Raw genomic sequence first — 56,974 nt, 5'->3', positions numbered from 1 at the left:
GTGCACATATATGTACATGAGTGTGTTCAAGTGTGTGTGTGATGTGTGGCAGGTAGAGAGTGGGCAATGGAGCAGTGATGGTGACCCAGCCATTTATTCTCATGTGCTTTGGAGCATGAGGCCCACCTATTTTAAGAATATCTCCCCTCCCACTGCTTCCTTTTGTCTTGCCCACTCTTCCCTTGGCCCATTCATGTAGCTCACAGGTACTACCTCCTCGCCTCCCTGGCCTCTGTACCCCAACTCACCCACTGCTTCCCACATGCACCCTGTGCTAGCTCAGTGGGCTCCTGCCCTTACTCAGACAGTGCCCCTAGCCTAGAATGCTATCTCCAGGCTCACCCTTGGGCCACATCCTCCATGTACTACAAGAGCCTCCTCCTCCAGGGAGCTCTCCTTGATTATTCCTGCCTCCCCGTGGAGCTCAGAGTAGGCAGTGGAGCCCCCCTCTTCACACTGTCCTGCACCCTTCTGTTATTGTCCAGCTGGCCTCAATTCCATCCAGTTCATGTTAGGCAGGGACCCTTCTTAAGAGCATCTTTGGAACCCAGGTTTGGACAGCAAACAAAGGTTCCATGAAGACGTGCTTCAGCTGTTTTTAAAAACAACTTCTTTTTTTCTCCTGATAATAAAATTAATGTATGCCCCTTCCAAAAAATTCAAAACATATTGAAAGGTAAAAAGAAAACAAAAATCTCTCCTAAACTCACCAACCAGTGATCACCACTGGTAACAATTTGGTGTGAATACTTCCAGACTCTATTTTAGTCATTGTATGTTCTGCTTCATAAGCCTGGAATGCAAACTAAGCTTAACATCTCCTTTTGTAAAGTCCAAATGAAAAGCCTCTGCCTTTTACCTAGTGATTCTAGCCTATTCACATTTATTGTGGTTATGGTCATGTTTGGCCTTTTGATGCTTTTTCTTCTTTACCATATTTTCCCTTTAAGTCTTTTCCTTGTTCCTATTTTCTGTGGAATCCATTGCTTTTTCTTGTTCTATTTTTCTTCTGTTGTGGTTTGGCAGTGACATATTTTATTTCTGTTAGCCTTATATTTGAACACACAAACTAGGAGCTCTTTTATACCATCTCCTCTCTTCAAACCTCCCACCTCCTCTTCTGTCCTCTCAATAAATGTCTTTTCTCCTTATTTCACTAAGAAAATAGAAGCCATCAGAAACCAACAGTCTGAGTCTCTCACCGAAGCCAACAGGCCTACATTCTGCCTTCCATCCTGCCACCGTAAATGCCCTACACATCCCCTCTCATCGTGGCCAGCTCCTCCCTGTGTGCCCTGCAGCCCACCTCTCCACCTTTTCAAGACTCCCCTTCCTCCCTGGCACCTGATTTTCCCTCCCTACTGGACAATTCCCATCAATGTACAAACATGCTGCTTTTTTCTCCAGTCCTCAAAAAAGCTCCCCTCACTTTCAACGTTGCATGTCTCTTCAGCTGCCACCCTCTTTTTCTGCTTCTATTTGCTGTACAGTTCCATAAAAGGCTTGTCGACACCCATCTCCAATCTCTCTTCCCATTCTTTTTTGGATTCATCTTCATCAAGTTTTTGCCCTGTCACCCCATGGTCACCAATGATGTCCCTACAGCGAGTTCAGTGCCACTTTCTATTTTCATCTTACTTGAGCCATCACAGCCTCTGAGATTTCTCTTTTCATAAGACCCTTCTTCCCTGGGCCCCAGGGCTCGCCCAGCTCTCCTCCCCCTCCCCCGCTTCTCAATCTCTTTGACTGATTCCTCCTCTTCTCCCCACACTCTTACCCTTGAGGTCACGGGGCTCAGTACTTGGTCCTCTTCTCAGTCTCTCTCCTCTATCTTTGGGACAATTCACCTCTTCAAGGACCTCTTGTTGGAATGCTAGACTTTAATCCAACCCCCTAAACGTAGGGGCCTGTTGAAATACAGAAGGCCCCAGATGGAGCTGCTCCTGCTGGGGGTGCCATGGCAACAAAGGAAAACTTTGATAACATTCATGCCTCTGTAAGTGCTCTGCTTGACCAGAAATGCAGTGTATGCAGTCAGCCGGTCCCCAGACGACAAGCCAACCCTGGGCTTTATACTTATTGCCTTGTTGCTTCTCATTCCAAACAGGGTTCACTGTGTGGTCCCAGCCAATCTGATATTTTCTACTTTTCGCATCCTGTTCTTTATTCCTTATTTTGTAAAGCTTCCTGCCTTCCCCCTCCCTCATTTTGCAGTTCTCTGAATGGAGATGGTCCACGTCATGAAGTGTTGTGGGGTTTTTTTTGAAATTTTTATCTAATTCACCATTTAAAAAAAATTTTATTGGAGTGTAGTTGATTTATAGTTAATTTTATAGTTTATTGTTGTGTTAGTTTCAAGTGTACAGCATAGTGATTCAGTTATACAGATACATATACTCATTCTTTTTCAGATTCCTTTTCCCATATAGGTTATTACAGAATATAGAGTAGAGTTCCCTGTGCTATACAATAGGTCCTTGCTGGTTATCTATTTTATATGTAGTAGTGTGTGTATAATTTATCCCTACCCCTGCCCACCACGTTTCCCCTTTGGTCACCACAAGTTTGTTTTCGAAATCTGTGAGTCTTTTCTGTTTTGTAAATAAGTTCATTTGTATAATTAAAAAAAAATTAGATGCCACGTATGAGTGATATCATATATTTTCTTTCTCTGTCTGACTTACCTCACTTAGTATGATAATCTCTAGGTCTATCCGTGAAGTGTTAAATAAACTTTGTATCACCTCAGTTATCTTTCATCACTTTCTAATAGGCCTAACAGACGTCCCACACTTACCGAGGCCAAAGCTGAGCTCCCTGTAAACATGCTTCTCTGTGGCTTTCCTGTCTCAGCGGTCGGGGACTCCATCTTTCCAGCTGCTCAGGAAAGAACCCTGGAGCCATCCCTGTCGTACTTCATATGCCATTTGCCAGGATGTCCTGTTGGCTTGACCTTAAAGCCATGCCTGGGCCATGCCCACTTCTCCCCTCCCCATCTGCTACCCCCGTGGCCCAAGCTGCTGCCGTGTTTCCCTGGATCATTGCAAGGGCCTCTTCACTGGTCTCCCTTCCTCCACCTTTGAGCCTCTGCCATCTATTCTCCACACGCACACAGATAGAGGGATTCTGTCTTACTTCATTAACAAAAGAAATTTATCAGTGTCAACCGAAGAAAGAAATGGAAAATTTTATTTGAGCCAAACTGAGGATTATAACCTGGGAGACAGTCTCTGAGAGCGCTCTAAGGACTGTTCTGAAGAGTTTAAGGGGGAGGCCGGTATAGACGTGATTTTGGCAAAGCGGGAACCTGCAATTGAGCACACATCTCAGGAGAAGGTTGCCGTTAGTCACGAGGAACAGACATCTTAGTTAATGCTTTTCTAAATGTGAGAAGGTGCAAGAATCCGAGTTCATAAAAAATTTCTCCTGAAAATAGCTCATAAGCCAAAGGCCCGTTCTGCGAGTTTTCCCAGAGCATAAAGTGCTTCTTCTTGATCTTTGCCCTGCATTTTTTTTAGGGTTACTGTAGGTCAGAGACTGCAGTGGCAAATGACTGGATTCTTGTAGAACTGGATGGTAGGCAACGTTCTTTATTTCACAATCCCTTCCCTTTGGGACTTAATTTCGACCAAGGCTTAGGAGGCGCTCTGTGACCAATTTGTCCCATGGCGCTAGGAATGCTCATTCCCAGGTCAGGCGAGGATTTCATTGACAGGCCACTCAGTGTGCTATTCCTGGACTAGGCCCTGTTAACAGTAGCCGAGAGCCTCTGGGCTGCCTGTCTCATTAGTCTTTTATGGTCCAGGAAATTGTGCCCTCTTGTCGCTTCTTCCCATACCTAGAGTTACACTGTTACAGTCATTGATCTTGCAGAACTCGATGCTTGGTCTATTGTTTCAAGTCACCTAATCATCACTAATTCTATCAGAGGCTCAGTCATACATTGGGTAATGCAAGAGACAGTAATCTTATAAATAGACAGAATACAAGTAATATAGCCAGTAACCTTAATATGGTTGTAAGTATTTAAGCTAAGAACTTCCATTAGGTGTGGCCCAGTGTCTCCCCAGGCCATCTGACCAGTCTGTTCTGGGCTATACAGGGTGAGTGGTGGGTCATCTTGACTCCTTACAGGATTGAGAAAAGAATGTTATCTTCTAAGGAGTTACAGGGCTGGTGCCAGAAGGAGAAAACTGGATCTTTATGGTTGAGCAGGTACCTCTGCCACTGGGGAGGTCTGGTTCACACAGAACGTGGGGGCACTATGCACACCATGGGGAGGGAGGAGGCCAGAGGGCAGAGAAAAAGTTTTATGTTAAAATTTTTCTTGTCTTGCCTTAAGATGTGAATTTTTATTTCATCAACTTCCATCAGACTGTGTCACTGCTGTGCAGGAAACCCAGCAGTGCCTCCTCATCTCACGCAGAGTGAAAGTCAAAGTCCCCTCACTGTCAGCCTCTGCTGTCTCTGTAAGCTGTTCTCCTGTCCTTCCTGCATCCACGCCAGCCCCACTGGCCTCCTCCTGTTGCTCCATGTCTCTGCCTCAGGGCCTTTGCACTTGCTGTTCCTTCTTCCAGGAACCCTTTTCTCCCAGAGAGCCACACAGCTCACTTCATCCAAGTCTTTGTGAAGAAGTCTCATTCTCAGCAAGGCCCTCCCTGACCCCCCTATTTATTTATTTAAAAATTTTATTGGAGTATAGTTGATTTACAACGTTGTGTTAGTTTCTACTGTATAGCAAAGTGAATCAGTTATACATATAACCACTCTTTTTTAGATTCTTTTCCCATATAGGTCATTACAGAGTATTGAATAGAATTCCCTGTGCTATACAGTGGGTCCTTATTATTTATCTATTTTAGATATAGTAGTGTGTATATGTCAACCCCAATGTCCCACTTTATCCCTCACCCCCTTCCCCCTTGGTAACCATAGGTTTGTTTTCTACATCTGTGACTCTATTTCTGTTTTGTAAATAAGTTCATTTCTGACCCCCTATTTAAATGTTAACTGCCCCCAACCTCACACTCCCCAGCCTCCTTTCCTGCTTCTCTTCTCCCCATTGCCCTCCCCGCCATCCAGCACATTTCATCTTTTACTCATGGATTCCCTTGTTGTCTGGCTTCCCGCTGCTAGAATGTAAGCTCCTTGGAAGTGGGGGCCTGGTCAGTTTTGCTCACTGCTGTATCCCCTTCACCCGGAGCAAAGCCTGGCACTTAGGAGGCACTCAGCAAGTGTGGACTGAATGAATGAGCAAATACTTAAAGGGCACACTACAAACACAAACACATTCCAGAATTCATCAGAATCAACCTCCTCCTGGTGGGAGGTGTTCCACGCCAGCATCCAGCTCACTGAGCTGCTCTTTACTTGAACTCATTCTGCTCTTCAGTCCTTCAGTTGAGACTCTGATTTTCAAACTGTGGGAATTTTAATTTCAGAATTTATACTTTTCATTTCCAAATTACTATTTGGTCCTTCCTACAACTGCCTGTTCTTGTTTCCTAACTTCCACTTCTTGTTTCATGGGTGGCATCATTTCCTTGACCTCTTAGAGGACATCAAGTGTGCTTTTCTCTTACTGTTGTGGAGATTCATTCTTCACTGAGCATTGATTACGCACCAGCCACTGCTCTTGGCACTGGGGATGCAGCAGAGAACAAACAAGCTAAGTACCTGCCCTTGTGCTCCGTGGAGGCCATGCCGCTGGGGGAGGGGAAGCAAACCAAAAAATAGATGAATATAATCCAATGCTGAGTACTGGTCATGCCATGGAGAGGAACAAGGGGGCACAAGGGGTAAGAGTGAGGGGGTTCCTTTAGGCACGGCAGTCAGGGAAGACCTCTCTGTGGAGGTGACATTGGAAGAGACACAAATAGGTAAGGGGACAAGGCACACAGATGCCTGGGGACAGAACATCCCTGGCAGAGAGAAGAGCAAATACAAAGGCCCTGGGGTGGGTGTGTGCCTGGTGTGCTCAAGGCTTGGTAAGGAGGCCGGGGACGGAATGGAGTGAGAGTAGGATGAGGTGAGCAGTTATGGGGCCAGAGCATATAGATCCTCATAGGGTCTTGAGGAGGGGAGCGATGTGGTCTGACATGTTTTAAAAAGATCCCTCTGGCTGCTGTGTGGAGAATGCACTGAAAAAGGAGCAGGGTAGGAGGGGGTCCTCAGGGCTGGTGTCCCTGTGAGCAAAGACGAGGGTCAGCTCTAGGACATTAGGGCAGGTGGGAGAAATGCTTAGACTCGGGGTATATTGTTTTATTTTGGGTTGGGTGTGGGTGCAGAGAGGGGAGGGAAGGTTGACCCTGTGGTCGGGCTGGTAAATGGGGGGCCATCTACCGAGATGGAGAACACTGGGGTGAAGCGAGTTTGAGGGGGTAGCACACTGTCTGGCTTTGGATGCGATAAGACTGACCTGTCTAGGAATTGCCTGGTGGTCCGGTGGTTAGGACTTTGTGCTTCCACTGCAGGCGGCACGGGTTCGATCCCTAGTGGGGGAACTAAGATCCCGCAAGCCGCGTGGTGCGGCCAAATAAAACGAAAAACCAAAAAGCAAAATAAACAAAACCTGACCTGCGTCCTGGAGGTCGCTCTGCAGTGAGAGTTGGTATGCGGGGATAACGAGGGCCGAAAGGCATTGCAAGTCCAGGACTGGCTGAGCTCACCTAGGGAGTGACCTTTCACAGCAGGAAGATGAGGTCTGAGGCTGAGCCCTTGGTCTCCAGTGTTTAGAGGCCTGGAAGACAAGGTTCCAGTGAAAGAGAGTCTGGATCATGACCGTGGGGGTGAGCGGCGGGTGGAGGGAAGGTCAAGGAGCAGAGAGGTCAGGCAGTTGGGGCGAAGGGACCAGGGGAGGTGCTGTTGCAGGAATGTGTGGCATCCCCGCTCCGGAGCCAGCCCTGGTAAATACTGGGGGTTGTGACCAGTAAGATAGCGTACTTTCCGAAAATGGGCACAGGCAAGCTGTTCAACAACATGTTTCCTTTTGTCTTTTTTCGTGTGTTTTTTTGGACCTGGGGATGCGCCATGGACCTTTCTGGCCAGATGGTGCAGCAGGCTTTTTGTGATTCCTCCCAGCCCCAATGTCCTGTGGTGACAGCAGCTGCCCTTGGTCCCAGGCCAGGCAGGAGAAAGGCCAGCAGGAGTGCTCACTGTCAGTGACTCAGCAAAGTCCCCGGTGGCCAGGAAGGCTGGTTGCATCCAGGCAGGCGGCTGGAGGAGGTGGCAGCCACAGCCAGCTGAGTTTGCTTATGCCTCCGGGATCCCCAGCACTGGGGACAGAGTATAAAGCAGCACCTGAACTCCACTGTCCTCCCTTCCCTCAAGTGCTCTGAGACCAGATGGCAATTCTGGGAGGACAGCCTCAGTCGGTCCCTCTGAAGGTGTCTGCAGGCTCCGGCTCGTCACCCTTACTCAAAGCCTCCGATGACTCCCGAGCGCTTCAGAGACAAGGCCAAGCCAGCCAGAGCCCCCCTCCCCAGCCCATCTTCAGAGCCTTCACTTTGGCGCCTCCTTCACATGGCCTGAAATGCCCTGCACCCGTCTGCCCTTGTGTGCCATTTCTTCTATCTGAGGGCCGTTGCCACCATCCCTCCACGCTTCGTCCTCCCTGTCCCTGCCCACCTCCACCGCAGCCCCCTGCCCACGGGAGGATCCTCCAGCTCTTCCCTCTGTTGGGTAATGGGCTGCACGCTTCCCAAGGGCCCGGACTAAGTCATTGTGCCCCTCACGGTGCTCACAGCAGGACGCAGCATGAGGACCAGGGCCCAGGCAGGACGCAGGGAGGCTGTGCGGTCTTCATGGTCTTGGTTTGAATTTGGGCTCTCAGGACCTTTTTGTTTCCCTCATCTGTAAATAGAGCATCATAACCCCCACTTCGCAAGGTTGTTTTCAGGACAAGAAGTCCTGGTTCTTTGGGAGTCCTCACCGTCTCCCGCTGCCAGAGTGTCCAAGTAATTAGAGCCCCCAACACATGTGATGCCTGGAATTCTAACTCCTTCTCCAGAACCTCTGAAGATCTGGTCTCCTGGGTGTTACTTTTTCCAAACGATGACGATGATGATGATGGTATCTAACGGTCTCATTAATGCTCCCCCCACCAAGCTTTATTGAAATGTAATTGACAAGTAACATTGTGTAAGTTTAAGGTGTACAATGTGTTGATTCGGTACTTTTATAAATTGCAAAATGAGGACCACCATATATTAGCTGCTATCTCCAACCCGTCACATAGTTACCATTCCTTTTTGTGGTGAGAACGTGTAAGATCTACTCTCCTAGTAACATTCAAGCATATGATACGGTATTTTTTTTTTTTTTTTTTTTTTGCGGTACGCAGGCCTCTCACTGCTGTGGCCTCTCCCATTGCGGAGCACAGGCTCCGGACGTGCAAGCTCAGCGGCCATGGCTCACGGGCCCAGCCGCTCCACGGCATGTGGGATCTTCCCGGACTGGGGCACGAACCCGCGTCCCCTGCATCGGCAGGCGGACTCTCAACCACTGCGCCACCAGGGAAGCCCTATGATACGGTATTATTAGCTATAACCACCATGCTGTATATTAGATCCCCAAACTTGTTAATCTTATAACTGGAAGTTTGTACCCTTTAACCAACATCTTCCATTTCCCCTATGCCCCCAGCCCCTGGTAACTGCCATTCTACTCTGTTTCTCTAAGTTTTCCTTTTTTAGATTCCACATATAAGTGATATATTGAGCCTTTATATGTGTTGGGCATAATTCTAAGTCCTCTTCCTGTAATAACTCATTTAATCCTTCTGACAACGCTTTTAATTAGATATATGATTCTTATACCCATTTTTAGAGATGTGAAAACTGAGGCTCGTGGAGCTAAGTCTGGGTCATACAGCTACTCTGTGGCAGAATCAGGACTCCAATCCAGGTCTGTCCAGCTCCAGTGTTTATGTTTTTAACTCCTGAGATTGGCTGAAGGCTTTTGGGTAGCAAAGGAGGCCACCAGGTAGCATCCTTGCCTCAGCATCCTTGCCCCTCTCCCTGGGCTCCTGCTCCGTCAGATCAGCAGCTCCTTCCCTCACATCCTCTCTTCCTTGAGCCCAAGGGCCCCCTTCCCCTAGCTCAGAACCTCCTTAGAGGGAGCCCCAAATCAATCCCTCTCATAGCCCTTCCGGGGCCGGGGAAGAGATCCATTTACTTCCTGATGCTGCCAGCTTGACCTCTTCTCCTTCTGGACCAGACTCTAGCTTTACCTTTCTGTAGCCAAAAGGCCCAATAAAAGGTTTTACCAGACAGAAAAGTAGCCTTCCCTCCAAGCTAACTTCCAGAGTCACCCGTTTCCACCTCTGGGGCACCGCGTGTGGCACCTGCCTGGTATCCAGTGGACACTCATCAAGAGAACCCCTGCTTCCTGCCCCAGGCATCTCTCCCGAGCAGTCGCAGGCACTGGCTGCGTTGAAATGCATTTTCCTCTGGCTTCGAGGCTGCTGACCCCCGGGAGCAGGCGAGGCTGGGCCACCTGTGCGCACCCACCGCCCACGCGGAGGCCGCACAGCGGTGGAGTGGCTGCGGGCCACTGGCTCGGCAGCATCTCGGGCAGGCGGCCAAAGCTTGGGGGTAAGTATAGCACGGTTTTAATTGGCCCCCGTGCGCGGGCTGCCACAGTCCTGGTCACAGCCCCCCCCCCCCCCCCCCCGTTTGTTTCGGCCTCCCAGGAGCCACCCCTCCCCCTCCCTCCCTCTCCCTCCCCCTCCCCCTCCCCCTCCCCTCCCCCTTCCCTCCCCTTCCCCTCCCCCTCCCCTTCCCCTTTCCCTTCCCTCCCCCTTCCCTCCCCTTCCCCTCCCCCTCCCCTTCCCCTTCCCCTTCCCTCCCCTTCCCCTCCCCTCCCCCTCCCCTCCCCTCCCCCTCCCCTTCCCCTTCCCCTTCCCTCCCCCTCCCCTCCCCCTTCCCCCTCCCCCTCCCCTCCCCCTCCCCTCCCCCTTCCCCCTCCCCCTCCCCTCCCCCTCCCCTCCCCCTCCCCACCCCTTCCCCTCCCCCTCCCCTCCCCCTCCCCTTCCCCGCCCTTGCCCTCCCCCTTCCCCTCCCCTTCCCCGCCCTTGCCCTCCCCCTTCCCCTCCCCCTCCCCGGGGTTCCTCTGGCCCATGGAACAGATCAGCTCTAAGTAGGTCAAGGAGAGCTTTGGGCAGCCGTGGCTCCGGCTCCTTCCCTTTCATGTGCCTGGCAGCTCCTGCAAGCTTAGCCTGCCTTCACCAAAGGGACTTCGCTCTCCTTGCTGCGTCAAAAAGATATTTCACGTTAAAATTCAATGGGGAGATGTTAACCAGCCAGTCGGAATAAGGCTCGTCAGAATGCGAGCCGCTCAAACAGGATGAACTTTGCCCCGCTCTGCGCAGGGTCTTGACCACAGCTGGCAGCGACCAGCTGGCACATTTTAACAAGGCTGGATGTAAACGGCTGGCCCCCCCAGCCCTTGCACGATTTCCCTGGAACCTGTGCCACGGGGCCCCTGTGCCAGGGGTCCGGACCACCCCTGCTGGCCCCCCTGGTTCTCGGCCTTTAGGATTTCAGCATCTTTACTGAGTAAGTCATACGCTGGTTTAGCTGCATTCTTAGGAAGGCCTGGTCGCTGTCTCTTTGATTTTGTGAGTTGCAGCCTTTTTTTTTTTTTTTAAGGTTGGGGACCACTGTTTTATAAATTTATTTATTTTATTTTGTTTATTTTTGTTGTGTTGGGTCTTTGTTGCTGCTCGCGGGCTTTCTCTAGTTGCGGTGAGCGGGGGTTACTCTTCCTTGTAGTGCGCAGGCTTCTCATTGCGGTGGCTTCTCTTGTTGCGGAGCACAGGCTCTAGGTGCGAGGGCTTCAGTAGTTGTGGCACATGGGCTTAGTTGCTCCGCGACACATGGGATCTTCTTGGATGAGGGCTCGAACCTGTGTCCCCTGCATTGGCAGGCGGATTCTTAACCACTGCGCCACCAGGGAAGCCCTGTAGCCTATTGTTAAGAAGAGTAATTTTAGGTGGATGCAAGGAAAAGCTGCGGGGAGTGTAAGTGAAAGCGTGCGTGGATTTTGGCAAAATCCCTCTCATTTCACTGTAAAACACAGTGGCAGGATTTGGCCGGCAATGTGCAAACACACCGTGCAGTCAGAAGCTTTCTTTTCTGCTTCTGTGGATGAGACACGCACGGCCTGAGATCAGAGTAGCCAGTGCCGGCCGTGGTTTTAACAAACCCCTGAATTCTCCTGAAACGAGAGGCAGTGTGGTTCGATGGTTACTCACACAGATTCGGGAGTAGGCTGTCTGGATTTGAATTCCTGCTGTGCCCAATCTGTGTGGCCTTAGAAAAGGCATTAAGCCTCAGTTTCCTCCTCTGTAAAATGGGGATGATAATAGTTCTGATCTCATAAAGCTCTGTGAGGACTAAATCAGTTTATGTAGAGCACTTGTAACAGTCCCTGACAAGCAGTGAATGCCTGTTATTAATGTCACCATCCTCATCATCAACATCACCATCATCATTTTTTTTTGACCATGAGGACACATTCAGGGAACCCCAGAGACCAACTTGAGAAGGGCTCATAGGGAGTGGGGTTCGGTCCAGGGTCCGATCAGGCAGGGATAGATGTTGTTTGAAGGACAGGCACTAAACTGTACACCATGGAGTGGGGCTGGCGTAAATCTAAGTCATTCATCTTTTCACATATAACTAATGTTGCTTGACGGTTTTAACGAAGAACTCTTATTTTTCGAGGAAGAACATCTGTAATGCGGATGTCAGGGGGACTGGACCTTTGGACTCTCTCCCCATCTGTGCTATTTGAACAAAATGAAGGAGGGTTTTGAGGGGAGGGTGAAGGTGGGCTCCTGGCTCCTGGTTACTTCCTGTCCTGCTGGAGTCGCTGTCTACCACGGGCTTATGATTTCCTATGGTTCTATCCTGGCTGGGTCTGTACCTTGGAAACTGAATGTCAGCCCCCAGCCTTTATTTACACACACACACACACACACACACACACACACACACGTGCCCACACACATATGCACCATTTGCCTAAATCCTAGAGGCTTAAGGAGACAGAGGGCATGTTTTCCGGCAGCCATGAGAACATGCCCGGGTGGAACTGGACAGCCTTGCTTGCTGGATGCCCTTGCCTCTGGGTTCACTGGGCAGCCTCCGCCTTACCCTCTCTCAGCAGTTTTCTCCCGCCCCAGGATCATTCTGTTTTCTCTTTTGCTGCTGTTTCTCCTGCAGAAACTGGTGTCCTCAGGGTCTCACCTTGGCCCGCGTGACCTAGCCAAGGGAGTTTCCCAAGCCAAGACAGCTGTACCCTGAGAAGTCAGTTCTCAGCTGTGAGGACGTATGTGACTGGTGCTCCATTAGCACCTCCTCGGGCACCCAGCTGGGCACACAGCCTCAGCAGGGCCCCTGCCACCCACTGAGCCTGAAGGGACATGCATGGCTCCTGTGGGTGCCCTGCCCCCACCCTCTGTGCCAGGCCCAGGACCCCAGCGCAGCATCGCCAGGCTTTGGGTTGGGACCAGCGCTGTCCCCAGCCCACATGAGACGAGGGGGAGAGTTGCACTGGGGGCCTGGGGGCTGCATCCCTCCTCTGTCCCTGGTTTCCACTTCTCTCTTGGCTTCATTCTTGCTGCAGATCTGTTTCCTCCACACAGGGGAAAGCGTGGCAGCCACCACCCCAGGACGTCAATTCTTGCTGCTCCAACCCCCAAAGAGGGCTGATTTTCCTTCTCCATTTTCCTTAGAAATGTCCCAGGAGAGGGCTTTGGTGGACCCAGTGAGGGCCCGGAGAACACGATGATGCCATGGGGAGGGAGGGGCGTGGGCGGGTAGTGAGTTCTGACATCTGTGCCAGGAGGAGGGGGCTGGGAAAGGGGGTGTTTGTGGATGGGTGGTGGGTCCACACTCTAACTTGGGGATTGCTCGGGGCTGTCCCCATGGACCCCAGGAAGGGTCAGGCTTTCGGCAGGTGGAGGCAAACGGCATGGAAACCCCACTGAACGATGGGGCGTTCTCTTCGGCCTCCTCACTCTCTTCTCTCCCATTCATTCATTCATTCACTCGTCATTCATTCACCCAACAATTATTGGGTACCTTGAGTTGGGCCCTGGAGCAAAGCTCTGGGCATGTGGTGAGAACAAGACAGAAGCATTCCAGCCAGCAGGGTGGAGGGAGGGGCCACATCTCTACTGCCTCTCCAATCACTAATTTTGTGAAGACAGATTCTAAGGGTGATGAAAGAAACCAAGAGGGTGTGGGGGCAACAGGGAGGGGTTTGGGGGGCCCCAGCTGACGGTCAGGATGACCTCACGGAGGAGGGAGGAGCCTCACGCCCGATGGGGAAGGAGCTGAGCATCCAGACTGGTGAGGCTGGGAGAGGAGAGTGGCTTGTCTCCTCCAGACACCTCTGGCCCAAATGCTGTGCCTTCAACAACTGAGCCAACGTTGAACACTTTGGAGATTTCACATAAAAATTGTGACCTCTGACTCACAAGCTGGGCTCACAAGCTCCAGGGCGACAGTGGTTGGGTCTGGGTGGTCACGGCCCCCACCCCCCTTGGGTTCTCCGCCTGCCTCGTCTCCCCAGATGTGTGAGTTCACAACCCTCACTCTCCCCTAGGGGAAAACACGTCACCCTCTCGGTAAGACGCCACCAGGCGGTCATTCAGACACGCCGCACAAAGTCTCGGCAATTCCTCTTTCAAATTCCACTGCTAACCTTTCAGCAAATAAAAAGGGCTCTTCCTGCAAATCACGCCCCCCTCCTTCCCTGACCACTCCCCCAGGGGGTACTGCTGGCACCCCAGGCGAGCCAGTCAGTCACCTCCTGCCCGGACCTGGTAGCCCTGAATGGGTCTCCCTGCCCCAGTCCCCCGCCTGGTCACCCATTCCCTTCTCCCAGCCAGAGCATCTTCCAGAATCAGGTCAGATCCCATCAGCCCTCCACTTGAAGCCTTGCATGGCCCCTTCTCACCAAGAGTAGAGTCAACAGTCCTCCTCACAGACACTGGTCCCAGGGACTGAGCCCTGCCACCTGCGTGACCCCAGAGCCCACTCTGTTCCCCATACTCATGCCCCTGGGCTACGCTGGCCTCCTGCCAGGCACCTGTGGCCTCAGTTGAGCTGGGAGCTGTCCCCCTGCAGATTCGCTGCTGCCTGAGGTTTGCTTTCAAGCTTAATGAATGAATAAAAGGGAGAAAAGGAGCAAACCACAGCCACGATCAATCATTGGCGAGGTCGTATCTCAAACACATAACACTGTTGTTGAAAGAAGTGGCTGAAGACTATGGGATTCCATGCTGTTGTCACCAAACAGCGTGCCGTTGAGGAATGTGTGAGTAGGTGGCACATTTATGAGGAAAACACGAGAATGTAGGCTAGCGGTTACCTTGGGTCACAGGTCGGGGGGCCACCCAGGGGGCTGCTGAGTACTTGCAAGGCCGGATTCCTTAAATACATGAGTGTTTGTTTGATTATAATTTTTAAATTTACTTACAGTTTTCTTGAGGATAATTGACTGTACTTATTTAAGTTTACAAAAAATGTGTGCAATTTAATGCTTTTTGACATATCCACGCACCTGTGACGCCACCTCCACAATCAAGATAATGAAGGTATCCATCACCCCAGAGATTCCCTGTTGCACCTTGGAAATCCCTCCTTCCCTCCCCTCCCCCTGTCTTGGGCAACCGCTAATCTGCTTTCTGTCCCTAAAGATTAGTTTGCATTTTCTAACATGTTGTAAAAGTACATGTCATTTGTATTTCATTGTATAGATATAGCAAATTTTGTTACCTTTTCATCTGCTGACTGACATTCGGGTCGTTTCCAGATTTGGGGAGTTGCAAATAAAGCTGCTGTGAACACTCAAGCGCGTGCCGTCGAGGGGGCGCATCCTCCCATTGCTGTCGGTAAATAAAACAGCGGAGTGTCTGGGTCACGTGGCTGGCATAGGTGTAAGTTTTTAAGAAACTGCCACGCTGTTCTCCATTCTCACCAACGCTTGGTCTTTTATATTTTTGCCCTTCTTGGGAGTGTGGTGGCATTTTGCGGTGGTTTTCATTTGCATCTTCCCAATGGTGTAGAGCGTTTTTTCATATGCTTATTTGTCTTCCCTAGTTCGTCTTTGGTGAAGCATCTGTTCAAACCTTTTGCCCTGTTTTAAAATTGGATGATCTTTTTTTTATTGTTGAGTTGTAAGTGTTCTCTATCTTTTCTAGATAGAAGTCCTCTGTCAAATATAGATTTTTCAAATGTCTTCTCCAAAGTTTGTGGCTTGCCTTTTTATTTTTGTAACAGTCTCTTTGGAAAGCAGAAGTTTTGTTTTATGAAATCCAATATATCATTTTTTTCTTCTATCGCTCATTTTTTGTGTTCTATTGAAGATATCTTTGCCAAGCCCAAGGTGGCTAAGATTTTCTCCTGTTTTCTAAACTTCTAAAAGTGTTATAATTTTAACTCTTATGTTTAGGTCTATGATACATTTAAAGTTAATTTTGGGGGACTTCCCTGGTGGCGCAGTGTTTAACAATCCGCCTGCCAATGCAGGGAACACGGGTTTGAGCTCTGGTCCGGGAGGATCCCACGTGCCGCGGGACAACTACGCCCGTGCGCCACAACTACTGAGCCTGCGCTCTAGAGCCTGTGAGCCACGACTACTGAAGCCGGCATGTCTAGAGCCCATGCTCCACAACAAGAGAAGCCACCGCAATGAGAAGCCCGCGCACCACAATGAAGAGTAGCCCCTGAAGTAGCCAATGAAGAGAATGCCCGCGCGCGGCAACAAAGACCCAATGCAGCCAATAAATAAATAAAAAAAAAGTTAAAATTCATTTTTGCATACGGTGTGAAGTAGGGTTGAGTTTCTTCTCCCCTCCTTTCTTTTCCTTCCTTCCTTCCTTCTTTCCTCCCTTCCTCCCTCCTTCTTTCTTCCTTTCTCTCTCTTTCTTCCCTGCCCCTCCCTCTTTCTCTCTTCTTTTCTTTTCTTTTTTCTTTTCTCTTTTTTTCTATGGCTATCCAACTGTTCCAGCATCCTTTGCCATAAAAGATTATCCTTTCCCGATTTAATTCATTTGGCACCTTGGCTGAGAATCAATTAATCATTTATGCATGGCTCTATCTGAATTCTTGATTCTATTATATCAAACATAAGTTGTCCAGCTCTGTTCCTCTTTTCTTTTTTAATTAATTAATTAATTTTTAAATTTTATTTTATTTTTGGCTGTGTTGGGTCTTTGTTGCTGCGTGCGGGCTTTCTCTAGTTGCGGCGAGCAGGGGCTACTCTTCGTTGCAGTGCATGGTCTTCTCATTGTGGTGGCTTCTCTTGTTGCGGAGCACGGGCTCTAGAGCGCAGGCTCAGTAGTTGTGGTGCATGGGCTTAGTTGCTTCACGGCATGTGGGATCTTCCTGGACCAGGGCTCGAACCCGTGTCGCCTGCATTGGCAGGTGGATTCTCAACCACTGCACCACCAGGAAAGTCCCGAGATTCTTGCTTTCTTTTTATTTAAAATCTTTTTTTTAATTTTTAAATTTAATTTAATTTTATTTTTATACAGCAGGTTCTTATTAGTTATCTATTTTATACATATTAGTGTATATAAGTCAATCCCAATATCCCAGTTCATCCCACCCCACACGCCCCCCACCCCGCCACTTTACCCCCTTGGTGTCCATACGTTTGTTCTCTACATCTGTGTCTCTATTTCTACCTTGCAAACCGGTTCATCTGTATCACTTTTCTAGGTTCTACATATATGTGTTAATATATGATATTTGTTTTCCTCTTTCTGACTTACTTCACTCTGTATGACAGTCTCTAGGTCCATCCACGTCTCTACAAATGATCCAACTTCGTTCCTTTTTATGGCTGAGTAATATTCCATTGTATATATGTACCACGACTTCTTTATCCATTTGTCTGTCGATGGGCATTTAGGTTGCTTCCATGATCTGACTATTGTGAATAGTGCTGCAATGAACATTGGGGTGCATGTGTCTTTTTGAATTATGGTTTTCTCTGGGTATATGCCCAGTAGTGGGGTTGCTGGGTCATATGGTAATTTTATTTTTAGTTTTTTAAGGAACCTCCATACTGTTCTCCATAGTGTCTGTATCAATTTCCATTCTCACCAACAGTGCAAGAGGGTTCCCTTTTCTCCACACCCTCTCCAGCATGTGTTGTTTGTAGATTTTCTGATGATGCCCATTCTAACTGGTGTGAGGTGATACCTCATTGTAGCTTTGATTCGCATTTCTCTAAAAATTAGTGGTGTTGAGCAGCTTTTCATGTTCTTCCTGGCCATCTGTATGTCTTCTTCGGAGAAATGTCTATTTAGGGCTTCTGCCCATTTTTGGATTGGGTTGTTGGTTTTTTCTAATATTGAGCTGTATAAGCTGTTTATATATTTTGGAAATTAATCCTTTATTGATTGATTCATTTGCAAATATTTTCTCCTATTCTGAGGGTTGTCTTTTCATCTTGTTTGTAGTTTCCTTTGCTTTCAAAAGCTGTTAAGTTTCATTAGGTCCCACTTGTTTATTTTTGTTTTTATTTCCATTACTCTAGGAGGTGGATCAAAGATCTTGCTGTGATTTATGTCAAAGAGTGTTCTTCCTATGTTTTCCTCTAAGAGTTTTATAGTGTCTGGTCTTACATTTAGGTCTCTAATCCATTTTTACTTTATTTTTGTGTATGGTGTTGGGGAGTGTTCTAATTTCATTCTTTTACATGTAGCTGTCCAGCTTTCCCAGCACCACTTATTGAAGAGACTGTCTTTTCTCCGTTGTATATCCTTGCCTCCTTTGTCATAGATTAGTTGACCATATGTGTGTGGGTTTATCTCTGGGCTTTCTTTCCTGTTCCATTGATCTATATTTCTGTTTTTGTGCCAGTACCATATTGTCTTGATTACTGTAGCTTTGAAGTATAGTCTGAAGTCAGGGAGTCTGATTCCTCCAGCTCCGTTTTTTTCCCTCAACACTGCTTTGGCTACTGGGGGTCTTTTGTGTCTCCATACAAATTTTAAGTTTTTTTTGCTCTAGTTCTGTAAAAAATGCCACTGGTAATTTGATAGGGATTGCATTGAATCTGTAGATTGCTTTGGGTAGTATAGTCATTTTCACAATATTGTTTCTTCCAATCCAAGAACATGGTATATCTCTCCATCTGTATCATCATTGATTTCTTTAATCAGTGTCTTATAGTTTTCTGAGTACAGGTCTTTTACCTCCTTAGGTAGGTTTATTCCTAGGTATTTTATTCTTTTTGTTGCAAAGGTGAATGGGATTGTTTCCTTAATTTCTCTTTCTGATCTTTCGTTGTTAGTGTATAGGAATGCAAGAGATTTCTGTGCATTAATTTTATATCCTGCAACTTTACCAAATTCATTGATTAGCTCTAGTAGCTTTCTGGTGGCATCCTTAGGATTCTCTATGTATGTCATGTCATCTACAAACAGTGAGAGTTTTACTTCTTCTTTTCCAATTTGTATTCTGTTTATTTCTTTTTCTTCTCTGATTGCTGTGGCTAGGACTTCCAAAACTATGTTGAATAATAGTGGCGAGAGTGGACATCCTTGTCTTGTTCCTGATCTTAGAGGAAATGCTTTCAGTTTTTCACCATTCAGAATGATGTTTGCTGTGGGTTTGTTGTATAGGGCCTTTATTATGTTGAAGTAGGTTCCCTCTATGGCCACTTTCTGGAGAGTTTTTATCATAAATGGGTGTTGAATTTTGTCAAAAGCTTTTTCTGCATCTATTGAGATGACCATATGGTTTTTATTCTTCAGTTTTTTAATATGGTGTATCACATTGATTGATTTGCATATATTAAAGAATCCTTGCATCCCTGGGATAAATCCCACTTGATCATGGTGTATTATCCTTTTAATGTGTTGTTGGATTCTGTTTGATAGTATTTTTTTGAGGATTTTTGCATCTATATTCTGTAATTTTTGTTTTTTGTAGTATCTTTGTCTGGTTTTGGTATCAGGGTGATGGTGGCCTCATAGAATGAGTTTGGGAGTGTTCCTTCCTCTGCAAATTTTTGGAAGAGTTTGAGAAGGATGTGTGTTAGCTCTTTGCTAAATGTTTGATAGAATTCACCTGTGAAGCCATCTGGTCCTGGACTTTTATTTGTTGGAAGATTTTTAATCACCGTTTCAATTTCATTACTTGTGATTGGTCTGTTCATATTTTCTATTTCTTCCTGGTTCAGTCTTGGAAGGTTATACCTTTCTAAGAATTTGTCCATTTCTTCCAGGTTGTCCATTTTATTGGCATAGAGTTGCTTGTAGAGGTCTCTTATGATACTTTGTATTTCTGTTCTAACTTCTTTTTCATTTCTAATTTTATTGATTTGAGTCCTCTCCCTCTTTTTCTTGATGAGTCTGGATAAAGGTTTATCAATTTTGTTTATCTTCTCAAAGAACCAGCTTTTAGTTTTATTGATCTTTGCTATTGTTTTCTTTGTTTCTATTTCATTTATTTCCGCTCTGATCTTTATGATTTCTTTGCTTCTGCTAACTTTGGGTTTTGTTTGTTCTCCTTTCTGTAGTTCCTTTAGGTGTAAGGTTAGATTGCTTATTTGAGATTTTTTCTTGTTTCTTGAGGTAGGCTTGTATAGCTATAAACTTCCCTCTTAGAACTGTTTTTGCTGCATCCTATAGGTTTTGGATCATCATGTTTTCATTGTCATTTGTCTCTAGGTATTTTTTTATTTCTTCTTTGATTGCTTCAGTGATCTCTTGGTTATTTAGTAATGCATTGTTTAGCCTCCATGTGTTTGTGCTTTTTACGTTTTTTTCCCTGTAATTGATTTCTAATCTCATAGCATTGTGGTCGGAAAAGAGGCTTGATGTGATTTCAGTTTTCTTAAATTTACCAAGACAATGATTTGTGACCCAAGATGTGATTTATCCTGGAGAATGTTCCATGTGCACTTGAGAAGAAAGTGTAATCTGCTGTTTGGGGATGGAATGTCCTATAAATATCAATTAAATCTATCTGGTCTATTGTGTCATTTAAAGCTTGTATTTTCTTATTAATTTTCTGCCTGGATGATCTGTCCACTGGTGTAAGTGAGGTGTTAAAGTCCCCCACTATTGTTGTGTTACTGTCGATTTCCTCTTTTATAGCTGTTAGCAGTTGCCATTTGTATTGAGGTGCTCCTATGTTGGGTGCATATATATTTACAATTGTTATAACTTCTTCTTGGATTGATCCCTTGATCATTATGTAGTGTCCTTCCTTGTCTCTTGTAACATTCTTTATTTTAAAGTCTATTTTATCTGATATGAGTATTGCTACTCCAGCTTTCTTTTGATTTCCGTTTGCATGGAATATCTTTTTCCATCCCCTCACTTTCAGTCTGTATGTGTCCCTAGATCTGAAGTGGGTCTCCTGTAGACAGCATATATATGGGTCTTTTTTTTGTAACCATTCAGCGAGCCTGTGTCTTTTGGTTGGAGCATTTAACCCATTCACGTTTAAGGTAATTATCAATATGTATGTTCCTATTACCATTTTCTTAATTGTTATGGGTTTGTTTTTGTAGGTCCTTTTCTTCTCTTGTGTTTCCCACTTAGAGAAGTTCCTTTAGCATTTGTTGTAGAGCTGGTTTGGTGGTGCTGAATTCTCTTAGCTTTTGCTTGTCTGTAAAGCTTTTGATTTCTCCGTCAAATCTGAATGAGATCCTTACTGGGTAGAGTAATCTTGGTTGTAGCTTCTCCCCTTTCATCACTTAAATTATATCGTACCACTCCTTTCTAGCTTGTAGAGTTTCTGTTGAGAAAACAGCTGTTAACCTTATGGAAGTTCCCTTGTATGTTATTTGTCATTTTCCCCTTGTTGCTTTCAATAATTTTTCTTTGTCTTTAATTTTTGTCAGTTTGAGTACTATGTGTCTCAGCATTTTTCTCCTTGAGTTTATCCTGCCTGGGACTCTCTGCACTTCCTGGATTTGGGAGGCTATTTCCTTTCCCATGTTAGGGAATTTTCAACTATAATCTCTTCAAATGTTTTCTCAGGTCCTTTCTCTCTCTCTTCTCCTTTTTGGACCCCTATAATGTGAATGTTGTTGTGTTTAATGTTTTCCCAGAGGTCTCTTAGGCCATCTTCATTTCTCATCATTCTTTTTCCTTTATTCTTTTCTGTGGCAGTGAATTCCACCATTCTGTCTTCCAGGTCACTTATCCATTCTTCTGCCTCAGTTATTCTACTATTGATTCCTTCTAATGTATTTTTTATTTCAGTTATTGTATTGTTCATCTCTGTTTGTTTGTTCTTTAATTCTTCTAAGTCTTTGTTAAACATGTCTTGCATCTTCTTGATCTTGGCCTCCATTCTTTTTCCGAGGTCCTGGATCATCTTCATTATCATTATTCTGAATTCTTTTTCTGGAAGGTTGCCTATCTCCCCTTCATTTAGTTGTTTTTCTGGGGTTTTAACTTGTTCCTTCATCTGGTACATAGTCCTCTGCCTTTTCATTTTGTCTATCTTTCTGTGAATGTGGTTTTCCTTCCACAGGCTGCAGAATTGTAGTTCTTCTTGCTTCTGCTGTCTGCTCTCTCACTTTCTTCCTTTCTAATGTGAGCCCTGAACTATATAAAATTTCCTCTAATCACTGCTTTATCTTCACACCACAAACTCTGACACATGATTTAAATTTTTTTTCATCCAGCTCAAAATATTTTCTAATTTCCTTTGTGATTTCTTCTTTGACCCATGGTTATTTAGAAGTATGTTTTTCAGTTTGAACAGGTTTTCTAGATATGCCTCTGTTACTGATTTCTAATTTAATTCCATGACCATCCAAGGACATACTTTGTGTGATTTGAATCCTTTTAAATTTATTACATGTGAAGTGAGGCTGGGGACCCACAGGGGCTCGTTGGTGGGGGAGGTATGATCTTTATCGTGAGCCACCAGAGCCACAGGGAATTTGATTTGAATTGGGTTTGATGGGTCTGGTGTGCATCAGGTGTGAAAGAGGGGAAATGGGATGGGGAACTGGGGTTTGAGGTTTCTCTGAGTTGTCCAAGGAGAGTGGGGAGTTGTCTAAAGCATCTGGATCTCCAGGGAAGGGTGTAACTTTGTGACAGTGCTGCAGATATCAGAGCACGGAGGGGTACAGGTGAGGGCGGGGAGGGTGTTCGGGAAGGAGACCTGGACTGGGAATCAGGCAGGGCTAGGCGGTGTGACTCTGAGCATGTCACTTCACCTCTCTGGGCTTTAGTTTCCTTACCTTTAAAATAGGTGATCAGCCTCAATGATCCCCTCGTTTTAACAGCCTGGGCTGCTGCTTGTATAGGGAGGGTCTGCATGAATTAGGAAAAGGTGACCCCTCAAGATAGACACACAGAGGGGTGGCCCTGAAGCATAAGGCCTAAAATTAAGGCCTAATATCCTGTGCTGCCTTGACATCTGGTGAAACCGGGAGCGTCTCTGTGGTTTATCTGCAGGTCCCCTTCCCCACTCTGCTCCTGTGGGTAAGGTCCCCCAGCCAACAACAATTCTCATGGGGGTTGGGGGGGGGCCAGCACAGTTCCTGTCATCCCTGAGAGGTGGGGGTCGGGTCCCTGCCAACCTGTGGAATGATTCAAGCAAGCCAATCACACGGTCCTGTGGAACCAGGGGTCCCCCTGCCACCTTCTTGATACCACGAAGCCCACCTCCCACAGCCTTTGGTGGTTCTCTCTTCTCCTGAGTGCAACCCATGTGAGCCTGCATGGTACACAGTGTCGACCTCCCTTGGCTGTGAGTTTACGTGATTAGTAAACTGCTGTCCGCCTTATCTGTGCAGTGTTAGGTTGGGCCTTCCCTAAAGCCACATAACCACAGGGCAGGAGGCCTCCCTCACCAATGGGGGTAAACAGGAAGTGATTAAAACAGCCCCTTGCTTGGAATGAATCCAGCCTCTGTTAGGGGAAGTGGCTGAGTTGGTGCAGCCTGGGCTGGGTTTCAGCTCCATGTGTCTCGTCTACTGGTGCCCGGGGGCAAGGCACACCTGGTTGCCTGTTCCTGGCAGCTCTGGTAGCAGCTTCTACTTGTTGGAATCTGGTCTGTGCTAAGATCTGCTAACCTTGTCACCCACCCTGGGAGGTAGATTCCATGAGTCCCATTGTACTGATGAAGACTCTGTGAGTGGCAGAGGAAAGACTGGAGCTCAGGTCTGTCTGGACCCTGCCCTACGATCCACTCTGGAAGCTGGAAGGTGAGAAACCTGCAGCACCATGTTCTGAGAAGTGAGAAGAAGTGGGTGGCTGAGTGAAGGTGTGAAGACGAATCCTGGCAGGGAAGGGAGAGAACCACTGTGTTAACCAAGTGGACCTGGGGGCAGCCAGGCTGGGCGTGTCTGTCTGCCGGGGGCGTCCTGCGATGCTGAGGTGGGTGGAGTCTGGAGGGGCAGGGGGAGCAGAAGTGAGTGGTGATGTGGCCTTCAGCCTCAGCACACAGCTGTGCTGCCAGCTCAGACACACCAAACCCTCAAGGCTGCCCAAATTGCTTCCAGCCTCTGATCACAGAAGAGGCAATTCCCACAGAGGGATCTTTGGCCCAAGGGGCTCCCGCAGGCAGAATTTCTAGAACCAGGTGGTTTCTGTAATGACCACCTCTCCTGGCTGCCCCTGACTGCTGCTGTCCTCCTAGAATAATGAAAAGGGAAAGCAGTTGTGTGCCGTGATGGCTACAGCTCTGAGGCTTGGAGGGCAGAAACGGGGGTCAAGTCTTATGGGAATGTAAGCTCTATGAGATGAGGGTTTTATTTATGGCTGTTACCCAAAGCATGGGACAGTATCCCGCTGGTATCCCGCTGCCCTGGCTGCACCTTGTGGGACCAGCATTTTGGCCAGGATGGTGAGGCCAACCACAGCCAGGGAGCCGGGCAGGGTCATGTGGCGGCCAAAGAACCTGAGTTGGAGCATGGTGGTGATCCGGGCCCGGAAGTCCGCGGCTCCAAAGAGGACCTGGAGGAAGAAGACGCTGCTCCCCAGGTTCTGCAGGAGGAGGACTAGCCCATAGTAGGAGAGGGTGAGGGACAAGCTGTGGGGCGAATCAGAAGTCAGGTCCCTGCACCATTATCTACGCCGGGGCTGCACCGGGAGGGCACCACCAGCCCCAAGCCCCGGGCAGCCTGGTGAGGGCAGGATGCACCTCCGCGGGGTCAGGTTGTCCCAGGAAAGGGTGGGGAGGGCGGTGGCCCCATCCATTCCACGTGTGGGCCTTGGGTGTCGGCCATGGTGGGCTGGACGTTGCCTCTTAGGCTCCCTCTCCGCCAACCAGCAGGAAAACATGACCCTCTCTGGGCAGATGGGGCAGTGGGTCACGCTGACCTGCCCCTTCGCCAGGCTCTAGCGCCCTCTGGCTTTGTTTCCTGTTCCCGGTCGTGGCCGGGAACCATGATCTGGATCCCACTCTACTAGCCATGGACCTGGGCAAGTCTCTGCCTGGCCCTCTCTGGACGCGTTTCTTTGTCTTGAAACATGGGATTCATAATAGAATGGGGTCTCAGTGGAGGATGCTGGCCTTCCCCCTTCAGTGCCCTGGGAGTTCTGCCCCCGAGCTGGGGAGAGCATCCCATGGCTGGTCTCCACGGTCCAGAGAGATGACTCAGAAGGGTCACCCCAGCTCCCAGGTCCCCAGGCTGGGGCCTGGCTGTGACGGCATCACCACGACTTCTCCCCTGCCACTGCTGCTTCCTGCCCTCCCTGGCCCCTCTCTGCTTCCATGAGAGGTGATCCCTAGAGCCCCCTCTGTGAACTGCCTGCTCATGGACCTCCATCTCAAAGTTGGCTTCCCAGGGGACCCCCTGACACAGGCTCCTGAGTAGCTGAACTTACAGTAGCTGAATTTCTACACCTTGGAGATTGAATCTGGCTCCACAAGTGGCCATGGTGGGAAATTATCCTCCACCACTTTTCCAGTCTGTCCCCATCCCTGCTTCTCGAAGCCCTCCCCTTCAGCAGCACCGGACTGCCATCCTCAGGAGACATCTGGCGCCACCAGGCCAACAACGGTAGAGAAAAGCTGCGATTCCTGCAGAAACGCAGAGCTTCCTGAAGTTTGTGAAAGTGACTTGACAAGGGCCAGGCTGGAGCTGAAAGCGGCTGACCCGTAGGTATCTAGAGCCTTAGCCGGTAACAACTGGGTTAACAGAAATAAGAAAACCCACGAGGGGGGCCGCTTCACAGCCTGTGATTTGAATAACAAGAGTGCAGAGTGGCCCCTGGGAGAATTGAGGAAGCCTTGATGGTTTTTGAAAAGAATGGCCCTGGACATTCAGTGGCCCTGGGCACTCCTAATTTATCAGGGAAAAAAAAAAAAAAAAAAACTTAAGCAAAAAAATAAAAGAGAGAGAGAGAGAAGCATTCTCTGTCTGAGGTGTAGCACGTATTTGCCGTTATAACCCACATGTGCTTAAATACAGCATAAAATAGATGTTTTCCTAATTTTGAGTTTTATTTCAAGATCAAGGCCCAATCGAACCTGACCCTCACTTTTCCATCCACTCTTCTGGAAGTCACTTAAACTGAATTTGTCTTAAGGAGCCTTTTCCTGGTCCCAGGTACCCCTGGGAGGTGGGGCTTCCTGGGGCGGGACGGGGAGTCCACGCTTAATGTGGGGCTGGAGGGTCAGAGAGCAGGACGAGGAGGTAGCTCAGCCTGGGTTCAAACGCCTGCTCTGTCATCTTGGGCAAGTTTCTTGCCTCTCCCAGCCTCTCTCCCCATCTGTAAAGTGGGGTATAAATGAACTTATCTGCCACCCTCTAGGAGTCCAGCTGTCAGGGTGAGTCCCAGTGATCCTTTCCAGCTATTGCTGGGCCCTTGGCTCTGAGGACCTGGCTCTGCCTCTGCCCTGGGCTTCAGCCTGACCCTGGCACCCTGCCCAGGGCCACAGCCCAGCCCTGCCGTCTAGCTGACTTCCTGCACAAGCTGGCCTCCCGATCACATCTGTACGTACTCTGTCTCCCCCACCTGCTAGGCTGCCTGTTCTGGCCAGAAATGTACCCCATGAGGCCTGCAGGGGCTGTTTCCCCACTGGACACCCCGCCCTCCGTAGCCCCGGGAGGGATGCTCAGGATGGCATACCTCACTACCAACAGTCTGCAGCTTCTCCAGAGGAGCGCGATTAGACGGAACAGGTCCAGCCCTGACCGGCGGGACTTCGCAGAGGCTACGTCCTCCTCCATGCTGGACATCAGTACCTCCAGGGATGACGGGGGCAGTGAACGTTGGGGCCATGGCCCTGCCCCACCACCGTGCCGGAAATGGTGTCCGGATGGGCAGAGTGGTAGGGAGAGCCTGGCCTTGGCCTCTGGAGACTGGAGAGCCCTGGGGGAGCGGATGGCCTGAGGGCAGAAAGGGTTCTCTCTGGCCCCTAGCTGAGCTATCTTCCGCAGACCCCGGTCGCCCTACTCAGAACCAAGGAGCAGGTCTTGTGTCCCAGCTCTAGTCTCTGAGCTGCAGGCTGCAGGAAGGTTTTGACAGTTACCCCGCAAAGCCCTACCATCCCTCTTCACTCCTCTTGGCTGGCATCAGTGCACGCCCCCTCCAGCCATTGGATCCTCCCAAGTACCCATCTGGTCTCTGCCTGCACCCCGGGCCTGGCCTGCCCTGTGCTCCGCTCAGTCCCGGTCAGCTCTAGCTCACCTCTTGGAAGCTTTCCCTGATCCTTCTGCCCCCAGGGAGCTCTGTGTCCTCTAGCCTCTGTCTGCACATCCTCCCACACCTACTTCCTTGAAACAGGTACCTTCAGATAAGCACATCCTGTTTCCCCAAATACGCTGAGAAGCCCCGTGAGGTAAATGAGCAGCACATGTGGATTAAGGTGATGAATAATAGAGATGGAGATGTGGGTGTGTTGTTGTTGATAATGGTTGTATTGTTGTTATTGGTGGTGTTGATGGTGGCTGTGGTGGAGTTGGGGATGGTGGTGATGCGGACGGCAATGATGGTGGTGAAGGTGGTAGTAATGGTGGTGTTGGTGATGCTTTGCAGAGATGTTGATGGTGATGTTAATGATGGTATTGGTAGTGATGGTGATAATAAAGGTGAAGTCAATTGTATGGTATGCTGGTGGAGGTGATGGTGGTGGTGATGGTGGTAATAGTGATGGGGGTCTATGCAGAGTTGTAATGCTGTTGATGATGGTGTTGGTATTAGTGGTATTATTATTATGATTGGTGGTGGTAATGATGGTAGTGGTGTTTGTGTAGAAATGATGACAGTGGTGGTGATTGTGGGTGTAGTGGACGTGGTAATGGTGGTGATAATGGTGATGGTGATGGAGGTGATGATGGTGATGATTATGGTTGTGGTGATAATGGTGGTGATGATGGTGATGATAATGGTGGTGGTGGTGGTGGTGATGGAGATGGTGGTGATGGAGGTGGTGATGGTGGTGGTGATGGTGGTGGTGATGGAGGTGGTGGTGGTGGTGGTGGTGATGGAGGTGGTGATGGTGGTGGTGATGATGGTGGTGATGGAGGTGGTGGTGATGGAGATGGTGGTGATGGAGGTGGTGAAGGTGGTGGTGGTGATGGAGGTGGTGATGGAGGTGGTGATGGAGGTGGTGGTGGTGATGGAGGTGGTGGTGGTGGTGGTGATGGTGGTGGTGATGGAGGTGGTGGTGGTGGTGGTGGTGGTGATGGAGGTGGTGGTGGTGGTGGTGGTGATGGAGGTGAAGGTGGTGGTGGTGATGGAGGTGGTGGTGGTGGTGGTGGTGATGGAGGTGGTGATGGTGGTGGTGATGGTGGTGGTGGTGATGGAGGTGATAATAGTGGTGGTGATGGTAGTGGTGGTGATGGTGGTGATGATGATGGTGGGGTTGATGGTGATGATTATGGTGATGATGGTGATGATTATGGCGATGGTGATGATAGAGATGGCAAAAGCGACGACAGTGACGGTGGCGTCGATGGTGGTGTTTTGATGGTGGTGTTTTGATGGTGTGGGTGTGTTGATGGAGGTGGTGCTGGAGCAGATTGGGGTGATGCTGGTGATAATGATAAGACATTCGTGGATGTCCTTCCCTGGGTCATGTCCCACACTGTATCACAAATAGCATCTCATTTCTACAGTCAGTGTCTTTTTGGCTTCCTTGTGGCCATGTATCTTGGCCCCCTTTTTGAGTTCCTGAAGCGCTCGATCTGTTTTGCCCACCGTAATCAGCCGTCGGGCGGATCCCGGCAGCCACCGGTTAAAGAAGCAGGTGCTTGGCTGGGTCTTTGTTTTCTTCGTGTAGATTGGGCACTGCCCCCAGGTCATGTGGGGAGGGGGTGGTGGGCAGCAGACCTGCCAGCTGCAACAGGAGTGGGGAGAAGGCAGCTGCTTCTCCCTCTGCACCGCTAATGCCAGGCTGGGGCGTCCCTGATGATCTCAGAATAGAGATGAGTCCCAACACCTGGCCGCCCTCTTCACCAGCCCCCACTCCCTGGCACCCCATCTGGCTTCCCTGCTGCCAGGAGCCTGCCCGCCCAAGCCTCACATTCAGCCAGCGCACAGGCTGCCTGGACATGGGGTGATTCTGGGGTCTTTTCTATGGTAGAAAGCTTGTATCATGCTGCATTTTAAAAACACACACATTTAAAACATCCCCAACCAGAATCAAGTGGTTTTATGAAAGTAGTAGGCTTCTTCCCAGCCTCAGGGGCAGATGGGCAGGGAGAAGCATCTCTCCTTTGAAAGGGTCAGGGTTTTCCCAGCCCGCAGGAGCTCAGCCCTGTTTGCAGGGAAGCTAAGAAAAACTTCTGGAGGCAGTTTGACGAGGCGTTTACAAGAGTCAGCCTGCCTGGATTCAAATCTTGCCTCTAGCACGCAGTGACTGCGTGGCCTTGGACAAGTCACTGGCCCTCTCTGGGCCTCAGCCCCTCATCTGGAAGTGGCAGTAATAACATCATCTTGCTCATTAGGAGGAGTGTGGATATACATCTGGTGTTACCAACAGCACCTGGATGCACCCAATCAGTGTGACTAGGGCAGCTTCATCAGTGTAACTACGGGATGGTCTTCCTCCTTTCTTCCTGGTCCTGTTGAAACCATAAACCTCCATGTAGTCGGTGACTTTTGATCTATGATCTCTTTTATTTGCTGATGGGTCCCCAGTGCCTAAAGCCAAGTCTGGCACAGAGCAGGAGTGCAATAAATATCTGAGAATGAATGAATGAGTGCTTAGTCTTCTCTACACCCCACAGCAGACCTGCTCAACTCTGGCCCCCGGGCACAAGAGAACTTATGAGGACAGGAATTTGTGTTTATTTCCCTGTATCTCTTCTTCTAGTCCCCACCCAAGCAGGTATTTCCAGACCTCAGGGATTTTCGCAGCACTGAAAATAATAATGATAATATCTTTCCATATCCAATGCCTGACTTGGAGGTCCACAGGCTGGGCAAGTGATGTGAGGGAGTGAAGCTGGTGGGTGTGGGGGGGCTGGTTGTCAAGGTGAAGGAAGAACGGAGCCCCCAGCCTCAGACCCGGAGGTCAGTGGGCTGGAGGGAACCATGGACCCCTGGCTGAAATGCCCACCCCGGAACTCTGAGCCCCCAGGATGTCTCTCCCCAGTGGGGTCTGCTCACATCATTCTCTTCCATGGTCTCGGAGGTCAGTGGGCTGGAGGGAACCACGGACCCCTGGCTGAAATGCCCACCCCGGGACTCTGAGCCCCCAAGATGTCTCTCCCCAGTGGGGTCTGCTCACATCATTCTCTTCCATGGTCTCGGCACCTTGGGAGTCATGGCCAGCCAGAGTGGTAGGGCCCCTCTCACCCCGGGTCCCCCTCCCGTTCAGTGATGTTCTCCCCAAGGGAAAAGGCCCCAGCTGCACTGACCAGGATATCAGGAAGATGACCAAGAAGGGCACCAACAAGGCCAGCTGGAGGGCTCGCCGGTCCCACAGGGCAAAGGCCAGGCTGCCCATGGCCGTCTGGCCGATGCTGTAGGTGCATCTCAGGATCGTCATGGTGACGGCCCTCGTGCGGGTCGTGGTCCACTCCACCACTGAAAGGCGGTGCAGATGAGCAGGTGAGGGCCACGTGCAGTGGCCTTGAGCCCCCTCCTCCCCTCCCCGACAGGGCTGGGGCAGGAGATCAAGGGATCCACTGAGCGTTGTCGAGGTCAGGATGATGCCAGACAATCCCAAAGTGCTCAAAAATCGTAGACAAGGAGATGGGAGGCAACGATGGGGCTGGTGCTGGCCACGTCACCTGCAGGCAGCGCCAGCTCAGAACAGGCTTCCGCCCAAACTATTTCGGGAGACAAGCACAGTGGGGGCCTGGAGAGGGGCCCTGAGGACTTGGCATAGAGGCAGGGACTTGCCGCCGGAGGGCCGAAGGAGGCTGGGGCACCTGCCGGAGCACCTGCCAGTGCAGGCAGCACCTCCTTCTCGGATCTCCTAGGACCACGTACAGAGTGCATTTGTTATAAAAATGGCAGCCGCCTTGCTCTCTGGGCCACAGTTTCTCCATCTGTAAAATGAAGGGATTCACGAGGACACACTGAACAAGGGAGGAGCCTGGCAGGAGGCTAAGCGCACATGGCCTTGGGTGACCCAGGCAGCTCCCCCATGCCTGTGACCGGAGGGCCCTCAGCCCCAATGAGGTCAGCTTAGCCCGAGCCACTGCCTGCATTTAGCTGAAGTATTTGTCAGTCAGACTGGAGAGATGTGGGCGAACCTCAGCCTTGCCTGTCTGAGCAGCGCCCAGAAGCAGGGACACGCGCCCCAGATCCGGGGTGAGGTCTGGAGGCTGACACCTGGTGCTGACCCCAGGCTCACCAGGTGATCCTCAGACTGATTGCGATTTGGGTCCCGGTGTGGGTGGCCCCTGGGGACGGCTAAGTGGAGGCATGGCGGCCAGTCCTCTGAAAGTGCAAACTGGACCACCTCCTGCCTCGCTGTTCAGGCTCCCCGCTACGCTCGGGATAACATAAGGCCCACAAAGAACGACCACAGTGCTGGCCCGGCCCAAGCTCTGCATGTGATGAACTCAATCATCACAACCCCGTGGGTAGGTGGCAGGGTCCCCACTCACAGGAGGAAGCCTAGAGAAGCAACAAACCTGCCTTCTAAGAAGCTGGGACACATTAGCCCCAGAGCCCGCACTGCCCAGAGTCCGGAACCATTCATGCATTCAGCGTATTATGATTGTGTGCTATGTGCTGGGCACTGAGGATACAGCCCCAAGGCCCCTGCCTCCTTGGAGCTACGTTCTCCTGGGGACACACACAGTAAACGAGCTCACGAAAGCTGGGCACCGGCAGAGAGAGCTGGGAGCTGCGATGGGGTGCGTGGGCAGGACAGTGGGACCTTTGTGCCTGAAGCCGGAAAGGCCTCTGAGGAGTGGCCTGGAGCTGAGGCCTGCGTGCTGGGCACGAAGCAGCCGTGGGCAGAAACCTCTAGGCGAGGCTCGGCCCCCGGCTTCAGTGGGTTCTGTGGGCTGGACGGGAGCAGCGGTGCCCCAGGAGGGGCCGGCGTGGCTCAGGGGGAGAGGCCAAGTGCTGAGCAGGGGTGTTGGGGTGCGTGGGGACTGTCCTTGGTGTGGGAGCCCAGAGGACCTCAGGCTGGGCAGCGACCAGATCCACATATAAGCCTTTGCAAAGTCACTCTGAGCTCTGCAGCAGAACGGAAGGCCCAGTAGAGGCAGGAGACCCCAGAGGAGGCCGTAGCAGGGCCAGAGAGCGCGGTGGCTTGGGCGGGGGACAGGGGGCGTGGGGCGTTGGGCTGGGGCTGTGCCCTGGAGGATGAGTGTGGGCGGTGAGGGAGGGAGCACAGGGCTGGCTCCCCGCGGGGCTGTTTTCCAGGATGGAGTCTGGTGCGGAGGGGGCTGCGCTGGGGGTGGAGAGTCAGCGGCTCAGCATTGACCGCTGTAAGTGTGAGGTGCGTCCAAGTCTGCAGTTGGGTTTACAACTGCAAACCCAGTTTGCAGTTGAGGGGGTGCAACGTGGGCGTTTTCAGCACTGGACAGCGGCGCCCCACGCAGGAGGGGACCGCGGAGGGAGAGCAGGTCCCGGACAGCGTTCTGATGCTCCACCTTAGGAGGGGTGTGCTGGGGGGCAGTGGAGGGGGGATGATGGGGGAGGAGAGGAGTATTTCTATTTCGTTACATTTCATGTACTTGGAGTTAAAAGAAAGAGGGGTCTGTCTATGCCCAGAAGACCATCAGCTCCCTGAGGGCAGGGGCTGTGCAGTGCTTGGCACACAGTAGGTGCTCAATAAAGTTTGGTGCAATAGCTGAAGATGAGAGCCAGTGTTCAGGGCAATTTCTCAGCTCAACCTGGCATTGAGGTTCAGACATTGGGTTCTTGGCTCCCTGGGAACCTGGGACGCAGACCCCAGACCAGGGGAGGCCCTCTCTTAGGAAACGCGAACGCTCACTGGACACTTCTTTACCTCTGTCCCCACAATGCTCACTCTGTTGAAGGAGCTGGGAAGGGGAGAGATACTCACTGGTGGGAGAGGAGGCCCCAGGTGCTCCACCCGCCATGGCCCCCCGCCAGGTAGACGGACCGGCCTAGGGGCTTCAGGCCCTGGTGGTCACACACCAGGTCCCGCTGGAAGAGAAGGGGGGTGCATCAGCCTGGCTCAGGGGGTGTGGAATAGCAGGGCCAGGGTGGCAGAGGAAGGTCCAGGACCCCCAGAGGGGATCCGGCCACCCTGCATGGGTTCCCCAGATTCCTAAGGCCAGGCGACCCAGGTGGAAGGGGGGTGCGGGCAGCGGGGCTCAGCCTCCCACTGGCACCCCACAGCGTGGCGCATGTGACACGGCTCTGGGTCTGATGGCGTGACGGCCCCTCCGAGTGGACAGTGGTGGGTGGCAGTTAAACCACAGGCTCGAATTCTGAGTCAGCTGATGACCGACAGGCTGGTGCCCCTGGGGGCGTTCCTGCACCTGGCAGAGCCCGTCTCCTCCAGAAATGGGGCTGTACGGATGCTTCTCTTACAGGGCATGAAGTTGAGCACTGATGGCTAAGCACGTGTCACCGTGATTTTCCTGCTGCCTGACGTGGACCAGACAGACATCGCCTGAACATTGGCCCCATCACCTCTCCCCCCAAGTCAGCCCTTCCCTTCACCGAGGCCTGGCCGCACCGCCCACGGCTCCCTCTCCATCTCCGCCTCTCTTGCCTTCACCGAGGCCTGGCCGCTCCGCCCACGGTTCCCTCTCCATCTCCGCCTCTCTTCCTTTCACGGAGGCCTGGACGCTCCGCCCACGGCTCCCTCTCCGTCTCCGCCTCTCTTGCCTGAACCGCTGCAGGAGGAGCCCCCACCCCACAGGACATTCTTCACCCTGCAAAGTCACCTCTTGAAAATGCAGATCAGATCACAGCACCTCCTAGTCCCAAAGCCTCCAATGACTTTCCTTTGCACTTAAACAAAATCCAGGCCCCTTCCCCACACGCCCCGGCCATCGCCGGACCCCTCACCCTCTGTGCCAGGTTCTGCTCTTTCAACACCCAGACAAGCTCCTACTTGGACCTCTGTCCCAACTAAGCTTCCTCCCGAACTTCCTGTGACTAATTCCTTCCCTGTCTTTTAAAAAATTATTTATTTATTTATTTATTGGCTGTGTTGGGTCTTCGTTGCTGTGCACGGAACTTCTCTAGTTGCGGCGAGCGGGGGCTACTCTTCATTGCGGTGCGTGGGCTTCGCATTGCGGTGGCTTCTCTTCTTGCAGAGCACGGGCTCTAGGCGCTCGGGCTTCAGTAGTTCTGGTGCATGGGCTCAATAGTTGTGGCTCACAGGCTTACTTGCTCCGAGGCATGTGGGATCTTCCTGGACCAGGGCTGGAACCCGGGTCCCTTGCATTGGCAGGTGGATTCTTAACCCCTGTGCCACTAAGTAAGTCCCTGATTCCTTCTCTTATAATCCAAGTCTCATCTTAAATGTCACCTCTTCGGAGAGCCCTTCCCTGCCTGCCTCTCCCTTCCCTACTAGCAGGAGCTGCTGTCTCCTTTGTGCTCACTTACGACGCAGGGGCCTTGAGACTCAAGGCAGGACAGAAAGTGATGGAGAAGTTCTGGTGCCTGGCTGCCCGGGTTGAACCAGATTCGAGTGTGCTTTAGCTGTGTGTCCTGGGGCAAATCACTTAACCTCTCTGGGCTTCGGTTTTGTCACTTATTAAACGGGGTCAAAAATAAAACCCACCTCAAGAGGTGGTTGTGAAATTGTGATGACAGAGAAAGCATCAGAACGGTGGCTGCCACTTAAAGGGCACGAGGTATGGACTTGTTCTGCTGTTATTACTGGTTTAAATGCTGACTAATTCTGAATTCTCCAGCAGAATGTAAGCTCCTAGAAACCTCCCTGTCCATCCTGCAACCTTAGCCTTAGATCAGAGTCCAGGCCATCCCAAGTGATCAGTACTTACGTGTTGAGGGAGTGGCATATCATTCAACAGCGGTGATGCAGTCTATCTAATCTTCCCAGTCATTGGGAGGCTGGGAAGGAAGGAAGTGGTGGGGTTGGCGGGGCGGGTCGGGGGGAGGCCCTCACCTCGGTCACGATGGTGGAGGTAAACGTGCTGCGGTCGTAGACCCAGCCGTCCACGCGTGGCTCCGTGGCAGCCTCGCTCCAGTTGGTGGCCATGGCGTTGGGGGTCCAGGAGCTGCCACTGTGGTTGGCGGAAGCGCAGACACTGGTGGGGCTCCTGGTTGGGGCTCCGTGGGATGGAGACGGCCAGGAGGGCCTCGGGGTGAGGTTTCCGGGGGCCTCAGAGCCATTGTCCAGCATGTGGGCACAGCAGCAGTGGCCTAGGACAGCAGCTGAAAAGTTCTCCGCAGCTAATTGGATGGGCACCCAGACAGACAGGAGGAAGAAGTGAGGACCTGCAGGGCCTGGAAGAAGCCCGCACCCCCAGCCTGCTCCAGGAGCTCAGTGAACACCATGGACAGAGATGCCGGCACCGAGAGCAGGTCTCCTGGGGGTCAGGGAGCTGGCGAGTAACCAGCCTGCTGCCCAGAACCACTAGCAAGCTCAGGATCTCCAGACCTCCTGCTTCCGCTCACCACTCGGCCCCGTGGGGGTGGGGCAGCTGTCCGGCAGCTAGTCAAGTGTGTCCCGAGATGCCCAATATACTCTGAAGAAACCCCTCCCCGCCCAACTTCTAGGAATGGCCGCTCAGACGCTCCACGGCTCTGGAGAGGAGATAAGACTCACTGGGGCATCTGGGGCACCCTGTTCTCCAACACCAAGAATAAAAGGTCAAGAAGCTTAAAAAAAAAAAAAGACTCTATGTCGTGATGTTACTGAATTACAGCTGTGGAAGAAACATCAACCGGGCCGTGGCCTCGTTGCCACGGTTAAAGTTAAATCCCAGCAAGGAATCCTGGGGGAGAAAGGCAGGCTCAGCTACTCAGAAAGGCCTCAGCAGCTCCCCATGGGCCACCTGATAGCATCCTTCAGTCTGAACTTTCAGAACCCTCTACATGCCCTCCTTCTAATCAGGAAACCGTTGGCCGAACTTTCACCCATCCTGGACCAATCAGTTCATTTTGCTAAAGCACAGAAGCCTCTCGAGCGGGGCTCCGCCACCCTGAGGCTGCAGGGAGGCTGGGGGAGGTGGGCCCTCTCGAGCGGGGCTCCGCCACCCTGAGGGTGCAGGGAGGCCGGGGGAGGTGGGCGTGGGCGCGCGGAGCTGGCAGGAGGGCCCAGGCCTGGGCTCTGTCCCTCCTTACCGTGTGCCTCCTACCAGGCAGCATGGGGAGACCAGCTCACAGACGCACTATTTCAGGAAATTTCCATTTCAAGGTTCCAAGTTGCCTTTATTAGATTGTAAGCTCCCCCAGGTTGGAAACCAAGGCTACAATTTCCTGGCATCCCTTAGAAGGCCCTCGTGGGCCCTGGAGCTGAGCAGACTGGGGAAGTGAGTAAAGCCACACACCCCTGACCCAGTGTCTGATGCCAGTCCAGCTTGGTGTGAGGAGGCAGGGAACCCCTGCCCCCGGGCCCCACCCTGCGCTATGCCTCTTAGTAACAGCTGCTCCTGGCACCAAGGGCTTGCTGTGTGCTCATCTCCATGCTGACCACGCTGCCTGCACTCTCTCATTCCCTCCTCATAGCAGCCCAGGAGAGAAACAGTACTGCTTCCCCTAGACAAGGAAACTGAGGCTCAGAGAGGGCAGGCAGCTTGCCCAAAGTCACACAGCATAATCAGGATTCGAACCAGACACCACAGCCTGTGCTCTCTCCGAGGCCCCTGGCTAGCTGCTGTTTGGTCTCTAGCTTGTCATGTTCTAAATCCCAGCTAAAGGCTGGAATTCAGATTGTAGGTCAGAATTAGGGCCTCCCAGGTGCAAGAAGAATTGGCTGAGTCAGTTCCGGAGAGAAGTCTGAAGAGCGCTGGAAGTGTGGGTGAGGTGTGGGTAGGTGTCTGGACCCTAAACTTCCCAGAAGCTCCCCAGAGCGCTTGGGGAACCCAGCCAAGATGGCGCCCAGCCAGGAAGCCGGGAGTCCGGGTTCTGGGCCTGGATTTCAAAGTCCGGGCCGCTGCCTCTCGGGCAGGCACTCGTTGTGAATTTTAAAATAGCAAATAGAGAGGTGGGGAGAGAACCAGCCCAAACTAAAGCCCAGGAGGCCAGGAGAGAGGGGCCGATTGGGAGCAGCCCCCTCCAAAACTATCCCAGGCCAAATTTCACATGGAAAGAATCGTGCTTCCTGCCTAGGTTCGTGCAAACACCATCACAGGGGAAGGCCTGGACCCGTGGGCCATAACCTTGAGCAGTGACCTCCTCTCTCTGGCCCCTGGTTTCTGACCTGGGAAAGGAAGTGTTGCCATGTTGGTGTTTCAAACCTTAGCCAGGACCAGAAACCATTGGAGTGCTGGTGAAAATGCCGTTCCCCTGTGGGCCCAGGAATTTGCATTTAAAAATAAGCCCTGAGGTGATTCTGCTGCACTAGGACCCAGGCCTCCCTTGGATAGTGGCTGGGCTAGAGGTGGCTACTGAAATCCCAGGGTCTTCGAGAGAATTCTTTTCTCCTCTACCTCCTCCTTCCATATGCTTTAAAAAATGTTCTCTTCTTCCCTGCCATTTGCCTGTCATGGACGCCCCTAAGCTTTGCTTACAGGAGAAGGTCAAACCTCCTGGATATGCCAGAAGGTTCCCGGAATCTCCAACTGACTTTCCGCTTCCAGACCAAGGAATTTTTAATTTGTATTTTCTCTTTTTCTGGGGCTGCGGGGGGCAGGACTGGGTGCAGCTGCTCCGCCACCTGGTGGTCACACCCGGGACTGCAGCATTCCCAGCATCACGCTCATCCTCACCCCTGTGCCCATCCCCCAAGAATACCCAAGCAGAGGTGGGAAGAGCGGGCCTTGGGGTGGGATGCAGGCAGCCTCAGATTGTAACCACAAAGCCCTCCAGACTGTCTTATTAAATTAATTCATGTAAAGTGAACCCCTGGTTCTCGTAGAACCAGAATTGCCCTTGGGGTTGACTTTTCTATCCAAGGGCTCTACCAGTTAAAGCCAAGGCCAAGGGACTTCCCTGGTGGAGCGGTGGTTAAGAATCCACCTGCCAATGCAGGGACACGGGTTCGATCCCTGGTCCAGGAAGATCCCACGTACCGTGGAGCAACTAAGCCCGTGTGCCACAACCAGTGAGCCTGCGCTCTAGAGCCTGCGAGCCACAACTACTGAAGCCCGCGCACCTAGAGCCCGTGCTCCGCGACGAAAGAAGCCCCCGCAACTAGAGAAAGCCCTCACGCAGCAACGAAGACCCAACGCAACCACCACCACCACCACCCCCAGCAAAAAAAACCGCCAAGGCCAAGCTTGGCTGCCAAATGACCTTAGGCAGTTCACTTCCCTTCTCTGAACTCCAGGGTCCCTTCTCTGAATCTCTAAGGTGGAGGCCTTCCGCTTACTTATAGTGAGATTAAATGAGAAAATGAATGGCCTGACAGTGGGTATTAACCACCACCATCATCACCGGCATCGCACTTGACCCCTTATTCTTCCTTTTTTTCTTTTCCAGTTGAAGTCACAGCATTTCAGATCCAGCTGGGCTCACTGGATTTTGGCCCCTCCCTGCACTCCTAGAAGATCCTAGGGTCGGCAAAAGGTGAGGGTCTTTCCTGGGTTCACACAGCAGGGCAGGAGTAGAGACTTGTATAAGTCACAGACTCATGGGGGTAATGGAAGGAAAGCCCCTTCTCTGCTGTCTTAACTCCAACACTTCCCACCCCAGGGGAATCCACTCAAATGCTTTTTTCTATGTATTCAGGAACACATCAACATTAATAATGAGTTGTCTTTAATTGAGAAGTTGTATGTGTACATGGCAAACAACCCAATGGTCCAGAACTTTGTAAAATGACAAATAAAAGTCCTTTTCCCCCATCACCCTCACCTGCCTGGAGGCAGGTGCCACCAACAATGTTTATTCTTCTAGCAAAATCTTAGGGCATCTTCAAATATATGCATCAGGTTTTAAAAGCGTTGAATAGGTAGTCAATTCGCAAGGTTCAGAACAGAAAATGTAAACAAGGTATACAATGAAGCGGTTTCCCACCTGCCCGCTTCCACAGTCCCCACTTGCCACCTCCACCCTCAGGTAACCTTTTTAAATTTCTTGTGCATCCTTTCACCTTTGCTTCCTAAAACATAAGCAAGGGCAAATGTGCATTCTTATTTTGCTCCCTTTTATGCAAAAGGTAACTTTGCACTTCGTGTTTATTTCCCCACAATGGTATACCTTGTGCGTCCAAGAACATCCTGATTCATTTTCACAGTTGCATAGTATTCCATTGTATGGATTAGTATTCCATTGTATGGATTTCCATAATTTACCTAACTGGTTTCCTGTCATTGGATAGTTGGATTGCAACTAATATTTTGATATTACAAAAAATGTTGCAATGAATAACTTTGCACATATACTCTTTTGAATGTGTGCTACTGTATCTGTAGAATAAAATTCCAGAAGTGGGATTATGGAGTTGAGGTGTCAGAGAGCTGGTGGCCTTGAGAGGCAGCCCCAATGGCCTCCCCACGGACACCCTCATGTACACTGTCCCCAGCTTCCTAACACACTGCACTATGTCCACACTTGTGGGGTTTTGCCAATATCATGGGTGACAAGCAGTATTTCAAGGCAGCTTTATTTCATCTTTCTTTTCTTATGAGTGAGGTTGAGCATCTTTTAACATATTTAAGATATATTTGTATTTCTTTTTCCATGAACTGTTTCTTCTTGTTCTTGGTCTATTTTTTGATTACGGTCTGTGGCTTCCTTAGCAATTTCTACAAGCCCCTTTTATGTTGGGGAGGTTGGTTCTTTGCCTGTGATAGAAGTTGAGAATATTTTTAAATTTCTTTGGACTTTGTTACTGTGCTATTGTTACTGATCTTTTTGCATGTAGAATTTTTTTTTTTGTCACCAAATTTTCAATCTTTTTTTTTTTTTTGACTTTGGGATTTTTGTGTCATAATCTGAGAGGTCTCCTCCACACTATGGTGATGAAGGAATTTTTTTCATGGTTTGCCTCTTTTTTTTTTTTTTTTTTTTGCGGTGCGCGGGCCTCTCACTGCTGTGGCCTCTTCCGTTGTGGAGCACAGGCTCCGGACGCACAGGCTCAGCGGCCATGGCTGACGGGCCCAGCCGCTCCGCGGCATGTGAGATCTTCCCGGACCGGGGCATGAACCCGTGTCCCCTGCATTGGCAGGCGGACTCTCAATCACTGCGCCACTAGGGAAGCCCGTGGTTTGCCTCTTTAAATCAAGAAAGATTGTTGGGTTTTGTCACATGTCTTTTCAACACCCATGGGGTTGACAGGATGACTTTTCTTGTTAAATCAATGAATATGATGAATTATGTTAATAAATTTCCTGAATCATATGAATGAGTTTTCCAAAGAATGCTGAACCATCCTTTCATTCCAGCAGTGAACCTACTTAGACAAGGGCTATTATTCCTTCAATGTGCAGCTAGATTCTGCTTGTTAAGGTTTTATTTAGAGCTTTCCACGACTCTTCGCATGTGAGATTGGGCTGTGGTTTCCTCCCTTCCTTCCTCCCTTCCCACAATCTTTGTAGGTTTCGGTATCAATGTGATACTTCATTAAAAATAATTTGGCCACGTCTTCTCATGCCCTGCCTCAGTTTACATAATGGAGGGCTTTCCCTCCATCCTCGATACGTAGGAGGGCTGAGAAACGGGAGCCTCTGGGACCGGGGAAGAGAGACGGTGGAAGAGGGTCTCAGCTGCACCTGCAGGTTCCAGGAGGTAGGATGTGACCAGACAGTCTCATATCTGAGCTTTATTTCCTCAGATGGGTCCAGGCTGCCAAGTGCTCACGTTCAGAGGTTGTGTCCTCTCCAGTGGACCCTGGTCACCACAGCCCCCTCCCCCCAAGTTTATGCTTTGACCCGATGCAAGAACCGTGATGTCTGGAAACTGCTGGAATCGTCCTGCAACGCACGGCCCTGTCCACTGGTCCTTCTCAAAGCAGGTGGCCTGAGACTGGACTTTCCCTCAGCCCCAGCTATGTGGATTCAGCCCTTGTTATTTGCCTTCTGCTCACTTCCTTTGGTTCTGTGGGGAAGGGGGCAAAGGGCTTCTTTTCTGTGCCTTCTGATGGCGCCTACTGAGGGTACCCGAGGGCTTCCTTGGCTGCAGGAGCTCGAGGGGGCCACGTGGAGCGAGTCAGAAGTTTTAGAGACATAAGGCCCCCAGAGCAGCCTCCAGCCTGGAGCTGGTGGGTCCATCCCCAGCTTGTCTGGCCCCAGTGCCACGAAGGTAGCCGGCTTGATACCATCCCCTGTGGGCTTCCTTCTCTTCGCTGTCTCACTTCCCCTCCTGAGATCACCTCCAGATAAATGGTTTACACTCAGACCTTTGGAGGGACCCAACCTAAGGCAGGGGGTCCCAACCCTCTTTTGTGAGGCGTGACAGTTGGTCAACAGGGGTCCTGGGATTATGTGTGGGCACCAGGCTGATGCCTCGGTAACGCTCTGGACTACTGAGGAAGTGGGCGACTCATGAATAAAGGAGGCTCAGAGATGTCGGGTGATTCCCTCAAGCCTCACAGGGATGCCACAGGGTGGTAAGCCCCACGCCCAACCCCACCCCATACTCCTTCAGGGTGTCTGCTGCTGCGGGTTCCCCTCTGTGCATTCGCCAGTAGACTAAAGGGACAGAGACTTAGAGACAGAAGGATCCTGAGATGCGTCCTCACCCCTCATCTTGCCACAGAGAAGAGCGTCAGAAACATAAAGTGCTGGCCCCAGGGTGGAGGGGTGATGGGGCAGGGGCCAGGATCCAGGTGTCCCCGCTCGGTTCTCTCCACACTGCCTGCAGCCGCCAGAGAATGACCGTGCAGTCACTGGTCACCCGTGCTCTTCCTGCCTGGACTGACCCACTCCCAGCTGTTATGAGACCCACTCTTGCATTTGTCTCGGAGGGCTTGGGGTTCATCTCATTACACATTGTAAGGGGCTGAATGGTAGCCCCCAAAGTGACGTGTCCACACCCTACTCTTCAGAACGTGGGGATGTGACCTTATTTGGCAAAAAGGTCTTTGCAGATGTGATGAAGGATCTAGAGATGAGAACATCCTGGATTACCTTAAATCCAATGACAAGTGACCTTATAACAGACACACAGAGGAGAGGCACAGGGAGAAAAGGAGGTCACGTAAAAACAGAGGCAGAGATCGGAGTGATGTGGCCACAAGCCCAAGAGCACCTGGAGCCCCAGAAACTGGAAGGCGCACAGAGAGATGGTCCCCCAGAGCCTGCGGAGGGGCACGGCTCTGCAGACGCCTTGAACTTGGACTTCTGGCCTTCAGAACCATGAGAGAATAAATGTCTGCCGTTGTCAGCCCCCTGGTTTGTGGTGCCTGGTTACTGCACCCTAGGAAACTCAGACACACATTTATTTATTCCACTTCGTTCTTAAATATTTTTTTTTCAACCACTGCGCCACCAGGGAAGCCTGGTTCTTAAATTTTTTTCCAGCAATTTCCCTCCATCTACCAAGACTCAGATCCCAAAGGCTGTGGAAGAATTCATCATTACTTCAGTTCCACAAATACATATTAAACACCTACTAGGTGTCAGGACCCACGTTGGGCCCTGGGGACCCAAGATGAGTCAGCAAGGAGGTATGTTCAGTAGAGAGACAGAGGTAAAAAGTCATCACGACATAGTCTGATCACACAACGTCAGCAGGACCTGACACACATTGGGACAAAGCAGAAGACATTAACTGCTGGGGAGGGGGCTCCGGAAGAACCGAGAGAGGGCACAGGTCTGAGGCAGGGAGAGGGAGGTGGGGTGGGTATTTGAGGAAGAACAGCATGTGCAAAGGTCCTGAGGCATGGGGGTGGGGCAGGGGGTAGAGGTGGGAGGAGAGGGTCTGGGCCCCAGAAGAATGTGTAGGGATGGAGGACTACAGGACTGGAGTAGGAAGGGGCCCTGAGCACAGAGCCCACCCGCTGGCTCTGCCCCAGAGGGTGACGAGCAGCTTCAAGAAAGAGCTCCAGTTATGTTCACAGTTTTGAGAGATCTTCTTGGCCAGTGTGTGTATAGGCTTGGACAGGACGGGGTTAAAAAGAGGGAAGGCAGCAAGAGGCTCTTGCCAGGCCCCGTACCATGCCTGGGCGGAGGATGGTGAGAGTGTAGTTTCAATAAATATTAAAGAGGTAACGATACGAACCACCCGCAGAAGGACTTGCTGGATCCAGTAACGTCCCTCCAGATAAGTATCACCAGGCACCATCCTTTTGAAGGTCTTGAGAGCACATGCTGTTCTTCAGAATTCTGAAGTGTCTCTTTTCGGTAACGGGGCATCTTCCTGACCCGCAGAGCGAGCCTGTTTTGGTCACACGCTGGATTAACCTTTAAGCTTATTTATTAACCCCGAGTCAGCCGCTCTCCCCACACGCACATCTTCTGCCTTGAAAGGGGCCCTCGAAGCTCCGTGGTTGGGGAGGGTTTTCCCAGCTAGGTTCCAAGGGTGGCCCGCACTGTCCTGGCCCCTGGCCAATGTCACGGGCTGCTGAGTCACTCGGCCCCGAGATTACCAAGGGTTCCTGGACACCTGCCACGTGTGCTGGCTCCACACACAGGCCTCACTTTGCACTTACGGGGACCCGATGACAAACTCTGAAACCAGACACATGTGTGCCTGTAGGACCTTGTCTGATCCAGGCTCCAACCCTGGAACAGAGCCAGAGCCCCCGATCTTCTGAAGAGGGGGGTCTCACCTGCCCAACCCCCAAGCTGATGGGCACTGTCCCACCCGGGCACACCCACCCCCAGCACCTTCCCCCTGGGGTGGCATGAATTCCTGGCCAGTGAGACGCCAGGTAGGAGGGCCTGCAGCCTGGCCAGCCCAGCACCGAGACTCAGGCCTGCGTGCGCATAGCACCTCCCCGAGAGACCACAGGACTCTTCTCCTGGTGGGGTTCCCAGGGGTCTTTACATCACCCACAGTATGGCAGCAGGGGTGTCGCAGGAAGCGGTGGCTTCCCTCTCCCCTTACTACGCAAAGTGTGGTCCGCGGACCAGCAGCATCGCCTGGGAACTTGTAGAAATGCAGAATCTCAGGCACCACCCAGACCTCCCGGGTCAGGATCTGCATTTGTGCGCCTGTTCAAGTTCAAGGGGCGCTGCCTTAGACCGTTCTCCTCCCCCAGCCACTGCTGGGCCGACCCTTCCACCTCCTCAAAGGGACTTTCTAAGAGGGGCTTTGTTGTTATTCACACCACTGCCTCCTCATCGAAACATCATCTCTTCGGGAATGGGATCTTACCTCATCTTTAAACTGTCCAGCGCCCAAGCCTGTGCACGGGAGGCGCATGCTGGGTGTCTGCTGCGTGGAGGAAGCGTTGTCAGGAAGTTTGCCGAGTGGCCCCTCGTCAACTTTATTCTCTGCCGGCACAGAGGGCAGGGCAATGGAACCTGCTGCCCCCGCCAGCGCTGGGCCCATAGAGACAGACACCTGGGGACACGTGTTCCCCACCCCCCTTTCCCATTCTGCCCCCGGTGGCAAGTAGACCCCAAACTCTCCTCTGCATTGTCAACCCAGCTACAGAGGGACCTCACCCAGCCGCAGGCTCTGCAGCTATGGAGCTGCTGTTAAGGAACCTGCTGGGCGCCATCGTCCAGGGGATGCAGGGGCCCCGAGGCCCTGCTTCTCCTGGGTCTCCTGAGCTCTGTACCTGGTTTCCCGGGGTACGAAGGTGGGTGTAGGGTACAAACTAACCTGCAGAGCACTCATGTATCTCCCCCTCCCCAAATTCAGGTGGATTGAGAGAGATGACAAAAGGCAAAGGAGGAAAGGAATACACGTAAGATATAAAGACCATGGGGCAGGTGGACAAGGAGACCCCCCCCAGGCAGAGGGACCCACCACCCCACACAGGAGGAAGAAGAGGAGCTTTTGCAGGGGTTCAATAGCACCAGGTGGGAGGCTGTGGGGGAACGGAGGAGGATTTGGGTAATTAACAGAAGGGGCATCCGCAAAGTAGTCATGCCAGCCCCCCTCCCTACCTCCCCTTAGCCACCGACTCCAGTGTTTGCCCAGGGTCAAAGCCTCAAGTACAGATAAAAGGGGTTCAGAAACTGGGGGCTAGGCCCACAGAACAAGGGCAGCACCCCAGCAATGGAAGGGTCCCACATCGGAGTGGAGCCCTTTATTCAGAAATTCATGTCCACTCGCTCCACCTGGCTACGGGACTTGACTGCTAGCCCCCACCTCAAAGGACCATGGCCAGGGCTCCTGCAGTCAGAGATGTCACTCACAGCTAGGTGGCAGGAATTCCCACTTGGCCTGAGGAAAGATGTTCCAGCAACCAACGATTTTGTCCAGACACCCCACTTCTTCAAACATGAATGGAGAACCAAGAAACACCGACACTTAGGAATCCAGTGCACTGAGAGAGATACACCAGATCAACAAACAGAAGAACCAACTCAGTAGGTAAGTGAAGTAATGCAGTAAACAGAAGAAAAATCTAAAGTAATTATAGCTTATATTGTCAGAGAAATTTAAGAGGACATCTGTTTTTTAAAAAAGGAAAAGGAAAAATTCTCAGCGTTTTGGAAATTGCAAACATGACTGACAAATTCTGAAACTGTCAATGAATGGGTTGAACAGTGAAGTGGATGCAGTGACCTGGGAGTTCCTGATAAGGGAATTTCCCAGAATACAGTGCAAAAGGACAAAGAGATGAAAAATACTTACAAAAAGTTACAAGTCATGGAAATTAGGCTTTTTGACATCTAATAGAGGTTGGAGAAAACATTGAACATAGGATTTGAAATAATAGAAAAAAATTAGAGGGGAAAACATCTCTGAGCTGAGTGGTTTAGACTGCTGAGCAGGTATCACAAAAAAATGACACACACTTGGTGAAAGTCTAAGCTCCAAGAATAGAGACGGGTTTACACATTAAGTTCCCACCACGACCCATGCAGTATATAGTCCCCTAGGCCATTATTTCAATCACAAATCTTTACTGAGGACCTGAGCACTGTGCAAATTACGGGTATCCCCACTTCTCAAAAGTTCACTTTACGCCAGTTCACTTTTACAAAGAGTTACATTAGCACCTGTTTTCATTAGTTGAAAGAAATCGGAAGAGGACTTTCGCTTTTACGGAAACAAGAGAAAATAGAGGTCAGTATTTGTTCTGCAGCAAGCCCTTATAAGGGCGGTACTGCACCCTGGGCAGTGGGAGTGGCCCGGCCAAGCTCCTCCCCCAGGAACCACACCCAGCATCTCATAGTTTCATAGGAACGCTCTACTTTCGGATAGTGGGGGAAACCTGTACTATGGACGTAAAGTTGAAAAAAAAGCTTCTGGTCCAGGGGAACAGACGCGAAGCCAGGCAGCTAGGACAGAGGTGCATCCCACAGTGGTTAAGAACGTGGGGGCTCTGCAGTGCTAATCCAGCTCCACCTTTTCCCAGTTCAGGCAAGTGACTTTAACCTCTCTGTGCCTCAGTTTCCTTCTCTGCAAAATGGGAATCCTAATATCAGTTCCTGTCCCGTAGGTCGTGTTGGGGCCATAAGTAAAGCACTTAGAACAGCGACTTGCACGTAGTACAAGTGAGCACCATATATATATTTGATAAGGACATAAAGGCAGCGATAAATGCTAATGATCAGGGATATGGAAGCGCAAAGAAGGTGGCTGACCCTCCTTGTGGGATCCTGGAGCCCTGAAGGCAAGTGGGAGTTGCTCTAAGGCGGTTTCGGGCCCAGGTTCACTTAAGCAGGCGCCGCTGCCTCTTCCCTGGGACGGGGGCCTTGCTGTCCACCTCACTCTTGGAAGCACAGTGGGGCCCTGGGCTTGTCATATCCCGTCTGGGTGATGCTGGCAAGGATGGCAGTAGCACCAGTGCCTGAAGGAAGCAGCCCTGGCGCTCGGGATGCTTCACATCTCATCAGAGAGCTCTCCTCATCCACAACCTGATTTCTTTTTAGCACATCACAGTTCCTCAGCCCCAAGGCCAAGGGCCAGGGCCAATCTGTGGCAAGGAGGGCCCTGAGAGATGAAGAAAGTGGGGGAGGTGGGCTGTTACATTCATCTGGAATCGTGGCAAGGCAGGGGGCCGTGGGGTGGGCTGCCTCTCGGACTCTCAGTGGAAACACAAAGAGAAGCAGAGCGTCCAGGGCACAGGTGGCCAAGAGAAGAGGCTTTAGGCCAAGTGCTACCCCCAGGGCCTGTCCTCAGGGATACGGGGTGCTGGGGACGTGCTACCTCTGGGAGGGTCTCCAGAGGTGGGGAGGCTTGACTCTGGATCTCTGTGAGGCCCCAGGAGGAAGACAAACACTGCTTGACTTGAAAGTTCTCTTCTCCTGGAGGGTTCTGCTTCCTGCTTCTGGAACGATGAATACAGAAGGCAAATGCAGCTCCAGGGGCTGGGCTTGTGGTCAGGGGACATGCAGCCCAGGCTCTGAGGCTCAGGGGTAGCCCAGGGACAGGTGGGTCCCATGATGCACAGACGACCGGAGGCCCCCTGTCAGCTCCCCCACGGTGGCCTTGGGTCACTGACTGCAGCCCTCCAGGGCTTAGAATGCTGGCAGACCACGACCTGGAGTCCAGGGGAAGAGCTAAACCCCCAGAGCCTGTCCCGAGACCAAGGACAGGATTTCCTGGTCCACGGGGACTCCAGCACCTCTGGGCTTTCTCTGTGACTTCCAAGGAGTTTCCTTGCCCCGTGATTTTGTCACCAGGACCTTGATCCTTTTTCCGTCTAGGGTCCCACTCACTGTCTTCCACGTCTTGGATGGTATCTGGTAGTGGAAGAAGTTTCAAGAAGGAGAAAAGACCCCAGACTGGCCATACCGGGAAGGATGCAGTAGATGGTGTGCAGGACAGAGGTAAAACGCCTCCTGTGGCCTTTAGGACCCAGGCTAGCGGACGCCTGGTCCACTCCCCTGCGGTGGGAAGTCGGAACATCCTCCAACACTCCCATCCTGGAGGGGAGCCTGCTGGTGCCCATGTTATGTTTCAGTGACCAGCGCTCCCCTAACTCTGCCCTGGAAGGACAATGACCGCCACTCTCAGCGCTGTCAGCTTTGCCTGACCAGGGGACACCAGCCAAGGGAGCAGTGACTGTAGTCTAAAGAGTGGATTTCCACCCCAAACCCTTCGTGTGTCCCTCAGTCCCCAAAACACAGGGGCCCCAGTACACCTCTGTAGTAAAGGACGATGCAGCCCCAAGAGGCTCCGAGGCAGGCGGCCACGGCAAAGACCTGGCGAAAGGCCTGCGTTTCTGCAGAGCACCCTCTGCCCTAAAAGGCCTTTGAAAAGACTGCCTGGGAATCAAATTGCTGTGCTGACATCGAGCTGCTGAGCATGAGGGCTAGGAAGCCAGGACCCCATGAGAGTTCACAGCGCTGACTCTGGAGCCAACCAAACTGGGTTCAAATCCCAGCTCTGACCGCTGGCCAGTTAGCTAACCTCACCGTGCCTCAGTTTCCTCCTCTGTAAAATGGGGACAGTAGTACTGATCACATAGGGTGTGAGGATGAAATGAGATAATATTATATTAGTAAAGCACTTAGAATAGTGCATAGCCACACAGAAAAGCTATGGACATATTTAATAAAGAAATACTTGTTCCAGGTTTTCAAAATCTTCAAGGCCCAGGTTTAAGTCACCAAAAAAAGCCCAAGACAAAGGCACAGTAATGACGCAGCAGGCGTTCATCATCTTGCTTCAGAGCACTGTTTTTTCAAAATTCCATCATTTAGGACTTCCCTGGTTGCTCAGTGGTTAAGAGTCCGCCTGCCAGTGCAGGGGACACAGGTTCGAGCCCTGGTCCGGGAAGATCCCACATGCCGCGGAGCAACTAAGCCGGTGCACCACAACTACTGAGCCTGGGCTCTAGAGCCCGCGAGCCACAACTACTGAAGCCCCCGCGCCTAGAGCCCGTGCTCCGCAACAGGAGAAACCACCGCAGTGAGAAGCCCGCGCACCTCAACGAAGACCCAAGGCAGCCAAAAATAAATAAATTTATATAAAAAAACTTCTATCACTTACATGTCTTCTGACTGTGTCACATCCTGACTTCTGTCACAACCTCAGTTCCCTTGCTTATTATTAATAAACAATAAACTATTATTTATTCATGCTTTTCTTTCAGTCAACAGACTTCTAAATAATTTATCTTCTGCGGGATGTTTGTCAACTACCATAACTGGAAAACCAGTATCACTTGTCATAAACAGAAGGAAACTGTAAAAACAGATCCTGTGGAAACAAAACCAACAGTATGATGTTCTAGCTGGATCCCTTTGCCTGCCAAGGGCTCTGAGCTTTCTCTTTGTTTTTAAGAATAAAGCATCCGCAAGGGTTAAGGAGATTCTCCCGTCAGCCAATCGGGGGCGGAAAGAGAAGTGACCAGGGAATCAACTTCTTTCCCTGTGAAGGCACGTATTCCCCCCTCCTGGGACACCGCCTAGAATGACCCCCTTCCCCTCCGGGCGTGCGCGCGCGTCGAGGAGTGAGCATTTGGGGGCGGCGCTTTCACGGTCGCCGTGGCCAGATGCGCGCGGGCGGTGACCCAGAACAGGTGAGGCAGGAGGGGAGGGGCGGCCGCAGCTCAGGGCTGGGTTTGTCTAACGTGTGCCCTCTGGCGGCTGTTGCCTTTGGGCGGGAGGAGCACGTGCGCCTGGGGTCTCGGTGGAGGATCTGCTAAAACAGCCGGGCTCCCTCCCGGGACCCGCTGGACACCCCAGGATAGGAAGTCATTGAGCGCGCATCAGGGGGTGGGGGGGTGCCCGCTCCGCCCCGCCCTCTTCCTCCGGTCACCTCGTGGCCATGGCAAGCTTGGGGCAGACCTCTGGTGCCCAGACCCCCTAGGCCTCCCTCCCGGAGACTCCTCGCCGCTCCCAGCATACGTCAACCTGGCTCTGCCCTTGGCATCACAAGCCGTCCTTTCCCTCTAAGCAGGACCGAAAGACATGAACCGCTACCGTTAGCCAGCCCGAAGAGGAGGGGGCGGGGGAACTGAGGCCCCGAACGCAGCAGCCGCTGCTCAGGCGATGGCGCCCCCCGGCTCTGCGCACCCACCTGGGCGCCCGGGTAGTTGCGAGCCCGCTGGCTCCGCCCAGGAGCAGGTCCAGCGTCCGCGCGACGCAGCGGCGGGTTTGCTGGCGGCGGATTTGCAGGCGGCGCGTCCCGCCAAGCAGCGCAGGGACGGGGCCTGTCGCACCCCACAGCCTGCAGGGCCCCGGGGGGCGGCCAGACCTGCGGGCGGGTGCCGAGAATCCGCCTGGCACGGCGGCCTCAGGGTTCCCCAGCACCACCAACCGCACAAAAAGGGAGGAGCCGCGCACCAGGCAAGCCCAGGGCACCGTGGATCGGGGGATCGCGAGAGGCTGAATGTACAAACCGACCAAGGCCAGACCACATACAAAAATAGAACACTGAGCGAGCCGCAGCAAACCAGCCCGGGGGAGCCAAACCTCAACTTCTGCAGCATCAACCCCCAAAGGCCAGAACTCGGTGGGTAACTACCAGCTGCCCTAATTTTTTCTCTGCTCCAACTTAAGACCTACCAGAGAAAGCCAGATCTGCTCCCCTGACCAATCACATGGGCTGCCTCCTTTCTAATCTGCCCACCTCCACTTCCCCATGCTGACAACCTCCAATCCTGGCACACCTGACGCCTCCCGTTTCCCACTATGAAGCACCTGTGGTGGGAAGCAGACGGTGTGAGACATAGCAGCAAGAGCTCTAGGGCCCCCAGGTCTGTGCCCTGGATGGTGGCCCTGGGGTCCCCCCCATGGTCCTCATCCCTGGGAGCAGACAGAGCGCTTGGGATGAACTCTACACGCACTCATTCGTTCATTCATTCATTCAACAGACATTTCCTGAGCGCCTGTTGTGTAAGGAACGGCCCGAGGACACGCCCCTAAAGCCCTGCCTCATAGGGGCTCCGCTCCAGCAGAGGAAGAGAGACAGCAATCAACACGCAAATACATTAATAGAAACGGAGGACAGAGGATGATATAGCAGAAGGGGATCGAGCGGGGAGGGGAATTCCTGTAACTCAGGTGACGGAAAGCCTCTCTGAGGGGTAGCTGTGGCCTTCGTCCTCTTTGTTTAGGACGACTCTGGAGAACTAGGGGGCTCTACCCCTCTGCGGGCTGTGCGGCAGCCCCTCTCCCCTCCCCTAGTGCTGGCGGCCATCTCCCTGCCGCTGTCCAGGACAGCAGTGCTGTGCACGTGGCTTTGCAGCCCCCATCAGCAGCGTGCTTTGTTCCTGAGGCTCCGGAAGGACAGACGGGAAGCCAGCATCAACCCACAGGGACAAGGAGAGCATGTGAGGCTGCAGCCTCCTCTAGAACCGGGTGCTTTTGGGGACCCCAGTGTTGGCTCAGGGCTGTGAGCAGGGGCAATGCAAGACACAGCAATATACCAGCCCGGATGCGGGTTTGAGGTCTCACTGTCTATAAGAAAAGGAATGCGGCTCAGCTTTGGAGAGAGAGAGCTGGGTGGAATGCCGCTTAGTCACCGTGTGACATGGGGCCAATTATCTAACCTCTTTACTAAGCCTCACTTTCAGCACCTGGAAACTGAGATGCAAACAGTAGCCCTCTCACGGGGCTGTCGTGAGGTTTCCATGAGATAATCTATGGGAAGCCCAGAGCACAGAGCCTGGCGCCAGAAAACCCCTAATAACAGGGCCTGTGTTAACCTGGCATCCAGCAAGCCCAGGGGCTTAAGGGGTGGGCCGTGTTTGTTTCCTACGAGGAAACCGAGGCTGGAGAGCTTAACATGGCCCCATGAAGACTTGGAGCAGGGCACTGTGGGTCCTTTTCCAGCTCACTTCCCGACCTGTCCAGGGATCTGTCCTGTTCTGGATAGCAGCCCCCCAAGAAGGCTCTGGTTCCGCCTCTCCCACCTGCACTCGGCTTTCCAAGTATTTGTCTATGCGTGTATAAATATGTATTTTTTTCTTTTTTTACACAAATCGTAGCCCCTCTCCATTTCCACTACCAATAATTCTTGGAACTCATTCCATATCCGTACACATAGAGCTTCCTGATTCTTCTTTAAGCCCGAGTGATACCCCACTGTATGGATGTTTGCAGTTTATTTCCCACAGGTGAGTACATTGGTAGGTAAATTCCCAGAAGATGAGTGGCCAACTTGGAGGCGTGTGTGTTTGTCATTCTGAAGCTGTCACTGTTGTAATAGATGCCCTGCCTCCCTCACCACCAGTGCTGCCTGCTTTCACACTGTGGATCTTGGCCAGCATGATGGGGGAAACTGGTATTTCAGTGTCTTTTAACACATGTCCTGCTTACGATGAGTCAGCATCTTTCACACGTTCAACAGCCATTTGTAGCTCATTTCTGTGAATCTCATCTGCCCAGCCTTCTCCTCCCCCAGTTAGGCTGTTAGTCATTGTCTTGTTGATTTGTACATGCTCTTTACATTTTAGGGAAATTAGCCTTTGTCTGTGATGTGAGTTACAGATATTCTCCCCAGGCTGTCATTCAGAGCAGCACTTCTAACCTTTCTGCTAGAGACCATACCCTGTGCTCTTCTTTTAAAAATTCCACCATTATTGAGTTATAAGTGTTCTTTATATTTTCTGGATATAGTCCTTTGCCCAATGTATGTATTGTGAATATGTAATATGTATTCTCCTCTGTGTAAACTCAGACTAAAAACAAAAGACTAAAGTCTTTTCATTAAAAAAAAAAAATCCCCCAGCATCGAGCTTAGTTCTTTGCCTATGGTAGAAAATCAACAAATGTTGGACAATTAGATTAGTGATGTAAAAACATTCTTTATTCATCATCTTCATTAAATAAAAAAGTTTAAAGCTTATTCTCACCATTTCATATTTATTTAGTTATAACTATATACTTAGACTCCTAATATATTAAAGATAATATAAAAGATAATCAAGAAATGGAAATTTAAAAGAATGAGCTAAAAATAAATACAAATGGGAGTCCTGACATTTCTTCCCTTACCCCGACAGATTGTCTGGTGCCCCTCCCAGAAGCATGCCGCCCACTTTGGAGATCTCTGGATCACGCATTGTTTCCTGTGAACTGCAGCTTAACTGTGATGTGAATTGGTGTGGCCTCTGGGGTTGGTTGTGAAATGTTTGACTTGTCTCCCCTGATCGAACACCAGGCATCTCTGAGCTGTCACCGAAACCAGACCACACCTGCCAGGAATACGGAAAGGGGGGTGGAGATGGTGAGGTGCAGGAGGCGCCAATATGGGATGCAGTAGCCCTGGGCCCCCAGCAATCTGCGGCCCACCGGTAGTGATAGGCGATGATGGTCCCCCCTGTGGTTCAGGCCCAGTTTGCAATCCACTCCACACGGTGAGGAAGCCCGCAGAGGAGCCTGCCTTAGGGACAGGTGGGCAAAGAAAGGGACCCACAGCCAGGCCCCAGGGTGTGCTGCCTGCAGACTTACAGAGAGGCCTTGAGGTCATTATCATGCCAGCCACACCCACTGACATGGTGCCACTGTACCTGTCATTGGAACCCTGTACCAATGACTGGGGCAGGTGCCAAGACGTTCTCCACTAAATGATGAGATGTCAGCAGCTCGCTGGGGAAGAGGATGGACTGAAACCTCCCCAGGCCCCCAACTCTGTCCAAGGATCAGCAAGGGCCACGGGGCCCCCGAGCAGAGTTGTGGCATCACGGGGAGCCACAGGCAAGGACGGGCTCGGAGCAGGTGTACCAGTTTCCTCTTGCTGCTGTGACAGTGACCACCAACGTGGTGGCTTAAAACCACGCCATGGGCTTCCCTGGCGGCACAGTGGTTGAGAGTTCGCCTGATGCAGGGGACGCGGGTTCGTGCCCCGGTCCGGGAAGATCCCACGTGCCGCAGAGTGGCTGGGCCTGTGAGCCATGGCCGCTGAGCCTGCGCGTCCGGAGCCTGTGCTTCGCGGCGGGAGAGGCCACACAGTGAGAGGCCCGCGTACCACACACAAAAAAAACAAAAAACAAAAAAAACCCCCACACCATTTCTTCTCTGACAGTATGGAGTCCAGAGGTCCACAATCAGAGTCTCAATGGTCTGAAATCAAGGTGACGGCAGGGACTGCCTCCCTCCAGAGGCTCGTGGGGAGAATCTGGCTGCTCGCCTTTTCCAGTCTCCAGAGCTGCATTCCTTGCGCTCCGGAGCGCAACCACCTGCTTCAGTGCTCTCATCGTCGCCTCCTTTCATCAAATCTCCCTCTGCCTCTCTTACAAGGACACTTGTGATCATATCTAGGACCCACCCGGATAATCCAGGATAATATTCCTTAATCTCAAAAACCTTAATTCCATTGCATCTGCAAAGTGTCTTTTGCCATATAAGGTAACATTTGCAGGTTCCAGAGGTTAGGACCTGGATATCTTTGGGGGGCACTATTCTGCCCACCACAGAGGGCAACGCCAAGCAGACGGGAGGCTTCGAAGACCAGAGGGTGTCGGGGGTGTCCAGGCTCACTTCTCACAGCGGCTGTGAGGCACAGGGGCTGGGACTTCCAGTGACCGCCCCCCACCCAGGTCTCTGCAGTAGCCCAACGGCTGCTTTGGGAAGTACCTCCAAGTTGGGGATGGGGAGAGGAAGGAGGGAGCCTGGATGCAGGGCTCACATCACCCACCCATGGGCACCACCTGCCAGACCTGTTGCCCCATTGGTCCAGGATGATGGCTGGACAGGTGGCTGCCGAGTCATCCTCCCTCCAGCCTCCTTCTGGTCCCAATCCAAATATTGTTCTGACGTTTTCGAGGACAGCTTTTGGTCAGAGAAAAGGCTTTTCAGAAATACTTTGTTTTTTAAGCCCTAATTCTTCTCTGAGCTTTTAAGTGCAATGTACAAATCTTTTTCTATGAATATATCCAGCCAATTTTAACAATCATTTTTAAGGCGAACTTTGATTAATGTTTGTAGCATTTACCTACTTAGTTAATTAAACTCCTTTAAACATTTTACGCTGCAATCGAAGTGTATTATATTCCATTTTCTAAGTTTTTCAATTATCTAACTAATAAATCTTCCCAAGTCCTTAAGTGATCCTTATCAATCAGATCCATTAAACTTATAATTATGGTGATTTTTAAATATTCAAAAACTGTTTACCAAAGTAGTAAGACTTCAACTTACAAGCACAGGTCGAAACCAATGACTCAAGAGCACATTTAAAATTAGAATCACAAGTCTGATGTTAACACTCAAATCTGCCCAATTTGCTTAGACTTTCTAAGTTCTGAAAATGCCAAAGATACAAAGTAGATTTCTGAGCTTAACACAAAAAGATAAATGCTATAGTTTTGATTTACTTCATCATCACTATACTCAATTCTAAATTTCCCTGGGTTAAAAGTGTTCCCCAAACCGATTTGGGGTTTCCTTCTCAAGCACATCCTTCTCAGCTGGATGTGGGTTCTCAACCTGCAGATGTGGGGTGAGTCAATTCTTTTTTTAAAAAATAAATTTATTTATTTTTGGCTGCGTTGGGTCCTCGTTGCTGCGCGCGGGCTTTCTCTGACTGCGGCAAGCAGGGGTTACTCTTCGTTGCCGTGCACAGTCTTATTGCGGTGGCTTCTCTTGTTGTGGAGCATGGGCTCTAGGCATGCGGGCTCAGTAGTTGTGGCTCTCGGGCTTAGTTGCTCCGGGGCATGTGGGATCTTCCCAGACCAGGGCTCAAACCCGTGTGCCCTGCATTGGCAGGCAGACTCTTTTTTTTTTAATTAATTTTTAATTTAATTTTATTTTTGGCTGTGTTGGGTCTTTGTTGCTGCGTGCGGGCTTTCTCTAGTTGCTGCGAGCGGGGTCTATTCTCTGTTGCGGTGAGTGGGCTTCTCATTGCAGTGGCTTCTCTTGTTGCGGAGCACGGGCTCTAGGCACTCAGGCTTCATTAGTTGTGGCACGCAGGCTCAGTAGTTGTGGCTCACGGGCTCTAGAACGCAGGCTCAGGAGTTGTGGCGCAGGGGCTTAGCTGCTCCACGGCATGCGGTATCTTCCCGGACCAGGGCTCGAACCGGTGTCACCTGCATTGGCAGGCGGATTCTTAACCACTGTGCCACCAGGGAAGCCAGGGCGAGTCAATTCTGACATGAGCTTTCTTTCCATTTTGTGAACAGTCCACACTCTATCCATTTCACCGAGGAGGGCATTCGGGTTCTTTTCAGTTTGGGGCTCTTGTGGATGAAGCCGCTCTGGGGGCTCATGTGGTGTCTCGGTGGGATGCACACTCGTTTCTGTTGCATCTACACCAAGGGTGGACTTGCTGGGCAGAGCAGGAGCATCTTGTTAGCTTTCCTAGACACTGCCAAACACTCTTCCAAAGTCTGCACTGCCAGTCTCCCTGTTCTCAAGGAAGAAAGCCTTGAGCAGAAGGGACTCCGCTTCCAGCCCGTTTACCCTCCATTTGCCTCGGCTTAGGGTCCCCCACAGCTCACAGATCTCTCGGTTCATTGTGTTTCTGAGTTGCCAACTGCTCCTCAAACTCCTGCCACATCACAATCTTGGGGCAGCTGTGTGCCGGACACTGTGCTGACCCAGAAGGCCCAGCTGAGCCAGGCCGGGTTCTCAGCAGGAGCTCACTGGGCGGGGAGGTAGGCAAGCAACCGGCCACCAAGGATGTACTGTGGTCAGTGCCAGGACTGGTGAACATGCCCATAGGGGCACCAGGCCCACTCGGATGTATCAGAGAGGGAGGCATATACTTGGGCAGTGTCCCCAAGTATCCGGTATCCTTTCCCCTTGTGATCACATCAGCCCTTTGGGGACCACCCCTCCCCCATTCACGTGGACCAGACTGAGTCCATTTCTGTTGCGTCCACAGGATCCTGGCCAATCCCGAAGTTTTCCCAGGAAGTGACACCCAAGTTGGGTCCTGAAGGGTGAATAGGAGTTGGCAGAGGAGGGGTGGGAGGAGGGGCAGGAGGAACCACACATATGAAGGTGAAGAGGCAAGAACCGACCTGGAACAATGGGAGAAATGCAGTTCTCTCCACACTCTGGGAAGGGAAGTGAGAATCAGCACCCGGTCCTGAAGAGCGGGACTGCAAGGCTGGGGATGTGGGATTTCATCCTAAAAGGTAACCCGGAGCTGTCAGCAACGTTTTAAGCTGAGCGACTTGCTTAGATTTCCACCTTGGAAAGCTTCCTCTGGCCACAATACTTGGGCCAGATGGAGGCAGGAGACCAGCCAAGAGGCAGTTGGGATGGACGGGGGCGGGGGGGGGGGGGCAGGTGGAGCGGGGGAGGGGAGAGGCCTGACAACAGGAACCAGGCTTGTAATAGGGGCGGGGCAGGCGAGACCTGTAAGAGCCCCACTCAGCCACTGGTCAGCGCTGCAGTGGGCCCCTCCCCTCCCCCCTCTTCTGTATAAAAGGAGCCTGAATTTCGACTGGGACAAGATGGTTTTCTGAGACACTAGTCTGCCACCTTCTTGGTCCCTAGCTTTCCAATTAGTTCTTCCTTGCCCCAGCACCTCGTCTCCTGATGTATTGGCCTGTCGTGCAGCGAGCAGAGCGAGCTTGGGCTCAGTAACAGG

General features: G+C 51.3%; 1 protein-coding gene across 1 annotated transcript; it reads right to left on the bottom strand.

Moving 5' to 3' along the window:
- Window positions 1-23,764: 23,764 nt before the first annotated feature.
- On the bottom strand, window positions 23,765-34,867 carry SLC22A11 (solute carrier family 22 member 11; the record flags this gene model as incomplete). Its single annotated transcript, XM_082845029.1, is given in 12 exon segments — window positions 23,765-24,032; window positions 26,078-26,193; window positions 28,067-28,289; window positions 29,815-29,983; window positions 30,086-30,137; window positions 30,190-30,228; window positions 32,430-32,431; window positions 32,434-32,533; window positions 34,476-34,577; window positions 34,579-34,673; window positions 34,676-34,798; window positions 34,801-34,867. Coding segments are annotated over 12 exon segments (1,356 nt in total).
- Window positions 34,868-56,974: the final 22,107 nt, after the last annotated feature.

The sequence above is a fragment of the Leucopleurus acutus genome (genome assembly GCF_964270905.1).
Source record: "Leucopleurus acutus genome assembly, chromosome: 8".
Taxonomy (NCBI): Eukaryota; Metazoa; Chordata; class Mammalia; order Artiodactyla; family Delphinidae; genus Leucopleurus; species Leucopleurus acutus.
The sequence above is the reverse complement of the archived record's forward strand: the minus strand, read 5'-3'. Positions and strand labels throughout refer to the sequence as shown.